At 41.6% G+C, this 72089-nt stretch overlaps 3 protein-coding genes across 3 annotated transcripts; 1 reads left to right on the top strand and 2 right to left on the bottom strand.

The window, feature by feature from the left end:
* Window positions 1-93: 93 nt before the first annotated feature.
* Window positions 94-3191, top strand: LOC308409229 (tryptase beta-2-like; the record flags this gene model as incomplete). The annotated part of the gene is made up of 7 exons (XM_080901819.1): window positions 94-201; window positions 518-538; window positions 883-1036; window positions 1916-2034; window positions 2116-2172; window positions 2257-2378; window positions 2847-3191. Exons 1-7 carry the CDS (start codon window positions 144-146, stop codon window positions 3189-3191), a joined length of 876 nt encoding a protein of 291 aa, XP_080757945.1. The 5' UTR covers window positions 94-143.
* Window positions 3192-14184: 10993 nt separating this feature from the next.
* Window positions 14185-16101, bottom strand: LOC308409219 (Fc receptor-like protein 5; the record flags this gene model as incomplete). Its single annotated transcript, XM_080901808.1, has 5 exons — window positions 14185-14510; window positions 14595-14753; window positions 14810-15055; window positions 15135-15398; window positions 16092-16101. The coding sequence occupies 5 exons, from the start codon at window positions 16099-16101 to the stop codon at window positions 14404-14406; spliced, it is 786 nt and encodes a 261-aa protein (XP_080757934.1). The 3' UTR covers window positions 14185-14403.
* Window positions 16102-50304: 34203 nt separating this feature from the next.
* Window positions 50305-52154, bottom strand: LOC308409209 (Fc receptor-like protein 5; the record flags this gene model as incomplete). Its single annotated transcript, XM_080901796.1, has 4 exons — window positions 50305-50924; window positions 51307-51414; window positions 51547-51792; window positions 51872-52154. The coding sequence occupies 4 exons, from the start codon at window positions 52152-52154 to the stop codon at window positions 50815-50817; spliced, it is 747 nt and encodes a 248-aa protein (XP_080757922.1). The 3' UTR covers window positions 50305-50814.
* Window positions 52155-72089: the final 19935 nt, after the last annotated feature.

Here is a 72089-nt window from a genome sequence, read left to right as displayed (position 1 = left end):
TAACTGTGGTCAAAAAGCACAAAGACCAACGAGTCTGACTGGATTCTTTGGTGGGGCCCTGATGACTGCTAGGAACAGGCGGAGCTGGACATAAATTTGACATATTTAAAGTCTAAGATGACCTGAAAGAGGTGCAGTTAACCATGGCTCTCCAACAGTTTGTGTGCTGCTTCACTGTGGTGATCATTTTCTTCTGCAAAGGTGAGAAAATGATTTGATTGGTTGTTCTCTTTCTATAAAGCAAAGACATGTCACTTAAAGATGAACTGGTATGTTAATGTTTAAAGGTTTTATGTCAAAATTATCAACATCATCAATGAAAAGTTGAAGTTTGTCTCAGAAAAGATGCAGATTTTCTTAAAAGCTGTTCTAAATATAGAAACTAGACCTAAAGATCTACAATCCCCTCCCCTAAAAAGTGTTGTGTTTAGTGTGATCAGTTCTTCAAGTTCGAAGAAAGCAGTCAGTGCTTACTTTCACAGGTTTAACAGGTTTGTCTGTGTTTTCTCATTTCCAGGTTGTCACTCACAGCAGCCCAGTAAGCATCCAAAGACATTTGAACCTTGTCTTCCTTCTGTCAGCTGTACAGTAATGAGCACATATAAATCTGTGATGTCCACATTTGTTTCAGTGACAGAGTGTGCTGACTTTGGTTTTTCTATAAACTGTGATGTGATTTTGTTCAGTAAAATCTTCCAGTTTTCTGACACAGAGGAGGAACATTTGTGGATCACATGTAAACCACAGTCTAATGTTAAAATAACATCCACATAAATGTCACTGCTCAGGATCTCCCAGCAGAGCATTGATCAGTGTTATCTCTCTGAGTGGTTTTAATATGGTGGCTGATCTGTTTAGCTGTGCTCTCTCTTCTCTTGTCAGCATGTGGCAGAAGTGCTGTGAACAGCAGCAGCATCACAGGAGCTCGTGACGCTGCACCAGGAAGTTGGCCCTGGTTCGCTGCTGTAAACACTTATTCTGCAGGGTCTCTGATCACCGACCAGTGGGTGCTGACAGCTGCATCCTCCGTACCAACGTGAGTCACTGCTGCAAGTTTACACTTTGTTGAGGAGTAATATGATGATGAAGGTCAAGTGCAATATTTATGTGCACTAGAGATGTTTTTTTTAAAAATATTTGCTCACTTCTTTTAACATTTAAAAACAACAGCTGTTACACAAATTGCTGAACTGCAAAGTACAGAGTTGTCTGCACAACAATCAAACCAGATGTCACATTAATTTAATTTCATCCTGTCGTGTTATTCAATTATACGCTGTACGATTCATAACCACACTTTATTTTCTTGTTCTTGCTCTGCCCACACATAACATAACATTCTATACAAAAACACACTGGTCTCGCCCTCTAGCTGCCATCAGCCTAACTACACTGACCGGCTGCATTAACATCTACTGTACAATGCAACTAATCTGATGCTTTCATGCAACCTTTGGAAAACACAGAATTATCAGCAGCACAATCACTGATCCAAGATCTGATTTTAGAAACTCATGAATGAATCATAAAGATATAAGTTACATATCCAGACATGTTGGAAAAAGTTCCTGCTTTAAAAAAGTATCACACACAGTTTGTGTGTTTGCTGATGTTTGTTGAGCTTGCTCCTCTACAAACACTAGATCTCCATGCAACACCTGAAACATAAACTTACTCAGTGTTATGGATGAATCTGACCATCAGAGTTAATTACTCATTTATGTAGTGCGCCAGCAGGTTCAACCACCTGAGCACACACACACACACACACACACACACACACACACACACACACACACACACACACACACACGACAAAGGGCTGAAAGGAAAAAGGAAACTCGTGACATTGACTGCTTTGCTCTGTGACAATGATCAACATGAGGCACAATAAAAATATCTGTTGTGTGTGAAGGGATTACAGTAGCATGGTGGTCTTGCTGGGCAGCAACAGGGTGTTAGATCCAGACCCAAATAAAGTGAGGCTGAACGTGATAAACGCCACCTGCCATCCCGGATTCAACTCGTTGACTCGTGAGAACAACATTTGTCTTCTGAAGCTGTCGGCTCCTGTGAATTTCACAGACTACATTCAGCCGATCTGCTTGGCCTCAGAAAACAGCACTTTCAACAATGAGACCAGCAGCTGGGCCATCGGCTTTGGTGACATTGGTAAATCATAAAATATTTATTTGATTTTACAGCATTATGTTGGAGTCTTTAGAAAAGCTTGATGTTTAAATTCTCTCCAAACAGAGGCATTGAGATATAACCTGCAGGAGGCAAAAGTATCAGTAGTGGGAAACGATGTGTGCAAAGCCAGATTTCCATGGATCCCAGACAGCATCATCTGTACTAGAGAGACGAATTCATGTTGGGTGACCACAACTTTATTTACTATAATCTGTTGTTGACTGTCACTGAGATAATCTCATCTTTAGTCACACTTTGGTTTACTTGTTTTACTGTCGTTGTCTATAAATATTCATATTCATATTTAATCAAAGGTCTTTTTTTCTTTAAAAAAAACCTAATTTATTTGATGAAACTGATTCCTTTAAAAGAGCTGTCTGAAACTTTCTGTCTGTGGAATCGTCACTTTCATTTGCACCAAAGCAGCTGAAATGGATTCACAGTGGTTCATGTTTCCTAACTGGACAGACTGACATCCATTAAGTTTTACGGACTGTGATATACTGTGATGATCAACTACTCCCTTAATTTATTTGAGCAGTTTGCAACAAAACTACCAACAAAGTTAAAACTTTCTCAGGTGAAAAAGGTCAACTTCTAAGAGTTACACATCTGTATCTGTCCTAATAACTTTCATCACTGTCTTTCCACAGGATAAACTTGGAGCGCCACTCATGACTCAGAGTAAATCAGTCTGGCTCCAGAGTGGAGTTTTCAGTGTGCCTGGATGTACAGCATCTCCTTCAGTCTACACTCCTGTGTCCCAGTACCAGAAATGGATCAGCGACACAGTTACAGGGACACCACCAGGCTTTGTTACCTTCACCTCCCCACACAGTTCATTACAAACCACTGCTCCTCCTACTGCCCCTCCCACTTCTCCGACATGTGTGGGTGTGTTTTGCAGTGGGGAAAACCTGATCCACTTCACTCACTTCTCCTCTCTGTGTGTTCTCGTTGTGTTGCTCCATGTGTTTGCTGGAACTGTTGGAAACTAGATCAACACATTTACTCAAGTTCAATACAAACATGAAGAACATGTCTTAACCAGGTAGAAGAGCTTTGCAATAGCATAAAGACATCATCCTGCACCTCAGATGGAGTCCCAACCCATTTTCTAAAAAAGATTATTAAGGTAGTCAGTCCTGACATTTTAACTATTTTTAATAGCAGTCTCAGCTCTGGAGTAGAACCAACTGGATACAAGCACGCTGTAGTGCAGCCAGTACTTGATTATTCTGTTCTTGTTCATTTTAGACCTGTCTCCAAGCTACCATTTCTGTCAAAAAATTCTAGGAAGGATTGTATTTGAGCATCTGCAATCCTTTCTAAACAGTCATAATATTTTTGAGAAGTTCCAGTCGGGCTTCAAAACCCACCACAGCACAGAAACTGCCCTCTTAAAAATGCTTAATGATATTTTATTAATCACTGACTCAGGAGACCCAGCTGTGCTCCTGCTCCTAGACTTAACTGCAGCCTTTGATACTGTTGACCACAGCATTCTGATCTCCTGTTTGGCACAATGTGGTATCAAAGGTATCCCCTTGGAATGGTTTAGGTCGTACCTCTCCAAGAGGACTTTTTCCCGTGAGCCTTGATGATTTTATTTCTTCCCCAGCTCTTTTTACTTGTGGTGTCCCGCAGGGATCCGTATTAGGCCCAATTCTTTTTTCAATCTATATGTTGCGCCTAGGCCTAATCTTTAGGAAGCATAACATCTGCTTTCACTCATATGCCGATGACACCCAGATTTATCTTCGGTTTAATAGAAACACCTCTACGCCCATGAAATCGTTAGTCAAATGTCTCGACGAAGTTAAAACCTGGATGGCCTCAAATTTTCTTACCTTCAACGAGGATAAAACAGAGGTAATTATTTTTGGACCAATTTCAATGCCCCAGATTTGGACTTATGCAACCTGACATGTGCTGTTAAAACGCATGTAAAAAACCTGGGGGTTTTCTTGGATAGCAAACTTACATTTGAGAAACAAATTAATTCAGTTGTCCAGCGGTCCTTTTTTAAATTAAGGCTCCTATCCAAAGTGAGATCTTTTCTATCCTATAGAAACTTGGAATGAGCAATTCATGCGTTTGTTTTATCTCAACTGGATTACTGCAATTCACTTTATGTGGGTGTCAGTCAGTCCAGCTTGGCCCAGCTCCAACTTGTACAGAATGCTGCAGCTCGCCTTTTGACGCCTCTTAACGGCTACCCTGAGGTACCCCTGAGCAAGGTACCGTCCCTACACACTGCTCCCCGGGCGCCTGCTTAGTGGGCTGCCCACTGCTTCACTGAGTGAATGGGTCAAATGCAGAGAAAAACAAGTAATTTCCCCATGGGGATCAATAAAGTATCCATTATTATTATTATTATTATTAAAGAAACACCAACATATTACTCCGGTGCTTGCTTCCCTTCATTGGCTTCCAGTGCGTTTTAGAATTAAATTCAAAAGCTTACTTTTAACTTATAAAGTGCTAAATGGCCAGGCACCGGATTATTTGTCTGACCTTGTGCAGCTGTATACGCCCTCTAGAGCCCTTCGATCAAGTGATCACCTACTCCTTACTTTACATAAGTCTAGAATGGTTCATACACAGCAAAATTTCCAGTGTTAAATTAACACTGGAGAGTGTCTATATGGGTCCACACCTCTGAGTGTTAAATACAACACTGTTGAGTGTTGAATTAACACTTTTGACAGTGTTATATGTTTAAAAGTAACCTAGTCAGTTTTGAAGATTAACAATGGCTAACACTGAGCAGTGCTGATTTTCTAACACTGGAAAATAACTCAAAATGTTAGAAATATTCCAGTGTTAGAAAATCAGCACTGCTCAGTGTTAGCCATTGTTAATCTTCAAAACTGACTAGGTTACTTTTAAACATATAACACTGTCAAAAGTGTTAATTTAACACTCAACAGTGTTGTGGACCCATATAGACACTCTCCAGTGTTAATTTAACACTGGAAATTTTGCTGTGTAGAGGAGATCGTGCATTTGCGGTTGTGGCACCGAAAATGTGGAACAATCTACCTCTCCACATTAGAAAGGCCCCAACTGTTACTCTTTTTAAATCGCATCTTAAAACATATTTTTTTACTCTGGCTTTCGAAACTGTAGGGGAGTTACCAATTCTTTTATCCTAATCTGTTTTTAATTTTTATCTGTTGTTGTTATTAATGCCACTGTTTAATTGTTATGTTGTACAGCACTTTGGTCAACGCCCTGTTGTTATTAAATGTGCTTTATAAATGAATAAATGAAATGAAATGAAATGTATATTTATAGTAAGCATAATATGGGAACATCTCCAAACTGTCTCAAGTGTAAGGTCAGAGTGGGCATTCCACTGCTTGTGGGAATGTGCTATTATCCAGTCATTTTTGAAAGAGGCCTGCGCCAATATTAGTACAGCCATTAGTCATCAGGTGACAGAAAACCCATTAATGTGTATATTGGGATATATTCCCGTCTCACTGGTACAACATGAGCATGTAATTCAGTCACTGTTAATGTTGGCCAGGAAAAGCATCATGTTGAGATGGGTGGGTGCTGAGCCTCCCTCCATTTCTCTATGGAATTCGCTAATCCATCGTTCCAATCAACATAGTGGGCAGCATTGTGGGGATTTGAACAGCTGTTTCTTTTTTTTCTTTTTTTCTTTTTGCCTGTCCCGTTTGGCTCTTTTGCCATCAGAATTATTGTCTAAAGGCAAAGAAAGATGCCCAACGGATTTACTTTACCAAATTGACCATCCCAGCCTTGCCATAATGGTCCATTTAATTCACCTTTTATTGTTTATTTTATTTTCACTTGCTGAATACGGGACAGACTTGACTGAAGGAAAGAAGGGGAGAAAGAAAGAGGGAAAGAGAAACAGCTGAGAAGAGGGACGGGGGAGAAGGGCAAAAGACAAAAACCAACAGAATGAGCAGAAAAAAAAAAGAAAAAAAATGCATATATCAATCACCTGGATCACCTGCTGAGAAAGAAAAAAAAACAAGCAGAAGAGAACAAGAGTAATAGAATAAACAGCATCACAATGATATATGGGAATATGACAGTAGATACTAAATATTAAACATTATTGTGCAGCACATAAGATCAACAGAACACAGTGTGCTTTGAGGTAGAAGCCAAAAAGGGTGTAGTTTGTGGGTGTGATCACCCGTGTGTACACCTGTGAGCATGGACGCGCTTGTTTTTAAAAGGTTCCTTCATGTAATGATCTGCTAGAGGGTGTGGGGGGGGGCCACAGCCCCGTCCTCCAGGGCATGAAGCAGGTATGGAGGAGATCAAAACTCCAGACATCCAGAGGCCCCCAGAACACAAGAGACCAAGGAAGACCCACAGAGGGGCAGCTGCGCCACTGTCCCAGTAAGAGCTGAGGAGAGTCTCAGACGAGGGCTCACTCAGCAGCCGCGGAGCAGAAGCCAGGGGGAGTTGCAGTGACGCGCCCGTGAGCTCCGCCGGCAGCCAGCTGCGCCTGAGTGACCGAGCCCCAGGCCGAGAGACCGGGGGCACCCCAGCTCTGAAGTGGCCCGAGCGAGCCCCAGGCTCCAGGCCCCGATAAGCGGCCGCCAAGGAGTGAGCCGGTGTGTACCTGGACGCCCATCCCCGGACACAAAGAACCACCAACGCACCGATGTCTGAGGGAGTCCGCCACTGGCAGGGGAAGTGGTGGTAGGGGGAGATAGGCCTCCAAACCTTGGAGGGCCTGAGATGTCCCCAGAGAGGTGGCGTCTGACACCCAACCTGACATATAGACACAGACATACAGGCACACACAGATACAAACATCCATTCCCACCCTCATGCTCTCATATGCACTTACTCCACACTCAACCAACGTGGAGACAGACATAAAGAGACGCTGTACACACGATCACACTCCCCAAGCGTACTCTACGAACCGGGTCTAGTTACCCTTGCCCCCGGAGGGGGAAACTGCACCCAGACCCAGGTGGTGTTACCCTTTTCCCTGCGGTGGGGAGAGGCAGACCGCCCCGACTCCGCAGCAGCAGGGAGGCCCCACAGCTGTTTCTGCTTTTTTTATTCTTCGATAAGCCTGGGCCTAGCCAGCGCTGATCAGCAAGAACCCTGTTATCATGGTTCCAAAAAGATAGATGTCTTCAATGGGCTCTCCCAAACCCAGGCTTCTCGTCGAGAAGAGGGTGTCAATTGCATTCAGGGACCAGTTGATCAAATCCATAATTCGTCTTCGTGAGTCGTCTTCCTCTGTGGGCCCAACATCAGGCAGCAGCGACGCATTTTTAAAAACCCAGCTCACTGCTTCACGGTTCCACCTGTCAGTTTCTGCTCTCTGTGCTGGGATTCCCAGAGGAGGTTCGGCGTGGTGTTGTTTTCCCCTGTCGAGGGTTCAGTTTTTGTGGCCTGAGTTGGACGTGAGTCATCCTCTGATACGTATTTGGAGTTTCGTCTGATGATGGAAGCTGGTATATTATTTCTATCCTGGGTTTTAGCCAGTTTATAATCCTTAGGAAAAATCCCCACAAAACACTTAAAAGTCATAAAAATTCATTCAGATTGTGCAATTTGGAGTGTCCGAATCCATCGGACACTCCAAGATGAGCTGACAGAGTTCCTCTGACAAAGCACTGGCTGGACTTGCCAAAAATGACAATTTCTTTTTTTGTTTTCATTTAATGTATAAAAATTTAAGAACATCTACTGTTAAATGGCTTCAAGGCAACGTAATAACAACTGAAATGAATCTGTCTCTGCTTTTAAAGACAAAGAAATATCCAAGTCATCTGCAAAACAGTGAAATGAAAACTTCTGTACAAAAGTACCATTTACTCCTAGTGGCAACATATACAGTGCAAACAAGACTAGACCCAAAATAGAGCTTTATGGTACAGCATCATTAAGAGGGGCTGTTTTAGAGCTGTTGGGGCCCATGTTGGCAGACAAGAAGGAACCAACCCAGGGTTTAGCTGGCTGGACGCAACAGTCAGTGTCACTCTTTGCTGCTGGTTGTGAACATGGATCGCACCAGACAGTGAAGTGCAGCCAAGCTGGTTTTCATGCCTGGCACATTTTATGTGAGCTTGAGTGTAAAATGTGAACATTTTAAAGACTTAAGTAACCGTTTAAACCACCTTACTTTCTTTTCACAGTCTGCAAACTGATCTGGAGCATAAATGAGATTCACAGAAACAGTCTAGAGAAATCAGAAAAGTTTATCAATCCCAAGGCAAAGTATGCGATGACAGTTCCTCCAATAAATAAGAACAGTAACAAACAAGGTAAAGTGTCATATTCAATAATACAAAATATCACAAATTAGCTCTTATATATAAATGTCCCAACATATGTCACACAAAACTGTTGTATAAATACACTTTAAATGGAGCTGTCCCTGTTACTCACAGTTGTTTTCTCAGTAGAGGATGTCCAGATTTTAACAGTGTACAGCTACTCACAGAATTCACAGAATTTACAAAAATGTTACATTTTTGTGATTTATATCGTTATCAGACGATAGAATTCTTATATCGGGATATGAGATTTTGATCATATCGCACAGCCCTAATCAGGACAGGGTATTACTTGAGTTAGACACATGCAATTGATGCATTTCAGCAAATAAAATTCACAACTGAGAATTAAACATCTGTATATTAAAACCTGGTTTTGTTTCAGTGGATCTTCTGCCGGTGTATTAATGCTTTGGAGATAAAACAACAATTTCCTGATGCGGACAAAAAGTGGAACAGGACTGTGGTTATCTTTCATGAATGCTGCAGAAGTCGACTCCTAAAAATGGACTATGTCCACATGTTTCTGTTTCCAGTCTATCCCTGGAGAGTGACCCAGTTGTTCATTAACATGAACTCATGTTTACTGCTTCTTTGCAACAAAAATTATTATTTTTACAATGAAAATACAGAAAAAGAAAATACACAGTATGCCACAGCAGATCATCTGCCTCCATCTCACCCCGTCTCTAGCATCCTCCTCTACCGTGCCAACTCTGCTGATTTGTCTATTTTTGTTGCTGAAAAGAAATCCAGATACATCTGAGTCTTAAACTGCTAGTGGGATGAAAAATGAAAATAAATTTCAGTAGACAGAGAATTCTAAATATAAATTATGAATCCTGAAATAAAGTACATTCACACATGATCAAGTGCACATGTGAAAAGTTTGAAGTAAATTAGATAATCATTTTCTTCCAGTTGTCCAAGTTAGGTGCTGGTTTGGGAACTATACAATCACAAAGCCTCAAAAACGGGCAGAAGTAAAAGGGGAGCAGCTGAAAGTAACTGTGACAGGAGAAGGTTACTGGCCTTGGTTTGTGTCTCTCGGCGGTAAGATTCGAGAAAATAAAAAAACTTCCATAGACACTGTTGGATCGATGTAGAATAAACAAACAGTTCTGATTTCACTTTGTGTGCGTGAGGAGGAAAATAGAGGGGTACTCTTTTCGGGGCAATGAACCACAGGTGTGCTTGATGCTGATGCGGAACCGTGGAGGGGTAAAGGTGAAAGGGCCAAAAGAACAAAGCAAGAACAGGAGGAAAGGAAAGTGATGAAAAAGATTTTTCACCACAGTGAAGACAACTCACAGTTTCAGGGAGTCTTCATGAGCCACATGTAGACTCTGCCCTGAAGCAGCAAACACACAGGAGAAAAACACAGTGGGCACATCTTGGTTTCACTTTCACTTTGAAAGGTCAGCAAACAAACAATGAATGAAGCTCAAATATAAATGTGCCAGCTTGGACACTGTTGTGGGACACCCAGCTGATTCCAAAGGGTCCTTAATGGTTAGTACCCACTTCTTTGGTGTGACAGGAATGACTCATTTTACCAACATGAGCTCATCACAACCGTTAACAACAGACAAGTGAAACTGTGTGAACACCTCAGGCCTGTTAGGGACACGACCCTCTGTTATGCCACAGACAAACAGAGAAGCCACCATCAGTTACAAAAGCATTGTCACTATTCCTTCTCATTTTTAGATAAAGCTACAGATGATTAAAACACTCGCGCACACCCCCCCCCCCCCCTTTTTTTTTTTGTTGCTATTTTTGTAAATACAGCGAGCCCAACACTAGGAATAAGACAAGGAGCCATCATCACAGCGTCAATGAATAAATCATTAAGATGTTACTCCAAGATGAGCTGACAGAGTGTCAGAAGGTAAGGAGGATCCAAAATCATGTAATCTATCACTGACACACAGACAGAGGATAAAACATGAAGAAATCTTACTAGTGTCTAGAAAAAGGCCATTCCTAAAAGACAGCACAGAGGCCCTGAGCACCAGATCTATAGAAGCCAACACGACCCTGCAGGCTGTGTAAAGGTGTCACAAAGACTATCCAGCACATGAGATGCAAGCTAGGACAGCGTACAACCAAGTGGCTGGGAGATGGATCCCCAAAAATCCATCTGGGTCTGATGATGTGAAATCTTTGCTTCTTTGGTGAATCTTACATGTGGAATCAACCTGAATACACAATCACTGCTTTGTGAAACAATTACATTTCACTGTGAAAACTTCACAATGAATAACAAACACAACCATCCTGATCTTCACTCAGTGCAGTTACATTGCTCTGACCTTTTCTCAGAAGCAGCTCGAATTCCTGTAAAATCCCCAAGAGAAGTGACATCATCTAAACTGTATGTCACAAGCCTCATGTTTTACTTTCTGTTTAACCATCTACTTCCTGCCCCCCCTCTGATTCGTGTGAAAGCTTAATGCTTCCTATAATCACTCCACTGTCTACAGCCTCCTGTCACAGATGAACACTCTCCAAGTCCTCCTAATTTTTCCGTCGGACACTGGCGCCACCAGGCCCTCTGACCACCACCAGTAGGCAACAGGTGAAGTGTCTTGCCCAAGGACACAACGACCGAGACTGTCCAAGCCGGGGCTCGAACCGGCAACCTTCTGATTATAAGATGAACTGCCAACTATTGAGCTACGATCCCCTTGGTGGCAAGATGGGTAGAGGGGACAGAGAGAGAAAGAGAAGAAGAGGATCTAAGACACCAAGATGGGCTGGTGATCTGAACCAGGTCAGAGACATATGGAGGAGAGAGATGATGAATAGCCGTATACACGGGTATTTTGAGAATGATACAATATTTGACCAGGAGCCAATGAAGCTGCTGCAGGACAGTATTGATGTGGTGGATAGAAGGAGTCCTGGTGATGATACGAGCAGCAGAGTTCTGGACGCCTTGGAGCTTGTGGATGGATTTTTGAGTAAGACAAAAAAATAAGTGAATGACAGTAATCGATCCGGGAAGTAACAAGGCTATGAACAAGAATGGCAGTGGCATGTGGAGTGAGAAAAGGACGGAGCTGATTAATGTTGCACAATTGAAAATATGCAGACCGAGTGGCATTATTAATGTGTGAATTGAAAGACAGAGTACTATCGAGGATGACACCCAAACTTTTCACAGAGGAAGAAACGAAGGCGTGCACCGAGGACAGCATGAGTAGTTGTGACTGACAGGTGCCTACACCATAAATCATTAGAAACTGAAATCTATGCATGTGTTTTTAATGTTTGCTGCGACCTGATGGTCAGTTTTTAGTGCAAACTACAAACATTCTGATTACTTAGACTTAGACTTAGTTCCTCCTACGCCGAACGGCACATCGGGCAGCTAGTGATCTCCATCGATGTCGGTCAGCAGCGACTGCTTCAGCTTCGTCCCAGGCAATGTCGACAGTTCTCAGATCGTCCATAAATGTTCGACGCCATGTGGTCTTTGGTCGGCCTTGCTTTCGCTTGCCAGTGCGTGGACGCCATGTCATGGCAATCTTAGCTGGGCGATGAGGGGGTAGGCGTAAAATATGTCCCGCAAAGCGAAAGCACCTTTCTGCAACAACATCGGCTAATGGGCGGGTGCCTGCTCTTCGTAGGACCTCATTTGTTATTCGGTCCCGGTAGGAAATTCTCAGGATTCGCCGCAAGCCACGTTGTTGAAGCACGTTCAGGTGTTGAATAATTGCACTTGTTGAGCGCCAGGTTTCACTAGCGTAAAGTGCAGTAGGGAAGACTATAGAGTTCAGTAGTCTGATCTTGACCCTTACATTCAGGGAGGTCGAGTTCCAAATAGGTTGGAGATGTCGCAGGACACCAACTGCCTTCCCTACTCTGGCGTCAACATCCCGATCAGAGACCCCGTCATTCGAGATGATGCTGCCAAGATATGTAAAATTCTCCACCTCTTCAGCACGTTGTTGGTTGATCATGACAGAATGCGGGCACGTGCATAGCCAACTCGGAGTACCTTGGTTTTTTTGGCGCTGATTCTTAATCCAACTTTCGTTGCCTCCCTCTGCAGGGCCGCGGTCAACTTTTGGAGGTCTTCCTGAGTCGAGCCCAGCAGGGCGATGTCATCTGCGAAGTCCAAGTCAGTGAGATTACGCGCTTCGTGCCAGGGCACACCGATGCCAGCTTGGTCAACTGATCGTCGCATGATGAAGTCAATTACCAACAGGAAGAGGAAAGGGGATAGCACGCATCCTTGTCGGACGCCAGTATTGATCTTGAAGAAGGCTGTGCAGCCGTCATCCGTCCGGACGCAGCAACGGGAGTTGGAGTAGAGACAACGAAAGGCATCTACAAACTGCTGAGGGACTCCATAGTGGCGTAGGATAGCCCATAGAGTCGGCTGGTGGACACTGTCAAAAGCCTTCTCGAAGTCAATGAAATTAATAGAAATCTTCACAAACATTCTGATAGATGCATAGATCAAACACTGCAGTAATTAAAACCCGACAAGAGCAAAGGCCTCTGGATAGAGTCTTTGCAGTTTGCTGATGGCGTCAGTGAAGTCTTTCATGGCTGTTTCAGCATTTTCATCTGGTGCTACATAAACTACAGAAGGTCTGCACTGGATAATCAACAACACAATTATCGATCTACATCAGAGCAGTAAGTGCGCACACTGTCAGACATGTGCACCAGGATTTAATGTAGAAGCACAAACCACCTCTCTGCCACATTGTTTGGGAGCTCATTACTTAACCACACATCCATGAAAAACATGTAATGAGCAGCAGTGGATAACCTTGTGAGGGTTACAAACAGAACATCAAATCTCAAACAGTACACTTCATTTTGAAGATCTACAATCTACAGTGTGATAATGTGGAGTGTAGCTGCAGGGACAGTAAACCAGCAGTTTATTTAAGGCTGATAAAAACCATCAGAATGAACATTTAAAAGGGAAGTAAACAAATTTGATGTCGAGGACACAAACCCCAAAAGGCACTGACGAAACAGTAAGACACAACAAGCGAAAAAGGAAGACTGAAGCTATAAGTACACAAAGGCTAATAAGGGTGATGATGTGGTTGTGATGATGTGAAATCAAATACAAGAAACAAAAGGGTATCAAAGTAAAACAGGAAGCAATGTAAGAAGGGAACAAATTAAAAGCATTAAAATACAGGAGAATATAGAGGAGACCGAATAAACTGGAACTCAAAGAATTAAAGATAAACTACCAACAGAAACTTCATTGCAAAAGGTAACAAAAACCTGAGATCATAATCATACAGAAACCAACTAAGAAAAGGTCTGAACAGAATCGTGGATTGTAATTTAACTTAACTCATTCACTGCCATTGACGTCTATAGCCGTCAATTGCAGTGAATGAGTCAATGGGTTTAACTCATTCACTGCCAATGGCTGGCAGTGAATGAGTTAAGTTCGTAGCACACAACACCAGGTTCAGTTTTAACTGCCTGTCTCACTGATATAAACTGAGCCAGAGTTTCTAAATGCCCATCCTGCAGTCAGTGTGTGTTTGCAGATGAAAGGTAGCAGTGGGTGGTGTTCTTGCAGGACCACCAGTCTTTTAGCCTGTGGTTAACAGATGTTCCACAGCACTGTAGTCGTTCAGTTTCCTGTTTAACAGGAACATGTGAGCAGATTGCAGAGGTGCAGGTGTTTCTCACACCGTCACATGTTTTATTACACAATGTTTGAATCTTTTGACAGGAGAATGATTACATATAAGTGCTTTAAATCCATAAAACTTCCATTACTACCATTCAGTCTTTGACTGGTCCATGTTTTCTTCATGTATTTATTTATTCATCAAAGCATAATATTCCAGTTTAAATCTGCGGCGTCGCACGTTGTTCAATCACAGAGATGTGATGACCACAATCTGACAGATTAAACAGGAACTCAGAAGTGATGCTCAGTGATCACGCCAACAATGTCATCACAGTCTTCAGCCAGTCTCTCCCTAGCTTGGGTGGGTGGTGCTGTTACCACAGGGATAAGGTCACTTCCTGTCACATGTGTAATCAGAGATTTGTATAAAGAGTCAAAAAGAAGTGAGCTTGATAAATAACTGAAGAGACTAAGAGTGTTACCTGTGGCTCTCCATCGATATAAAGATACCATGAGCAGAGTGGAGATGAAGTATGGACAGAACACCACCAGGTGGAGGGAAACCCTGGACACAAGGTGGGGGGAGGAGGGTTCATGGGCAAGGGTTGTGTTTGTAGGTTTGCCTGCAGAGAGAATCCCACCTGTTCAGTGAATATGTGGATGAAGTAAGAGGTGAAATTAGAGTGAAGCTCCTCACCTGTGACAGTGATCCAGCTGGATGGAGACTCTCCATGACCGCTGATGTCACACTTGTAGAGGCCTTCATCAGACCTGGAAACATGCTGGATGGTCATGTGACCTGTAGGCTGCTTCCTGATGAGGGAGCCATCTTTATAGAAAGCAGCTGGGAGGTTGGAGGGAGTGGTCTTTGTTTTACAGAGCAGAGTGACGTCATCTCCCTCCATCACAGGGAGGACAGGACTCTGCAGGATCACTGATCCACCTCAACACAGAGACAAACTACAGCATTTCATCCATTTACACACAGCTTCATCAACACTAACTCCACACACTCAGCTTACCAGTGACTGTCAGGTTAACCATGTTACTGATGGGACCCTCTCTGGACTCACACCAGTAAACTCCACTGTCCAATGGGTCGATGTAGCTGATGTTACAGGAAGAACCAGCTGATCTTCCCCACTCATCTCCACACTCAGCTCCGGTGTCTCTGCTTGTGTTTCTCCTCAGAGTCCATCCAGCAGAGCTGTCGTCCTCCTCACAGCTCAGAGACACAAAATCTCCTTTAAAGAACTGAGAGCTGCTGGGACTCACAGTCAGACGAGCTGTGAGGAAGATGCATATTAAGTACAAGCCAGCACTGAGGTCCAAAGCAGACCTGCTGTGCGGAACTTTGTGAGCTCAGTCAAAGCTGATCAGTTTTTTTTTTAATGTGAACCTCCAAGAAAGTTAGAACAGTTTCTTCAGGTGAACATACTTCCTTTATGCTTTTGGTAGCATCGATGAACTTTCAGCAGGCTCCTGGATAGCTTAGTGCAATAACTATAATATCTTGCCACAATATAAAAAATGCTCAGAGCTTCTATTACGGCGTAGCTGATATCAGGTTTAAACTGTGACAGGAAAAGGTTACTGACCTTGGTTTGTTGTGCAGATCAGCAGTGAGGTTGAAACTAAAGAGAAATAACAGGTTAGTTTAAAGCTTCACATTCAGGAAAAAAGCAGCAACGCCATCAGTCTGGTCGATCTACAGACTGAAGAAGCAGAAAACAGGAAGTGGTTTTTTTTCTCTTTTTGTCTTCACAAACTGGATGTTTGTGAAGCAACACAGTGAGAGTCTTTTCTTTTTAATCCTTTTCAGAAACCAAAAAACATCACAGCATACTTACAGAGCAGCCAAAGTGAAGAAACTTTCTCCATCTGCAGGTGCTACTGAACTTTGATCGGTCCACACTAGCATCAAGCGAGAGCCTCCTCCTCCTTCCTGTCTTACAGGGTGGTAGTTCTGTAGTTTCCACCTCTCATCATTATGAGAAAAGGTTTTGTTTGGCTGACACATGTCAGTAGGAGAGATAGGAGAGTCACATAGGCTGTCTCCCAATTCAGGGTCTGCAGCCTTAAAGTACGCATTTCAAGGCCGATTACATCACAGTGGCGCGCCGAAGGCTGTCCCAATTCAAAGGCTGCTCGAAATGCGGCCCTGAAATGCGTCCTTCATTTCCCTGAATTTTAAGGCTGTGGCAGTGTAGACTTCGTGGTCCCATATATCCCACAATTCATAGCGCGGCAGTCGGTGTGGAGAATTCTGCCGCAGACGGCAGAAGCGGAGCGGCCGAAGAGTAAACTGTGAAAAGTAAGTACTGAATATTATGTCACTTATTTATGTGCAAATGTTTAACTCATTCACTGCCAGCCATTGGCAGTGAATGAGTTAAACCCATTGACTCATTCACTGCAATTGACGGCTATAGACGTCAATGGCAGTGAATGAGTTAATAACGAAGAACATTAAACATTACTGTTGGCCACATGTCGGCAAAGTTATGTGACATTAGTGACGTTTGTACTAACTTGGTTTTAAAGCCTTTACTTTAAAATACAGTGGGGCAAAAAAGTATTTAGTCAGCCACCGATTGTCATCATTTTAGGTGGGGGAACTTGCACAGAGGTCAGTAATTTGCACCAGAGGTACACTTCAACTGTGAGAGACAGAATGTGAAAAAAAAAAAAAAAATCCATGAATCCACATGGTAGGATTTGTAAAGAATTTATTCGTAAATCAGGGTGGAAAATAAGTATTTGGTCAATAACAAAAATACAACTCAATACTTTGTAACATAACCTTTGTTGGCAATAACAGAGGTCAAACGTTTACTATAGGTCTTTACCAGGTTTGCACACACAGTAGCTGGTATTTTGGCCCATTCCTCCATGCAGATCTTCTCGAGAGCAGTGATGTTTTGGGGCTGTCGCCGAGCAACACGGACTTTCAACTCCCGCCACAGATTTTCTATGGGGTTGAGGTCTGGAGACTGGCTAGGCCACTCCAGGACTTTCAAATGCTTCTTACGGAGCCACTCCTTTGTTGCCCAGGCGGTGTGTTTTGGATCATTGTCATGTTGGAAGACCCAGCCTCGTTTCATCTTCAAAGTTCTCACTGATGGAAGGAGGTTTTGGCTCAAAATCTCACGATACATGGCCCCATTCATTCTGTCCTTAACACGGATCAGTCGTCCTGTCCCCTTGGCAGAAAAACAGCCCCATAGCATGATGTTTCCACCCCCATGCTTCACAGTAGGTATGGTGTTCTTGGGATGCAACTCAGTATTCTTCGTCCTCCAAACACGACGAGTTGAGTTTATACCAAAAAGTTCTACTTTGGTTTCATCTGACCACATGACATTCTCCCAATCCTCTGCTGTATCATCCATGTGCTCTCTGGCAAACTTCAGACGGGCCTGGACATGCACTGGCTTTAGCAGCAGAACACGTCTGGCACTGCGGGATTTGATTCCCTGCTGTTGTAGTGTGTTACTGATGGTGACCTTTGTTACTTTGGTCCCAGCTCTCTGCAGGTCATTCACCAGGTCCCCCCGTGTGGTTCTGGGATCTTTGCTCACCGTTCTCATGATCATTTTGTCCCCACGGGATGAGATCTTGCGTGGAGCCCCAGATCGTGGGAGATTATCAGTGGTCTTGTATGTCTTCCATTTTCTGATGATTGCTCCCACAGTTGATTTTTTCACACCAAGCTGCTTGCCTATTGTAGATTCACTCTTCCCAGTCTGGTGCAGGTCTACAATACTTTTCCTGGTGTCCTTCGAAAGCTCTTTGGTCTTGGCCATGGCGGAGTTTGGAGTCTGACTGTTTGAGGCTGTGGACAGATGTCTTTTATACAGATGATGAGTTCAAACAGGTAAGATAAGATAAGATAACCTTTATTAGTCCCACACGTGGGAAATTTGTTTTGTCACAGCAGGAAGTGGACAGTGCAAAAGTTATGACGCAAAAATTAGAATACAATAAGAATAAATACAGTACACAGCTGTACAGAATAGAATAAAATAATATACTATATACAGTAGAATAAAATAGAATAAAAATATACAATAAGATAAAAATAGAATACGAATACTATATACAACTGAGTAAAAATACAACGATGCCAGAAAAGATTATTGCACTTAGTGTTATTGCACATGTGTGGATGTGTGTGTTTGTTCAGTTAAAAAGTCTTTGTTGTGGAGTCTGACAGCAGTGGGGAGGAAAGACCTGCGAAATCTCTCCGTCCCACACCGTGGGTGCCGCAGTCTCCCACTGAAGGAGCTGCTCAGTGCTGTCACAGTCTGCTGCATGGGGTGGGAGACGTTGTCCAACAGGGATGACAGCTTAGCCGCCATTCTCCTGTCTGGTGCCATTCATACAGGTAACGAGTGGGGGACAGAAAAGCGTCTTACAGAAGACGTTACAGGTCTGTGAGAGCCAGAGATTTTCCATGTTTGAGGTGACCAAATACTTATTTTCCACCCTGATTTACGAATAAATTCTTTACAAATCCTACCATGTGAATTCATGGATTTTTTTCTCACATTCTGTCTCTCACAGTTGAAGTGTACCTCTGGTGCAAATTACTGACCTCTGTCATCATTTTAGGTGGGGGAACTTGCACAATCGGTGGCTGACTAAATACTTTTTTGCCCCACTGTATACACCGTTCAATAGCTGAGCTTAATCTTACAGAGAATGATCAAAGCTCATGTAGAAACAAACAAACAAATGAAGAAAAAAAATTCTCCTTCATGTCTGCCAAACAAAGCTATGACACGTTTCCAGTGGTTGGTATCATGGTTGCTAGGCAACCTGGGCAGTGCAACGGAGGCTTTTTTTTAAAACTTTATTGACAAACAACAGTATCACCGCAACGGAGGCTTGACCGTCCCATTTCACAAGCCTCGCACTTCTGGCCTTAGCGGTCTTTGAGTACGCGGCCCTTGAGGATCGTTGAGGCTGCGTACTTTAAGGCTGCAGACCCTGAATTGGGGGACAGCCATACACACGCACACAGATATACACACACTGGCAGGTCGACCGGTCAGGGCGCCGTCAGATCCTGACAACTTGTAGCTCATATTCATAAAGCCTGGACGGTTTGCCACTTCATTTTACCGTTTAAGTATGCTTGTAGATAACACTCACAAAGGTAAGATGGTTTGGCACTGAATTCTACCCGTCGGAGTATTGTTCTAGCCAATATTCATAAAGGTAGGACGGTTCGCCACTTAATTTTGTATTGTACGCATGCGTAGAAACAACTGGTAGGATGCTTTGTCAGGTAGGATGGATTTCCAGGACAACTGTTCACATCCAACCTAACTTCAAGCCACTGCTGCAAAAATAAATACATACAAAAAATATAAAACACACAAGACATAAATCAGCCCGATTATGTTTCTTTACCTTTTGAAAGTGAAGTCCACATCATTGAAAATAAATACAAAACCCACGCGAGTGACATTCCTGTGGAAGATCACGGCTCAGTCACTTAAAGAAACTGCGATTGATGTCCGACAGTAATGAGATCGATACTTTAATGTCCGTTTTCTCTCTTGTGTGCACTGACCCGATGTGATGGGAGAGGAGACCTGTCTGTGTCTGTGTAGGAGGCGCTGCTTTTACAACTCACACCCCAGCGGGACGGCTCTCCTTTCTTTTGATGTGCTGTCTTTATAAATCTTTTTCCTTTTTTTAGTTTTTTTTTTGTTAAAAGACGAAACATTCTCAAGGTACAAGCGCGCACGACGATTTAGCGCATGCATGAGCTGTTTCCTCTCTTATTTGCACTTGTTCACAACATTACGGGAGAAGATTGGCCAAAAATTGGTTGTGGGGGGCAGCGCTCCTTTTCTCCGTTCAACACAACGAAGATCGTTTGTGATACCGACGTCTTACTCTGGTCAGATTTCAAAACCGTTTAACCGTTTTTAGCATGAATGTACTTCTAATCAGGAGCGTTTATAGCCCATTTTTGGGGGTGCTGAAAATCAATCAAAAGCACCCCCAAAGCTTTCTTACTTTTTTGACAATATATCCTGTTTGTGTGACACACTCTTAAAATATAAGAGGGGAATGTGAGGAGTTGTCTGTATGACTGCCGCAGTACGTACATCACATTTGCACACTATCAGAAAGTGCCAAACAGCCCTGGTGGAGTGAGGAGTAGTAAAGAGAAGCAGAAGCTCTGTTTATATTCTAAAAATGTTTTAAGCTTGTTTCAAAGATTCTGTACTGCAGCTTTAAATGTTTTCTAAAAGAACACACTTCTCAGTGTTTCTCAAACTTCTTACAATGTGTACCATCTGATAAATAGTCAAGCTCTCCCAAGTACCACTATGAAAGCATGAAACTCACAAATCTTACAACACAAAATTCCAATCTGTTACTAACATAGGTTAAAATAAAAGAAAAAAATACGAAGAGCCATAGTAGTACTTGCATTAAAGATTGCGTACCATACCATTGCAGACCATACCATTGCGTGGTATGGTCTCAAACACAGAGTGAAATGTTACAATTAACCCCATAGTCTGGGTTAGTTGTAACATATCCTGGGGTGAAATGTAACACAATGAAATAAGGGTACTAACAAAACATTAACATGTAATCTTTGTTTATTCAACACATGAATGCACTTAGAGCCATTTATGTGTGTGTGTGTGTGTGTGTGTGTGTGTGTGCGCGCGCGCGCGCGCATATTCCAACCCCCCCAAAAAAAGAAAAATTATGGAATTTTCTGCAACTGAATATTTCATTAATTTTGGCTGGTCTTCCTTGAGTTTGGCCTCATTGGCTCAGTGGGCATTATAACCTACAACTCTTGCACCAATTTTGAACATAACAATGAAGCTGAAAAAAAATGTAGTTGTTCACCAGCATCGCAATTCCATTACTTTTTATCATGGCTTACCTTGGTGTGGTTTGCAAAGTGCTTCAGAAAGATGAGGAAATCTGTTTCTTGCACCCATCCTGACTTATTTCCACTACCAGTACTTCCTACTGGTCCATCTCTGACACAGTGGTCTGCATAAGGTATGTGTGGGAACACAAACAGTGGAGGAATTGTGTTGCCAATGGCATTAACCACATATACAAAAGCAACCAGTGAACCTCTCTCTGCTGGTGTCGTTGCCCCAACTTGTTTAATATAAGTTAAAGTAATAGTTTGGTAAGTTGTAACATCTGCATTATTGTTACAACTGACCCAGACTGTTGCTGTTACAACTGACCCAGACTGTTGCTGTTACAACTGACCCAGACTGTTGCTGTTACAACTGACCCAGACTGTTGCTGTTACAACTGACCCAGACTCCTATAGCCATGAACTAGCTAACATTACAGCCAACGGCTCAAACATTAGCACTAAAGACCTACACAGAATATATCCCCATAGACATACAAATAACACAATTTAAGTTTGATGAGTTTAACTGTAAAGCAGATAATGCTATTAGAATTTGAAATAAAGTAGAAAAACTTACTTTTTGGCATACAAATTACTTTTTTCATGTTAAATTGTCTGTGTTTGTGTTTCTTTTTGTTTTATTTATCTATACATTTATTTTTTGCAACAATATCTGAATGTATCTACAAGGGAGAGTGTGTATAACTATATCTATGTGTTTTCCACACACTGTGCATACATGATATGCATACATCATTATTACACACACAATTTATATTAATTTCCTCCTCTATTTTATTTGAAACCTCTGTTCTTGTTGGTTCAAATACTGTTAGAAAAGCAATAAATAAATCTTTGAGGAAAAAAAAACGATGACCCAGGCACAGAGAGACTTGGTGAATTTAATATTATGATTTAATAAAGAAATTTGCAGACTTGCACAGAGATGGTAAAATTATGATGACTGATAACAGAGACGAAGTCAACAGATGATGAGGACAGGGAGGAACAGGGGTTTAAATGCACCAAGGAGACAGTCATAGAGAACTCGGGACAGAAGACTAGAATCACTGCTGCTTCTAATGTTTATTAGCTACCAAAGTCTTTATCAAAAATATACAGAATATAATATGGTTCAGATTTGATCATAATGACCATAATGACTCTTCTGTGTTAACTGTGAAGTGGATACTTTATGATTACTTTATTTAAACTACAGATAGATGTGCTACAGATTAAAACATTATATTATTTCTGTCCTTGGTTTTAACCAATTTATAATCCTTAGGAAAAATCCCCCCAAAACACTTAAGTCATAAAAATTCATTCAGATTTAGTCATTTGATGACGAATGACAGCTGAAGACAGATGCTGGGACCAAATAGGAGGATCCGAAATCATGTAATGTACCACAGACAGACAGAGGACAAAACATCAAGAAATCCTAGCAGTGGCTAGAAAAAGGCCAGATTAAAGGGACAGCACAGAGGATCTGATCATGGCAGAAAAGAACAGGACCTAAGCATCAGCTCTATAGATGCAAGAGTCCACCACAGCCAACAGGATTTTTGTTTATTACCAACTCAAATTTTAGTATTTGTCATCTGTAACTGTAAAAAAGAGTTTATGTACCAAAAGTTCACACATCCAGGCATCCACTGACAATTCAGGGACCAACCACATCAAACTGGGAATGCTGACTTGCATCTTAAACTCCCGTCTCTCACAATGTGAGAATTAGAAGACAGAGTAAAGTCTTTAACATCAGATTTGGAAGGAAAAACAAAAAGATGGTTTCATGTCTCATCAGTGTTGCTCATGAGGGGTAAAGGTGCAGTATGTCTCTCTTCAGTATGGTTCAGGACTGAGATGAGATGTGGAGAAACAAAAGTATGACACTGCAGAGCAACTAAATCAACATTACAGAGGATGCAATAAGATAAACAAGGCTGCGTCAACTCACAGAAACATAAAAGGCAAACAATTCAGTTTTATTTAGCGAATGTTTTGGTCTATGAGGTGCACTTAAAATCCTTTAATAGTGTCAAAAATCGTCAGTGCGCCTTATGTATGAATTCTGGTTGTTTTAGTACGACTGCTTGATGGATTGTCAGAGCATTACGGCTACACTAGTCAGGAGTCTCAGAGAGTAATACCCACTGTGCTTCAACATAATATTACTGTCTGTGTATAAGGACCCCAAAATGACACCTGTTAAGAGACATGCTTACAGAGCGGATTTCAAACTCATGGCTATCAGTCACGCAGTAGAACTTTGGAATAGAACAGCTGCGAGAGAATTCAACATGTGAATGAGTTGAATAACGTTTGACTTACTGCCAAAGGAGTGTGGACAGAGGAGACTGTCATTCCAATTACAAAAAAACCTCCAAATACTTGTCAGAGGATGACTCAAATCTGACCCATGCCCAGAAATGAAACCCTCGACAAGTAGAAATACAACCACGCCTTACTTCCTGCCAAGATTCTGGGAATCCCAGCACAGAGGGCAGAAATTTGACAGGTGGCATATTTGAATTGATTTTCGTGTAAGATGTTGTTGTCTGAAGGTGATACTGACACCTATTTGACACGAGTAGTAATATAATCTTGACAAAACTTACAATATAGTGAAAGGTCTGTTACTACAGGTTAGCTGCCTCCACACTTACAGCGCTGAGACGACCACTGGCGTGAAAATAAATAAGCAAAACAAACGAAGCAAAATAGACACACAAACTGAGTGACTTGACTTCTTGTAGTGAGCCACATCCTCTTTAAACAAAGAGGATGTGGCTCACTTGCAATGACTTTACTATCAATAGGTAAACACTAGGGGTGCAACGATACACAAAATTCACGGTTCGGTTCGATACTTTGGTGTCACGGTTCGATATTTTTTCGATACAAAAAAATGTTCATGCCTTTTTAATTTGTCATTTATTAAAATTATAAATATATATTTTAACTCAAAAGTACAGTTTTTAAATTTAACCCTAACCCTTGTGCGTGTTTTTTATTTTGACAGCGAATGTGCACCTGCGGACCACTTATATGCAGCCCTGGTTATTTAGCTCGTCATATTGCAGCCACAGAAATTATTTTGTCCATGAAACCATAAAGCTGCACTTTCTTTTTGCCTTATAGTCTGATTTGTCATAACTTCTCCGTTTTGCGGTAAGCTTTTCTTTGGCTGTCACTTCTTCACCCTGACCTGTCTTATTTGGCTCAGCAGAACTGAAATATATATCCTGCTGCTTTTACACACACACTCACATAACGCTCAGCGATTCTCTGCGCGATCAACCTCTCACATGTTTAAGCTGCGGGAGATTTCACTTGTCATGTTTGCATAGTAAGCTAACGATTAATAAGACGATGTCAGAGGAATTGGTGCACAAATTATCATCACTCACAGATCAGTGCTGTCGCTCTCTATACACTGTTCACGCGATTGCAAAGTGAAAGCAAAAAACAAGCGCAAATTCAAACGTGATTGCAATATGTCACATATTGACAGTGGCTCACCGATGCCAATGACATAATTACCCAGCTACATTTCTGAAAGAATGCAAAAGCATTGACATATATTTTTCCTTCCTACGATAGGCCGACGGGCAGGGCAGAGATAGATTTTGGTAGCCCGACTGGAAAAATCTCTAGCTCCGGGACGTCGGGCTAGCGATATTGCGAGCCCTGTATCTGATTGAGGAATCACTCATCTTTGGAAAAGAGAGTTTATTACAGAGAAATGTCTCTTTCCAAAATAAAAGCTATACTATCCGCTTCTTCTGGGCTATATTCTCAGCAGCATATTAAACCTATCAGGTCCCTATAAGGAGAATCATGTGCTAACGGCTGTCTAAATGACTCGGCTAAAGTTAGTAGCATGCTTGTTGTTTTTGTCTTTGCACTAGGATGATGTCGGCGTAAATGTGCAGTCATATTCGTTGTGTTCCCACTAGTGCTTTCAGGTTAATCTCGTTGAAATGACCTTAACGCCACAACACGGAAAATCTCCGTTAACGAGCTACCGCCGATCGCTCCATGCATGGGGCTAGACGGCCAACACGTTAACGAGCTAACTGCGCTAACACGCTAGCTCCCACCCATGTAATTGAGCATTGCATGGCGCATCCAACATACTGTTTTACTTTAGTCCATGACGCGCTTACCTTCAGGGTCATACGTCACATGAAAACCAAAATAATTCCAAACGCCAGATCTGAATGAGGGTGGGGGAGGTTTAATTTGCCATGTTGCAAGTAGAGCTTAACTTCTGTCTCGCTAGCTTGCCCTGCGCTCTTCCTTCTGACGATGCTGTCTGTGTGGAGCGCTCAGTGGATCTGCGCTCGACAGTGCAGCCTAGGCGGAGTAGTCGAACGCAGATTCACTGAGCGCTCCACACAGACAGCATCGTCAGAAGGAAAGTTGATAAAATAAATTACAAATGTTGTATTGTTCGATACATATGCGTACCAAACCGAAAGCACTGTATCGAACTGTTCAATATCGATACGAATATCGTTGCACCCCTAGTAAACACCTATTGATAGTAAAGTCATTGCAAAGCAAATATGATATGACCAAGCTGAACGGCCCTGCTTGATGCAGGAGTGTGTTTGAGGCTGGAGCGTTTTTCACAGCTGGTTTCACTGAAATGCTGCTTTTTCTCTCTGGTCCACAAACAGAGCTTATAACCGTGAGTTAGTTAGCAGGATGTAGCTGTGAGTCTACTCGCTCCTGTCATCAGGTCTGCACTGCTTCCTGGCACAATCACTTACAACAACTATGCAACAGCTTAAGTTTCCACTGAATTCCATGTCCATGATATGTGGACATGTCCAGCTATTTCATTCCACTCTGGGATTATTTAATTATTTAATATCTTTTGTTCATCCATGTAACAGCTGTTGAAATGTTAGTATTCGACCACTAGGCTGAGCTCTTGAAATGATAATGTAATTAATGCATTATAATTTTCTCGTACATTCGTACAAGAACTGGTATTCACCAGTTCTACAGTGTACGTTAAGAGAAGCACGGTAAACATAAGTAAAAAAATAACTCTCGTGTCTCTCGTGTATGTGTGCAAGCCGACATAATCCAGGTGAAAGTCTCGCTGAGGCTAAGATCACATTTCCAAGAGAGACCTGTCATCTCAGCAAAAGTTACAACACATAAAATATTCCATACAAACAAGTGAGTACAAACAAAGGTTATATTGGTTGCTTTACACATATAAAACACACAGACAAGAGGGAACAACCCAGGGTTTAGCAGGCGAGATGCAACAGTCAGTGTCACTTTTTGCTGCTGGTTGTGAACATGGATCGCACCAGACGGTGCAGTGCAGCCAAGCTGGTTTTCATACCTTGCACATGTTTTGTGTGAGCTTGGGTCAAAAATGTGAACATTTTAAAGACTTAAGTAATCGTTTAAACCACCTTACTGTCCTTTCTGTCATGGTTGGCTGTGTGGCAGGCGGGGAAGCAGGAGTGGTGGATCCAAAATGCAGGACTCAGACACAGAAGTTCAACTTAAAGCGCAGCTTTATTGCTGGAAAACCTCTTACTAACTAAACTCACCAAAAGACAAACAAAAACGCTGGTGGACTAAAACACTGAAGCAGAAATACTGAACTGGAACTAGAGCTGGAAACAAAACACTGGTAACACGGAGGCAAAACACACACAGCTTGTTGAGGGTACGACGCAACACTGACTCAGAGAAACACAGGGACTAAATACACTGGGAAGTAACGAGGAGAATGAGACACAGAAGGAGGGCACAGCTGGGGGAAATTAGAACTGATGAGACAAGCAAAGCAGGACACATTCACATAAGACACGGACCTACAAAGTAAAACAGGAAGGATCACACAGAGACGCGAACTTGACACAGTGGAGACAGCAACTAAGAAACACAGCGACATAAACCATAAGGCAGAGGACTCTAAGAACCGAGAGACACAGAGGGGAACTCAAACATGCAGACACAGACTTACACAGAACAGAGGGGACACAGAGAAACATGAAGGGCAAGGGATCGAAACTAGAAACCATAGAAACTCACACCAAGTACAATAATACAAAAATCACAAAGAACTAAAACGCTGGGTCAGGAGACCCAGGACCCTGACACTTTCACCGTCTGCAAACTGATCTGGAGCATAAATGAGATTCAGAGAAATCAGAATAGTTTATTAATCCCAGAGGAAAGTATGTAATGACAGGTGCTCCAATAAATAAGAACAGTAACTAACAAGGTAAAGTGCCATATTCAATAATACAAAATATCACAAAATAGCTCTTTTATATAAATGTCCTAATATATATTACAAAAACCGAAGTAGAAATAAACTTGAAATGGAGCTGTCCCTCTTAATTACAGTAGTTTTCTCCGTAGAGGATGTGCAAATTTAATGTTTCAGAGATGAAACATTAAAACGTTCCCCTGGTTTTAGTTCAGACTCTCAGTTAGCCAATGAACGGAATAGATTTTATTTGAGATTTAATGATAATTATCATTTAAGGAATACACTTGATTCCTTAATAGCATCAGAGCCCTCTATTAAGAGATAAACCTCTTAACCAGTCTAAACTTGATTTTAATCTCGTTGGTTGGATTTTAGAGTTTTTAACTGACAGATCTCAGTGTGTGAGAGCAAACGGCTGTTTTTCCAAACAGCTGAACTCTTCTACTGGCTCACCACAAGGTTGTTGTCTCTCTCCTCTTCTGTATATTTTGTACACTAATGACTGTCGCAGTACACAGGCCAACAGGCATTTCATTAAGTATGCAGATGACACAGTCATTGTAAGCCTCCTTCATGGTGAAGAGGATTCCCATGGGCCTGTTGTGGATGAGTTTGTTTCGTCGTTTGAAGACATCCCCCCATCCTGCTCTAACTGTGGTAAATGGTGCAGCCATTGAACTGGTGGACAGTTATAAGTATTTGGGGGTTGTTCTTGATAAGTCTCTGTCCTTTGAGCCACATCTTGCTGCTACAGTGAAAAAGGCTCAGGTTATTTGAGGAGGTTGAGAGGTTTTAATGTTTCATCTGAAATGATGACTTATTGAATCTGTTCTAACCTTCTGTATCCTTGCCTTATACGATAATATGTCCTTGAATAATAAGACCAGACTCAGCAACCTGGTTAAAGTGGCTGGTCAGATTTCAGGGAGGTCTCAGGTCCAGCTTGTGGACTTTTATAACAGGCAGGTGCTGAGGGAGGTGACCTCTGTCTTGTTGTGTTCAGATCATCCTCTCTTTAATGATTTTCAACTGCTTCCATCAGGTCGTCGTTATAAAGTGAAGATAAAGAGACATAGATTGTCTTTTGTACCTACTTCTATTATCATGGTTAATAACACTAAACCATAAGTGCGGTTGCCACTGCACGTTGCACTTTTTTTTGGTGATAAATTTTAGGTTGTTTTCTCAGGCTTATATTATTTTTGTGTGTGTATGTGATGTGTTTGTTTGCCTGTTTGTTTGTTTTTTATATTTCTGTATGGACATACTGCAAATCAATTTCCCGTTAGGGACAATAAAGTTACCATTGACATTGCATTGACATTGACATGAAACCCACATTTCCTGATGTGGACAAAGAGTGGAACAGGATTTCGGTTATTTAACATGCCGACTCCCTCGCCTAAATGAACTGTCTCCACATGTCTCTTTTCCTAGTCTGTCCCAGGAGAGTGACCCATGAACTCATATTATACACAACTGGTCCCATTTCACAGTAGGGCAACTTGCATGTGAGAAATGGAGGTTTCCTTGACTTTGACTTGACTTGATACCAGCTAACCAGGCCTGTGAAAGTGGACAGTTAAATAAAGCTGTGATGTATAAAGGTGAATTCGAGTTGGTTAACCTTCTGCTCTCATATTAGGGGTCATCACAGTAGCTCATCTGCCTCCTTCACTCAGTCTCTAACATCCTCCTCTATTGTGCCAACTGTTAGGTTTGTAGCTTGAACCTATTCGCTGGAACGTTAAGACAATATAATTACACTGCAAGCAAGACGCAAGTAGGCAAACATCTTCATGGTACTCGTGCACGGGAGAGAACCGGACAACCGCTTGACTCCAGTTGGTCTCGTCCGTCCTCCTGTAACACTGCCCTTTTATTGAGGTTACATGAATATGCATAGGTTCATTAACATACGACGTCTACATACAAACAAAGAGTACCTTGCCTGTGTGTGTGTGTGTGTGTGTGTGTGTGTGTGTGTGTGTGTGTGGTGCTGATCAAAGGGTTAAACATCCTTGGTCAGGAAGAGGGTAGCCTCCCCCTCACCCTAGATGGTTCATCCTAGATAACACGGTGAGGAAGTCCTGCAGTTCATCTAAACAAAGAGCACTTAGACTAGAACAGACGTAGCTACGTTAATCCTACCATAAAACAATAAGACACGGTATGACCTCTCATGCTCCCAAAGTGCTGTCTAATACACACAAAGTTTGCAGACTATCAAGGATCAAAACCTCTACCAATCTACAACTAATTACAAAACTCTAAGCATATATAAGTAAATATTTCTAAGCATAAATGACAATCAACAATACAAATCTAACATTTCCCCCCTTTTTGACCTTTATGCTTAAAAAGTTCCCAGGTATGAATACCTCATGTCTGACAGTTTCAATGCAAACCTTTTTATACTCAGCATATGTCAAATCACCCTAAATTACTGAAAAGGTACACAGTTTAATAAATGTATTAGCAGTTACCCCATTCATTGAGCTCATCTCATGGCAAACTACATCTTACGAGCAACCAAAGAAATTGTTAATTTAATAGTGAAACTTAAAAAAGTAACATTTTCAAAAACATCTCAGCTTGGTGGTGCTTCCTCCGGGTGTGCACATCACATGTCTCTCTGCAGAGTGGTTTAAGCTCTGCAGGGCGTCATGAATGTCTCTTCCAGTTGTTTCCATCACTGTCCATAGGACCAGAGTCCAAATGTATGTAGAATAGACATTCAAACATACCAGTTGGTTTTGTTGTTCGTCAACATGGGTCTCAGCTATTTCCAAGCTGCAGACTTCTCAGCACTCTAGTTTTATGGCCTCTTACCAGCCCCCATCACCTGACTTCAGACCTTCGTCTTGTGAGGGGGATTTATGACTCCTTAATTGTCCACGCTCTGCAGAGAAACACCTCTGTGGAAAGGGTGCAGGGTTCAGTTGTCTTACTGCTGTTATGATCCCAGCAGTCTTCAGAGTGTCATCGTATGCACAGTATAGTGGCACAGCATTAGATGATGTTCATAGGAAATTGCTGTCATCACCACCATAGCTTCTGGTTCCTGTGCTTTTCACAGAATCATGATGTCATCCTCGAACTCCTTCTGCGCTGTCGATGGAGCCCTCATCCCTCGAGTTTTCATATCCCAACGCTGCTGAAGATTTAAGGCAGAGCACGTCGTACACCTTAATTGTCTTTCTCAGCGTCAATATTGAATGTTTCATTTTATTTAACATCTTGCTGTGGGAAGTCTCCTCTTGATCTCCTGGAAGCTCAGTAGCACAGCTCTCTGTGTGATGTCTGCTGTGCTGAAGATGATCTCTGATCCTCCTGAAGTCTCTCTCCTGGCCTCAGCTCCCATCCTGTGGACGATCCTCTCAGGCACTCCTTCTCGTAATGCATAGTCCTGATTTTGGGCCTGCTGGATCTGTCTCTCTTAGGTGAGAGTTGTCATGTGTCCATCTCCTCTGCCTTCCTCCTGGTTCAGCTGTTTCCGGCACCAGCTGGGGTCCTATAAGGATGAGCGTCGTAGTCAAGGTAACCAAGAGGGTCCTGGTCGCACACAGGTCCGTCACGCCTCGCACTTGGTTGCCCTAGAGTTGATCAGAGGCTGGAGGTTGAAGTGCGAGCTTACCCTACGGGGGCTCAATCAGCACTCCCCCCTCACCACTGAAACAACCAAGTGTGAGATTTCTCTATTGTGCTGTCTTGAGGGTGCCGGGGTTTCCTGGGCCCTCGACCTCTTGCAGTGGCTCTGATAAATCCAGGAGGGTCTCTCGCTATTTTGCAGGCAGTTAAAATGGTCCTTGCTGTGGCTCCAAGGTCTGATCTCATGATGGGCCCCAACCAGCTTGACCTTTGACCTCAACCACTGCCTGGCTGTCGGCTATGCCTGGAATGGTTCACGCTTCTCACTGGGCCTCTGAAGATTTCTCAGGAGATTACTGCTGCACCTGTATTTCCTTGCTAAGAAGAAAAACTTCTATTTGGAGAGCATGTCAACAATCATCAAACCACATTCTTTAGTTCAGTGAACTTCACTTATAGGCCATCAAAGCCTCATCTGAACATGGGTGCACCACTTGCATAGGTTTAATATTTGTAAATAAAACGGCTAATCACACAAATCACTGCAACAATAATAGTAAACATTGCTTAATGTTACTCCTTGGACCCCACCTCTTGACGCATGGACACACCCATGCGCCAACACACCAAACCTGGATTCCTGTCTTAAAGAAAAAGATTAGCTAGATCATGTCCCAGGCAACATCAGGGCATCTCCTCTGGAGTAGCTCCGTAACCCTGCAATAAAAGATGTTAGCGTGTGTTGCATATTAAGTTTGCTTAACACCTGGCTCTCCCAGGAGCCTGCATACACACCATCACGGCCTGGAAAGCAAAATCTGGAAGTGAAATCAAACTTCATACCTGTAAACAATTGTATCATAAGAACAATAAGCATTCAACACTAGCAAGACAAGTGTCATGTGCAGGTTTTCTCAAATCAGTAACTACAACTATTACCCTAATTCACCTCAGACATGGATTATCCCATGTACTCTGTTAACATTAATGTAATCAGTGACTTCTCTTAAGCAAAGTCACTCCACTCATATATTATTATTATGGGTTCAAAAGTGGCCAGCAAATGAGCCCATAATAAACTATTCCATAAATACCGTAATCTCTTATTTGTTTTACCCATGTCACTTGTCCGCTCCAGCTGAATCTACCACAGCATTCTCAAAGAAACAAACATTAGCAATACACATTGACTGTGGTCAGACGGAGGTCAGACACAGGTCAACGGATTCTAGAGGTGCCATAAAACACCATTAAGTTAACACTCGCTGTGGAAACAGTAACACTGGTCTCATCACAGTATGTCTCAAACTATATTAATTTCTCCATCAACATATGCCTGTAACTACAGTTTTCTTCACACATAAACCCAGAAATCTCGTAGTAGAGAAACATTAGCCAGTATTCCTATAAATCACATGATCAAACACATGAAGAACCGTAATGCTGTAAAAACGAAAATGCAAATGTTAGCGCTTGCGCAGGCGTATGCATACTTTGTCACAGATATCTCTGTGAGCACACAAGCTAGTGAATGACGCACACATAGTAAATTCACAGACACAGAAAATGGCATTTAAAATGTTAAATCATCATGCAACCTCGAGTGTTGCTGTCATCTTTCTGCTCCTGTAAAGGGAAGCACACACAGACTCATCTGCACCCCTGCCAGGCGGGGGTCAACTTCACACAGTCGTGTTACATCAGTAAAGTCTTGTCAGCTTTTGTCAGCTTTTACCAGTCAGTCAGTTTGTTTTCCTTTCACTCACTCATTCATGCATTCATTCTTTCTTTCTTTGCTGATAGTGGAACCTATCGTCGCATTTAGTTTCCACTCTCAGCAAAATGACGTCATTTCAAAAAGAAAAAGAAGAACTTTAGTTTGGATTACATCGCTGAATCCTTTTGGACTGGGACTGTCATTTAATAATTGTCCCAAATAAGTGGCTTTCTCCAGAGTCCATTTAAATGTGGAGAACTCACTTGGCACAATTTTCTCGACGACGTGTAGCGCTTTTAATTCCCGACGTGCAGATCTGCTTAAAGAACAGAGATTATCAAACAAAACTTTCAGTGCACTGTGAAAGTATCAAAATAAAAAGGCCTTGTTAAGTCATGACACAAGCTCCTCATCTCAGGAGGGTAAATCATACCATTAGCATGGTTTATCATACCATCATACTAATCGGCAGGCTCAACTTCACAACAAAAGAAAAATCATCAGCTAGATTCACTCCAAATCAACCATCAGCTGCACAACACACAACATAATCCTAATGTCTTATTAGCTATGAGTTTAATTACCAGGTCTGTGCTCTTCACTCATTTAAGCCACAGATCTATTTTATTCAATTTTTCCTTTTTCCCTTCATCATAAAACATGTGACATGCTGTCATGCACTTCACAAAAGACGTTTGTTCTGATGTATTCAGAGTTGTGTATCTAAATACAGGATTCACTCGCACATCAAAACAGGAAACTCAGTGTTTTAGAGTCTCCACTCAACACACAACAACTCCAACACATCTCATTCACTCATACTAGAATTCAGTCACCTTTCATTAATCTAAGACCAATCAACTAATTTGCATATCAGCTATTAACCCACTAAGTTGACAGGACGACAGAAAAGCATGTTCAAAATAGTATCACAAAAGACAATTTCCCTCATACAGTAAATTACTTATGCTGCCTCAATCAAGCAGGAAGCTTCTCCCAATTTACCATTTTAACAACTAAATTTATTGTCTGATCACTGGTTTATCAAACCAGGATTTTTTTTTTTTTTTTCCCACAAAAGTTAAATTGTTGTCCTGCAACTTGGAGAGTCAATTTTTTTTCTTTAGGATAAATTCAGCATTTGATAACAAGTGTCTGCTAAATTGACACTATTGTAACACTGATGAAAGATAACAAGCTAATTTTCATTGCATGGGTGTTATTAGGCAGGTCTGTCTGTCTGTGGATCTGCATATTCAGCAGAGCATGTTCTTAGAGCTGCCTTTCCTACACACTTCTCTGCTATTATTTGATCATTTCTTAACTAATGTGCTATGAGTCTTCATGAGTCATTTTGTGTTTGGAATTGTTAGTAAAGTTAATTCATGTTCTGTTTTTATGTATCTTCTGAAACAGGTTACCATCGGCAACCACACTGTGTGTTGTTAACCCCTTCTACAAATACCCTCTTTTAATGTGTAACACTTTGTGTATGGTCTTGTGTTATCTCTGGTGGATATTAGCTGCATGTGTGGTGTCACCTTTCCCATTTTCTAACAGTACACTTGCATACCTCAGTGCTGTCCTCTTCCCCCTTTTGTGGTGGTCTGGACACTGTGTCAATCCTCCACTTCCAGGCAGTCGCTTGTCTCCCCGAATTCCTTAACCTAATTTGATTGCCCACACTAAAACAGCAGCCTCAGTCCTCTTCTGCTCCTCTCCTTCTCTCCCACTTTTCAGTCCAATGGCAGTCAGTTTTTTTTTTTTTTAGCTTTGTCCCGTGTCACTCTTTGTCCCACTGTCTCTTTCATTGCCATCTCACTCCAAACATGGCAAATGTCAAACTCAGACAGTCTTCTCAAAAGTCCTTCACACACAGTGAGGTTGCAGCTGGCTGGAAACGCATCTCCATCCATCCAATCTAGATGGTGGTTCTTCTCTTTCTGATGCCGTTTGCCCACAGCGCTGCTGGACCTCTGCTCAGATTGTCTCTTGGACTCCTGTCCACTGTTAAATGTTCATGCTCGTGCTTCTGAAACTGCACTCGGTGTCTTCAGGGAGAGATTCGTTTCCTTGGAGCTTGCTTGTTCAGGATGAGGACGGGAAGCTGCAAAACAATTCAGCCAAAAATTCTGGCTGGGTGTTTTCTATTTTTTCTAATGATTTCAACCTATAATTTTCTTACGACTGCTGCCCGTGTAGGATTGATCCAGGTCCGTTCCCCACCTGTAAACGACAGACTGAGAGACTTTCATTATTATCATCACTGCTTAATCATCACACATCTCTCTCTCTGTCTGTGTTTGTGTGAACAATCCTTTCTTAAAAGCAGAAAATGACATTGTAGTTGTTTTTCGGCTGATCAACACAAAACCTTTTTCCTATGATTATTTTTCTTCGTCTACAATGTAATTTGTCTCTTTTTCACTTTTTTTTTTTTTTTTTCACAATAGCTGGTGGTCTGCAAAATCACTGCTCTCACTCACAATCAGAGGCAATTACTTTTGCACAGTGCACAAAAACACTGTGATGTCAGACACATTCACACTCACTTTTTCATCTGCATAAATAAACCATATGGCTGGAGATATGTGCCACGTTTATTTAATTATTTTCAACCCAACAAAACAAATAAACAAAAACATGATGCTGATGCTACACACACACTAGCCAAGGTGCAGGAAAACTGCTCATGGAAACGCTGCACACTCTCTGTTTCCCTCTCTTTGAGTAGTTCTCAGACAGCTCTTGATCTGATAATGTGTAGCTTGCTCATCAGCTCAAAAAACAAAAACAAAACTGCAACGCGACATCACACAGTAGTTGCAGCATATTAGTTGTTTTCACAGATGTGCTCTATATCTCAACAATGGCTCATAATAAGACGACAGTCTTTCACACAGGTCAAGTGCCTCTATGCACTTCATTAGTTTAAATATTTACCTATATCACTTCACCTCACATGTCATTGTACTGAATTTAAGCAACCACAAGCTTAATGTAGATTACTTTTAACAACTATCCACCTCAATTACGTCTATGGTCTGGCACACAGGCTGTTGTCGATCAGGGCAAGCTAAAGAATAAACATTTTGTGTCAGCTGCCAGGAGCAAAGTCCAGCACAAACGTCTGTCTCCCTCCAACTCACTCTTGGTTGCTTAGAAACCCATGATAACAACAACAGTCGGTGTCACAGACCACATGTTCTGCTCCGCACACACTCACACACACACAACAACAACAACAACAACAACAACAACAACAACGACGACAATGACAACAACACAAAATAGGCCTACTCCGGACTCACACCGGACCGCTCGGGACCCTGACCCAGTTGTGGGACGCTCACCCACTCGCGCGACAAAACCCAATGAAGGGACGCTCGGGACACACACCCAGGGCGATTTCAAAACCGGACACTCACCGGACGCTTGGGACCCTTGGGCGATTTAACCAAAACTTCTTTTTCGGGACACTAACCCAGTTATCGCTCCACAAAGCAGCGAACTTCTCAACGCCTCACAAAATGGCGGAGACTGCACAACGACACGGTTATAGAGTCGGCCTCTTTAAACTTACTTGGCGTTGCTTAGCGTGTAATATCAGCCTGAATCCCGCCGATCGCCATTCATCGAGGAGAAAGACAGACAGCGAATCCACAGGAACTTCCTGGCTGACGTCAGTCTTTCAGCGTGCCTCCCCCCCCTCGGTGAATGCGATCCCAGGGAGCCGGCATCGAAGGACCAATTAATGTTAGGTTTGTAGCTTGAACCTATTCGCTGGAACGTTAAGACAATATAATTACACTGCAAGCAAGACGCAAGTAGGCAAACATCTTCATGGTACTCGTGCACGGGAGAGAACCGGACAACCGCTTGACTCCAGTTGGTCTCGTCCGTCCTCCTGTAACACTGCCCTTTTATTGAGGTTACATGAATATGCATAGGTTCATTAACATACGACGTCTACATACAAACAAAGAGTACCTTGCCTGTGTGTGTGTGTGTGTGTGTGTGTGTGTGTGTGTGTGTGTGTGTGTGGTGCTGATCAAAGGGTTAAACATCCTTGGTCAGGAAGAGGGTAGCCTCCCCCTCACCCTAGATGGTTCATCCTAGATAACACGGTGAGGAAGTCCTGCAGTTCATCTAAACAAAGAGCACTTAGACTAGAACAGACGTAGCTACGTTAATCCTACCATAAAACAATAAGACACGGTATGACCTCTCATGCTCCCAAAGTGCTGTCTAATACACACAAAGTTTGCAGACTATCAAGGATCAAAACCTCTACCAATCTACAACTAATTACAAAACTCTAAGCATATATAAGTAAATATTTCTAAGCATAAATGACAATCAACAATACAAATCTAACACCAACCCTGCTGATTTGCCTATTTTCTTTGGTAAACAGAAATTCAAATCCGTCTGAGTATTAAACAGCTAGTGGGATGAAACATGAAAATACATTTCTGTAGAAATACCACACAGAATTGTGGTGAAATGAGTCAAACATGAACATCCCTCAAAACTGGGGCACACTTTTGTTTAACTGCAGCTTTAAAAAGAGTAAAGGGGTGAAAATACAGTATGAGGTTCAGCAAAACCTTCAGCAGGCTCCATGGATCAATTATTGTATTGTTATTATTGTGTCACACTACAGTGAAGAATGAAAAAAGAACTGGGCCCTTAGAAAGTTGTAGTTCACTTCAACAGCCTTCACTTATTAGGCAAATGTGAACCACAACACTCAAGAGACAGAAATCCTGTGGGCGTCGTGTCACAAAGGGCATCTAGCATGAAAATCAGCCAACGTTAAAAACAGTGGAAGTTTCCACTGTGGTGAAATAGTGAGCAGCTGAAAGTAACTGTGACGGCAGAAGGTTTGTGTTGCTCAGCGGTGACAACTAAAAAGAAATGACACTCAGGTTTGAGTTGTAAAAAACTTCCACAGACACTGTTGGATCGGTCGGGCTGTAGATCGATGCAGAATAAACAAACAGTTCTGGTCTCACTTTGTGTTCGTGAGGAGGAACGTTGGGGTGATGAACCACGGGTGTGCTTGATGCTGATGCAGAACTGTGGAGAGCTAAAGGTGGAAGAGCCGAAGACAAAGAACAAAGGAGGAACACGAAGAAAGGAAAGTGATGAAAACGATTCTTCACCACAGTGAAGAAAAAAAAAATCCCCAAATGTCTGTCAGACAGTTTCAGAGTCTTCATGAGGCACATGAATGAACCTCAAATACAAATGTGCCAGCTTTGACTACTGTTGTGAATGTTTCTGTGAATAACTTATCAATTTATGAGGAATCAAAAATGCTGTCAAAATTTGAGCGTTTAACCCCCTCTCCAATGCACTCTGAGGGCCTGTAACTTTGAAAAACCTGTGAACACAAATTCCAAAGAGTTCTTAATGGTTAGTACCCACATTTCTTTGGCGTGACAGGAATGAGTCATTTTACCAACATGAGCTCATCACAATCGTTAACAACAGACAAGTGAAACTATGTGAACGCCCCTGCTCTCTTTCCTCCCTCAGGCCGGTTAGGGACACGACCCTCTGTTATGCCACAGACAAACAGAGAAGCCACCATCAGTTGCAAAAACATCGGCACTGTTCTTAGTCATTTTAAGATAAAGCTACACACACAAAAACCACACACCACAAGATCCATCAACCTCCTCCTGAGGAATTTCTATTTTTCATATTTGTGCCACTTTTAAAAATACAGCAACAACACTAGGAATAAGACCTGAGCCATCAGGACAGCATCCATGAATAAATCAGGAAGACGATACTCCAAGATGAGCTGACGGAGTGACTCTGAAGATGAGACCAAATAGGAACATACAAAATCATGCAGTCTACCACTGACACACAGGCAGATGACAAAACGTGAAGAAATCTTACTAGTGTGTAGAAAATGGCCATGTTAAAGCACAGCACAGAGGCCTTGAGCACCAGATCTATAGAAGCCAACATGACCCTGCAGCCTTTTCTCAAATGCAGCTCGAATTCCTGTAAAAAGCCTGAGATGAGAGACATCATCTAAACTGTATGTCAGATTCCTAATGTTTTACAGTTTTTATATCATATCATGTTCATATCATGAGCATTAAATAAGTGTGATCTCACATTCTCTTAAACCCTACTTTCCTTTGAACCTCCCACACTTTGTCCCCCCCTCTGATTCGTGTGAAAGCTTAATGCTTCCTATCACCACGCCACCGTCTACAGCCACCTGTCACAGATGAACACTCTCCAAGTCCTGTTTTTGGCTCTAATTCTTGGATCTGCAGGTGAATGAAAGAGCATGTTTACATTGTTATTATTTAATGGTATTTCTGTGGAAAAGGTTTCATGTTTTTTAAATGGTAATGTTACATTTGTACATTTCACTTGGTTACCAGTGGATCCACATGTTTCTGTGCTGCAGAGAAATGATGCTGTTAACATGATAATATGAGACAGTGACTCAGAGGAATGTGGGGATTTTTAATTTTAGGCACACTGACTCTTTGATGTTGCCAAGGTTTTTAATTATTTATTTATTTCTACTCTAACTTTCCTTCACTAGAAAATGTTGTTACAATAACCTGTGATCTACATTTTTATTTGAAGTTTAATTTTTACAGTGTACTTAAAGCAGCAGTTTTTCATAAAGTTAATATTGTTACAAAAAGGCTTTTGTTTTCAATGTTTTACAGCATAGTCACAATGGATTCCTTAAAGTGATTTCCTCTGTTACAGTGAGGCCCGTGACCACAGACTATTTAAAGTATTTTTCTCGTCAGTGCTTTGCTTAACTTCCCCGAAAAATAACAGCTGTGGGGGATTTCTTCCCTTTCTAGTCGGCCTACTGTTAATATAGATTCACTCTGTGGTCACAGCTACTGTTATCTGATTTGCATTTGGATTGCGCTCGCACTTTTGCATTTGTGGGCAGATTTTTAAGATTTCTAAGAAAAGGCACACACAAGGTGTGTGTGTGTTTTCATTTTTCAGCTTTCAGTTGAAAAACTGGACTATGACAGTTTGCTGGTTGTAAGTAGCAAATATGAGCCTGTCCAGAATGATTGTAATGCACTAACCAACAACACTAATCCAACTATAATTTGGGGTGTGCAGTATTTCTGGAATCTTTTCTTTTCTTTTAGACGAGAAAGAAGTGGAGGTTGGAGAGGATGCAACTCTCGATTGTCAGGGTCCCCATGAAGGGAACATCTTACGGGTAGCATGGACCAAGAGTGACCTGAAAGCAGACGATTACGTCTGTTTCTTCCGGGAAGATCGTCTTTACAAAACATACCAGCATGAGTCTTTCAAAGGTCGAGTGGAGCTGGAAGACCCAAACATGAAAAGTGGAAAAATGTCCATCATTCTTCACAACGTCACCGTTAATGACACTGGAACATATGAGTGCCACATCTCATATGAAACAGATCACAGCCAGAGATCTGAGATGAAGCAGGAAACCAAGCTGAAAGTTACACCTGCAGGTGAGTTGAAGCCTCGAGTGTGTCCTCTGTAACTGTTTGTCCGTCGATGAGTAAGAGTAGCCAGTTAAATCAAGAGTAAGAATTCACTCTTCCTGCTTTCATCCATTTTATTAGTCATGTCCTGGCTTCAGGTATATACTCTTATGATTATACATTTATTGAACTGGTTTAAGGCAGCACGGTGGCATGGTTTATTAGTAAAATATCAACTTCCATAAATGCCAAGGTATGTGCATCTATCCACTTTCCTCCTGTTCTGCTACTACTGTGTGAATCACAGCTAAGCAGACAGACAGCTCTTTGACCAGTGACAGGTGTGCTGGCTACTTTATTAAGACGGCCCTTCAAAATGTAAAGTAAAACTAACAGACATCAGGAAACATATACTTCAGTCTCAGGGTCGACGCACTTATGGTATCAATTTCAATATCCTACGTCACCTGACAGGATTTTTTTTTTTCATTTGTCCTCTGACCTTGAGGTTGATATCCCTGAGAGTTATACTTGTCTGAGATTTTTTTACTAGCTACAGCTATGGTATTGATTTTTAATTCCACTTCCTTCTCAAGTTATCACATTCACAAACCTGGGAGTCCACAACAATCCCTCATGAACATTTTACAGCTGAGTGATAAAAATTAAACAAGGTGCAATGAGACCTGAAGTTACATAGTAGCCTGTTTCTTAAAATTAACCTCTGTAAAATCACAATTGTACTCAAAGTACCAGAAAGTAATAATTGAAAACATGTCAAAAGCTCAAAATACTCAGAGGCAGCATTTTCCACAAAGTCATAAATAACGATGGAGTTGGGTTCATTAATGACTCTTTAACCATCACAAGCGCACATGTGAGAAATATTTCCTGCTTCTGACTCTGCATAGCCGCTACTAGCTATCGCAATGCAACCCATGAACAGACAAAGCAATAGCGCCACCTGCTGGTGAGATTTAACCCAGCCCACTTCCACTCATCAAATTCGAGGTCAAGGTTAGGGTTGAGTTTATCCCAGGTGCCAGAAGGCTACAGACAGGTACACCCTGGACAGGTTGGACAGGTTGCCAGTCGGACAGAAAACCATCAATACCAGTTTAGACTCACCAGTTAACCTAACGTGTGGATGTTCTTCAACTGTGGGAGGAAGCTGTCAAGAACCTACGGCCCCAGCCGGCTGGCCACCACTGTGTTACCCTGAGTGCTTTTAAACAAGTGTTACACTGACAGTAATGACAGCGAGAGTGAAAGAGAGAAGCTGACAGTAAGCATCGTCAGAGCTTTCCAGTCACTTTGTGGCCACTCTGACAATCCGCCTGGCAACATTAAACCAGTTCAGGCCACAGTAGATAGATTTAGCTGAGGGTTGAAAAGGTTTTCAGCGAGAATCAGGAAACAGGTCATGATTCACAGTGAAGCTGGTTCCTGTTCTGTTCTTCACTCATCACCTACCTAACACACCTGACACCTGTTTCTTTCCTGCAGTTCAAAGACAAGGAGCCAGGGAGGAAGCAGCGAAGAAGGACGGATCTGTTGGACTTGTATCCAGTCTATCAGTTTCCAGCCTGCTTCTCATTGTTGCTGCTGTTGGATATTTGGTGTAAAGAAAACAGCAAAAGAGTCGGAACTTGGGCTGTGATCAGGCTGAACGACAGGTGAACTGATGGACAGAAATTCAATGAGTGTGAAACATGTCCAGAACTTTCCCTGAAAGTCTTTGCACTGGGACAGGGGAAAAAAAGAAAATCCACTGACTAAATGATAATGGTGATAGTATCTGGTGTGTTTGAGGATTAGACTAACAAGACAAAAACTCTTGCACATGAATATATTACCACTTCATAAAATAGTCACAACTTGTAATTTGAGCCATGTCCTTGAAGGCAACTGGAATATTTTGCACTTCTAAAGGGTGAAAAAATGCTGCTGTATTCATGTGAGACATCGACGAGAAGCTTGGCAGTATCACACATGGTGGCGCGACATTCATGACAAACATTTCAATCAGCCGGCAGCAGGTGGAAACATTCACAGAGGGGATGACCCGGCTCTTGGAAGAAAATTAAATAAGCTTATATTGAGCTCCAGACACATGACCTGGAGCGATCGTGGCTCAAGAGTTGGGAGTTTGCTTTGTAACCGGAAAGTTGCCGGTTCGAGCCTCAGCTTGGACAGTCTTGGTCGTTGTGTCCTTGGGCAAGACACTTCACCCGTTGCCTACTGGTGGTGGTCAGAGGGCGCCAGTGTCCGGCAGCCTCGCCTCTGTCAGTGTGCCTCAGGGTGGCTGTGGCTACAATGTAGCTTGCCATCACCAGTGTGTGAATGTGTGTGTGAATGTCGGTGGATGACTGAATGTGTGAAGCGCTTTGGGGTCCTTAGGGACTAGTAAAGCACTATACAAATACAGGCCATTTACCATAACACGAGGGATTACTTAGTGTTCTGAGGCATCCCAGAGGAGGCAGAAGACGATCTAGAAGCTTTTCTACTTCAGCTCTGTCTGTTTATTGTCTTTTCTTTTTTCTTTCCGTCTTTTTTTTCTGACTGTCTGCTTTGATGATGTCATGCACTGTAATAATGTAACTAATGGATTCGAACTGATTAAATGTCCTGCATGTGAATACAGCAGGTTTCCTCAAACTAGATGTCATTGTGTGTGTGCGTGTGTGTGTTCCTGTCTAGCTATCTTTGTGAGGACCGAAATCTGCATTCTACTATACTTGTGAGAACCAACAGTCACTTGTGAGGACTCACCGGTCCTCACAAGTTTGAAGGCCTTTTTGAGGCTCAAAATGGGGTTTTAGTGTCAGGGTTATATTTAGGTTATGGTTAGGGTTAGGGTAAGGGGCTAGGGAAACCATTATGTCAATGAAGGTCCTTACTAAGATAGCTGAACGGGGTTGTGTGTGTGTGTGTGTGTGTGTGTGTGTGTGTGTGTGTGTGTGTGTGTGTGTGTGTGTGTGTGTGTGTGTGTGTGTGTGTGTGTGTGTTGCTGCCAAGTCAGTTATTAAAAGCTAACGAGAGTTTGATTAAATGTGCTGGTTTCAAGATTTACATTAATGTTTGGCACATATTTGCTTTTGTTTCGCCCCTCTCCTCCAGACTGCATTTGACCTCAAACAAACACTTGTTACACTCAACTGTCTCCAGTTGACCTGGCCTTCTTTTCCACTGTCATCTTCTTCTGAGTTGTAGGTGCTGAATCATCCACACACACTCTTTTATCTTCATTTCTGCTGCAACGTTTAGATAGTAGGATCTAAATGTAGGATGAAAGTATGAATCCATCCTGCTTTGCACCACTTCAGCCTGTGGTCAGAATCAGAATCAGAATCAGAAAGGGGTTTATTGCCAAATGTTGAGCAGGTTTACAACATTAGGAAATTGCTGCGGTGCTTCAGTGCAAACATAGTGTCATAAATAGCACTTAAATAGACATGAAAAAATAAAAGTAGGAATAAGAATTAAAAGTGCTACGTAGAAAGATATGTGCATGAGATATACATGAGATATATACATGAGAATAAGAATTAAAAGTGCTGCGTAGAAAGATATATACATGAGTGCAGGTGGTGATCAGTGCCAAACATGGAATGATGCAGTGACACAGTGTAGGGTCATGTGTTAGTGGTGGGAACAGTCATATGGTTATTGTTCATGTGTCCAACAGCAGAGGGGAAGAAACTGTTCTTATGGCGAGAGGTTCTGGTGAGAATGGACCGGAGCCTCCTGCCTGAGGGGAGCAGGTCAAACAGACTGTGTCCAGGGTGAAAAGGGTCAGCTGAGATCCGAGCTGCACGCCGCAGTGTCCTGGAGGTGTACAGGTCCTGCAGAGATGGGAGTCTGCAGCCAATCACCTTCTCAGCAGAGCGCACAACACGCTGCAGTCTCTGTTTGTCCCTGATAGTGGCTCCAGCGTACCACACGGTGATGGAGGAGGTGAGGATGGACTCGATGATTGCAGTGTAGAACTGCATCATCGTCCGTGTTGGCAGGTTGAATTTCTTCAGCTGCCTCAGGAAGTACATCCTCTGCTGGGCTTTCTTGATGACGGAGGTGATGGTGGGCTCCCACTTCGGGTCCTGGGTGATGGTGGTACCCAGGAAGCGGAATGAGTCCACAGAGGTGATGGGGGTGTCAGTCAGGATGATGGGGGGGAGTGGGGCTGTGTGCTTCCTGAAGTCCACAATAATCTCCACTGTCTTCTGGGCATTCAGCACCAGGTTGTTGTGGCTGCACCAAGACACCAGACGTTCAACCTCCCTCCTGTAGGCAGACCCGTCCCCGTCCGAGATGAGCCCAATGACGGTGGTGTCATCTGCGAACTTGATTAGCTTGACAGACTGGTGGGTGGAGGTGCAGCAGTTGGTGTACAGGGAGAAGAGCAGAGGAGAAAGAACACAGCCCTGAGGGGAGCCGGTGCTGATGGTCCGGGAGTCCGAGACATTCTTTCCCAGCCTCACATGCTGCTTCCTGTCCGTCAGGTGTGGTGTGACGTGTGGAGGATTTTCTTGACACACAAACTGAGTGTTATACATCACAGCCGACCTGAGTGTGATATGGTTTCTTTAACATGATAATGAGTTCACTACACTCAAATAGCCCACACTCCAGAGTCACCAAATCGTAATCTAATACAGCAGCTTTGGGCCATTGTGGAAGTGAGTGATGGACCAAAAATTGCAGAGAAATGTTTCCAGCACCTTGTTGAATCTCTGCCACGAAGAATTAAAACAGTATGAAGGCAAAAAAGGGTCCAACGCAATATTAGGAAGGTGTACCTAATAAAGTGGCCAGTGAGTGTATATTACTTTAATTAAATCAAAAATGTGAACACATATTTGACGTTAGATTTTTGTGGTGTTCTGTGTCAGTTAAAACAGGTGTGACAGGGCGTTTTTTAAAGAGCTGAGCTCTCCTGATCCTGTGTGATGTCACTGAGCAGGTTGGACCCAGTTAGGACTTGGATGTAAGACCACCAGAGATCACCAGGTGTGAACACGCCTGCAAAAAACTAATTAGAAAAGACATTTTATGACGTTTGAGTGTGAATTTCCTTCCATATCAGATACAAAAACGGTGCTCCGCATTCATAAAACGCGAGTGATATTAAAGTTTCAGTGGTGGAAGATTAGAGTTGGACAGCCTGTTGTTGCATTTAAGTGTCAGTAGATGGCAGCACGAGACCATGGTTTAATCTGGGCACAGCAGACAGAAGGTTGCAAGCTGGTGACTTTACCTACATACATGAGCCGGAGTTCTGTCAGACTAACAGACTTTTTTCAAATGACCACATGATTATAAACAGATGTATCACTGATTTACTCCTAGAGATCATTTCCATTTATTCCTATAAGAAAATCCAACACATTGTGTATAAAGGAGGATTATTAGTGGAGTAATAGGTTTTCCTCACTTTACAGGATCTGAACATCTAATGAAAAAGATCATAACTTAAAGCATGAATGGAGATAATACTAATCCATGTAACACCAGTAAATATTATTCCTCTTTACAGTGTTTACATACTTACTTCTATTGCTGCTTCTCATGAAATGTGTTCATATTTGGATATTGAGTCATGCTCATTTTTATGTCCACTGTAATCATTAAATGAACCCAACCCACGCCCACTATACACCGTGACTACAGCATGGTGAGTTTTTGCCTGCTGGTACCCATCAGTTGCCTCCAAAGACCCACAGGCTGACCAAACCCAGTAAGACTCTTCTTCTTCTTTAGCGTGACGGCTGCCTTCACCTCCGGTGTCCACGATCTGGTTCGGGGTTCCCACCATGACACTCACCAATCATTTGTGGCCAAAGAGTCTTGTAACTGCTTCAGCAATGGAGGGATGTGTGTGTGTGTGAGTCACCGCAAGGTAGCAAGGTTGGTGCAACACACACAGGAATCACTCTATTTCTATTTTTATATAACTGCACTACTCTTCTGTGGCACTAATATTACAGGAAATTATCATGGTTGTTCTGTGAAAGAGGTTAAATATATCCACCAGGTGTGATAAAGCACATGTACGTAGGAGGCGCAGGTCCTTAACTTTCCTGAAACGGCACACTTACACAGTCTGTTCTGAAACCGCTGAAAGACGTTCCTGCTGCTTCCAGTCTGTGGCTGAGGTCAAGCTATTTTTGCTCTTTGTGGATTCCCCTGTCTCTCTCTCTCTCTCTCTGACCACAAACTATGAGCACAAAGAAGAACAAAAAGTGAGACCAAAGGTTACTGACCCCGTAAAAGTGCCAGCTCACAGTTGTAGCGTTAACAGCATAGTGCCACACAATAAACTCTACATAACATTATACTTACTGGCATCATTAAAACATTGCGTTCCATCCATACTGTAGTCAAATAATATTTATAATTGTTTTATGTTTGTCAAACAGTGAAAGAGAACAAGATGGAAACTCAATCACAGCAGCAAACATACAAAAGTAAATCCACAAAAACTGAAATAATTGATAAAGACAGATTGTTGTTTAAAATATCTTTTGCAGGTCAATCATAAAATATTATTAAATTATTTTTAATTCATTGATTTTGAACAAACCTCTCCTTAATTTGTGTGCTGAACCCTGTTTACTTTCTATAACGGAAAAAGAAAAGTGATGTCTGGACTAAAGCTAGGTCTAAAATATGGCTCGCAGTGACAGTTTGACAGCTTCTGTTTGTCAGAGCTGTCGAGTGACTTGAGGACAGAAGAGGAAGATGCACATGATTAACCACAGAGCCGTCAGTCATGGAAAACATAAAGCCAACATGTCAGGATGTTTACAGCTACAAAACTACTAAATTATTAACCTAATCAAACTACAAATAGAGTACACAGGTGAACAGAACAATAAGAATTACATCTACTGTCTGTACAGACACTTATGTAAAACTTAAGTCTTTCTTTACTTGTCTTATTAACCCTGCAGGGAAACTTTCATCAGAAACTGGAAACCTCAGAGCTGTTATTGACAATTACATGTGGGGGAAAAGCACTAAAAATAACACAAAAAATCCCACAAAGCATAATAACTACAATGTGCTCATTCATTAAAATATTTCTATATCTACACTATTTAAATATTTAAAGTTGCTAAATATTTAAATAGTAATGATATAGCAAAATTTGAAATACCTAAAGTACTTTGATTATTTCTATATCTCTCCTTGCTTTACTCTGTGGTGAACGAGACCGCGTCACATGATACAGTCATGTGACGCGGTCTCCTTTAGTGGTTTCAGTTTTACAGATTTCTTCTTTTTAATGTTTCTGTGATGAACGATGAACAGTGATGAACGGTCAGTTCAGGAATCCTTTCAACAAAAGACTTTAATTGGCAAATTAGTTCAAACTTAGTTGTGGCACGAGGGCTTGATGTGAGCTTGAAAATCGTATTTAAAAAAGAAATATCCCTGTAAGTCATGTGACTGTCCGTCACTCATAAATCTCCTTGAAGGAAACACCCACAACACCCACTTGAAGTGGGTGTTGTGGGTGTTATAGCCTGTTCAGCTTCTCTGTTAACAACCTGATCTGGGATCTGTAGAGCAATGAGCAGTGTTGGGAAGGTTACTTTTAAAATGTATTCCATTACAGAATACAGAATACATGCCCCAAAATGTATTCTGTAACGTATTCCGTTACGTTACTCAATGACAGTAACGTATTCTGAATACTTTGGATCACTTAATATATTATCATGCTTTTTACAACAACGTGAATGTACTATTGCTGTGTGATTTATTACTATTACTGAAGGTCCGCGACTCCGAACTGTAGTAAAGGGACCTCTGACTAATACGGCGGGGTCCCTGTCGGCTCGTAGCCGAAAAATAGCTTTACTTTGTTGTGTGGGTCAACTTTTCTTGCGAGGTCTACAGTCGAGTCTTAATAGCTTACTTACAACTGGGCTCGTCAGGCACTCTTCTTGGCTGCAGTGGTTATTATTATATTTACATGCTTCCAGCTCCCGTTTTTCCTCGACAACTCGTACCTTTCCACTCCCCTTTTTCTCCCTCCTCGCGCTCACAGACCCATAACGTGTATGGCAGTCCATTCTCCCTGCAACACGGACTACACTGCCCATGATGCTACATTCTTTAGAGCTATGCTTGTAGCATTCTGCCTGTTAGCTTAGCACAACAACAACAACAACAACGAAAAGGCGCTCTCTCACCCAGGAAACACGCAGTCGCAGAAAGAGAGAGAGAGCGTCGCCCTGTAACCATGGCAACCGTAACGCTGCCGCCTGGAACAACAGAACGTAGCTGTCAAACAAAACCCAAACAGTCCTGACCCGCGACAAAATGAAACAGGAAAGTACCGCAGTGTAATCCATTTATTTCAACAAAGTAACTGTATTCTGAATAACACCTTTTTAAACGGTAACTGTAACGGAATACAGTTACTCATATTTTGTATTCTAAATACGTAACGGCGGTACATGTATTCTGTTACTCCCCAACACTGGCAATGAGAGATGCGTTCAGGAACATCTGCGATGCTCTTCTGGATTCTGCTGCTTGCCTGCCTTCTGTTGTTCGTGTGTACAGGTGAGATTTTACTCTTCTATCAAAGCAGCGGCCTCGTGTCCCTGTGACTGTGGTCTTGGACTGATTCAACTTTACTCTCACTGTAAACACGTACAACAAAATCAAGAGTTTGAAAGTCTTGACTTTGTCAGTGTTACAGTCAGGTGGGCTGTAGGCAGAGGTGACGATTACTACACTTTAGTGTCCACCGTAAAGTTTGCAGCAGATTTGCATTTTATTCTCACATTTTTGCTTTTTTGTGTTGTTTTTTTAATCACAAGTTTATCATCGTCATCATCCAATAACGTCTGTGATTGGTGCAGGCAGCAGGGCTCATTTTGAGTCATGTGACCTCATTTTAATGTGACAGTCTGAAGCAGATGAAACCAGAAACTGCTAGAATGAAAGTGTGAAAGCAAAAACATTGCTCATAATCTGAAACTTTGGCCACACCTACTAAGAGCCAGGTAGATGTGTCAGTGGTGTTCAATAAGAAATAAAGGTAGTGTTGCTTTTTACATTTTAAAAGTTGAAAAAAATTATTTAAAAAATTCGGTGACGCAAGAACATACCAGTGTCGGATTTTATTCACCAAAAGAACTGATGAGCTTAAGTGCTTCATCATGCTCAACATCACAGCTTCAGGTGAGTCTGCTCTCAGTTCATTAAATAATATAAAGTTAGGATAGAGGTGGAATTTATCTAACAGCCACTCAGCCTAATTGTACCACAGTGCTACAAAGTCCCCAGTGAAACCTGCACCTGCTGTCCTACATAACCTTTAATAACACAAAAGGTTATTAGGTCATAAACGAGTAGAGCATCATCAGATGATCTCATCTCTGATTCTTGTGCTTTCAAACTCCTTTCCTGTGGAGCTGAGGCACATTCAGTTCAGTGTGATGAGACAGGAAAAAGATATCAACAAATACAAAAAAAATCAGCTTGGTTGGTTTTTATTTTCTTCTCATGTGCCCCAAAGCCTCTGAATGAGCTGCTGACATGTTTCAAAGGGTGACAATACTAATGTAATAACTACACAATTGTTACATTTGTCCTCACACTGTGTCTGCTCTGCAGGTGTCATGGATGAAGAGGACAAACAGATGTGGAGAGACGAGGACAGAGGGGATGAGGACAGGTCTCCTTCAGATATAGATGATGTGTCTGTGTGTGCTGTGTTACTTTTTATTGTCATTGTTATTGTTGTTTTTCTAATGTACATAAGGACAAAGGAACAAAGCAAAGTATCCCCCCACTTAAGTACATCATTAGTCATGGATACAAATTCTTCTTTGGTTTTACAAACGCGAACAATGTGCCATCACTGAGAGTTAGAAATGTTCCATTGAACAAAACTAAACAGCAGCCAGTATTTGAAGCGTTGTAGAAGTCGGGAAATAATTGTGTCCTGCCTGGTAGCTAGCTTCAGTGCTATGGGAAGGTTATTATAAACACGTTAGCACAATGAAGCTGGAGGATGAGTGCTAACAAGTGTCCCCGATGGGTGGGAACAAATGCATCATTTGGCAGGAAGAACAAACACCAAGTCTACCACGCGGGACTCAAAATTCTGTCCGGTTAATACTTTTTTTTAAAATACGCTTGCTGTAAATACATAAAATAAATGTTTTTTTGTTTTGTTTTGTTTTTAAGGTGTGCTGTTTACCTGTTTCTGAATTTAGACATTGTTAATCAAGTCTCTGGTTAACAACTCTTTCAATAGATTTAAATAATAATAATAATATAATATAGTAATATTATATTACACATTTAAATCACATTTTTACTTTTTCAGTAAGCCTCCTTGATTCTTCTTGTGTGAAGTCTGATAAGGTGGCCTGAAAGTGGGAGGGCAGGAGTTTTAGTCTTTCTTTGGCTGTCACACTTGTTTAAATGTTAACTTTGCCAAATAATGAGGCCAATTCATCAGGTTTTCAATAAATCTGGTTAAACGTTACACATTTTGTCGTGATACCAAGTTTCAAGAGGATACCAGAAATATAAACATAACCCAACAGTTCACAAAGATAGCAGTTTCATTGACTTCTGCAACACACAACAACTCTTAAATTGCACTAAAATGAAGAGTGTGTATATCTTACATTTTAGTTCCATCTTAAAGCAATGATTTCACATATAATTCAATCACAGTGATCTGATATCGTGTCTCTTAAGCTCAGAAGTGATGCTCAGTGGTGACCGCCACGATGTCATCCAAGTCCTTAGCTGATCTCTGCCCAGCCTGATTGGGCGTGGCTGTTACCTTAGAGATGAGCTCATCATTTCCTGTTAGATGAGGTAATTAATAATAATAATAATAATAATAATAACTTTATTTTTAAAGTGCTTTTAAACAAAGTGCTGAACAGCTATTTGAAACTAAAAAGATGAATAAATAAAAGGGATAACTAGCAGTACAAGTAAAAACACAATAGTAGTTAAAAACAGTAAGAATTTAAAAACTAAAAGACATAGATTTAAGACATGTAAGATAGGGTGAACAGATGTGTCTTCAACTCAGTTTTAAAAACCTCCACAGAGCATGCCTGCCTAATATTTTGAGGGAGGCTGTTCCACAAGAATGGGGCACAAAAAGAAAAAGCACGCAATTAAACTTTTTTACATTGAATTGACCACAGTATGTAATCAAGGTAATTTAGACTGTTACCTTTGGCTCTGTGTTGATACAAAGACACCACGAGGAGAGTGGAGATGAAGTATGGAGTGAAAACGACCAGGTAGAAGAAAACTCTCAACACAAGGTCAGCTAGAAGGGCTGGAGATGGGGATGGGGTTGTAGAGGTGAAGAGTGAGCTTGTGGTTGTAGGTCTACCTGCAGAGAGAATCTCACATGTTCAGGTGAATATGTGGATAAAAAAAGAGGTGAAATCAGAGTGAAGCTCCTCACCTGTGACAGTGATCCAGCTGGATGGAGACTCTCCATGACCGCTGATGTCACACTTGTAGAGGCCTTCATCAGACCTGGAAACATGCTGGATGGTCATGTGACCTGTAGGCTGCTTCCTGATGAGGGAGCCATCTTTATAGAAAGCAGCTGGGAGGTTGGAGGGAGTGGTCTTTGTTTTACAGAGCAGAGTGACGTCATCTCCCTCCATCACAGGGAGGACAGGACTCTGCAGGATCACTGATCCACCTCAACACAGAGACAAACTACAGCATTTCATCCATTTACACACAGCTTCATCAACACTAACTCCACACACTCAGCTTACCAGTGACTGTCAGGTTAACCATGTTACTGATGGGACCCTCTCTGGACTCACACCAGTAAACTCCACTGTCCAGTGGGTCAATGTAGCTGATGTTACAGGAAGAACCAGCTGGTTTTCCCCACCCATCTCCACACTGAGTCCTCTGTTGTTTGCTTGTGTTTCTCCTCAGAGTCCATCCAGCAGAGCTGTCGTCCTCCTCACAGCTCAGAGACAAAAAGTCTCCTTCAAAGACCTGAGAGCTGCTGGGACTCACAGTCAGACGAGCTGTGAGGAGGATATACATCAAGTACACAAACTAAATTATCCTCTTGTTGTCAATAACAATCACACAATAAGTGTCAGATAATCTGCGTCTCTGGTTAACATCAAATACTGGATGATTTAGTGAAACTGAAGCTATAATAAGGTCAAACATTACCATACCCAGAGATAAATCACTGTAATGATTATCACATAACGCAAAGCATAAAAAAGGACTTTAGGTGTCGTTTATGTCAGGTTTAAACTGTGACAGAAGAAGGTTACTGACCTTGGTTTGTTGAGCAGCTCAGCAGTGAGATCAGAACTAAAGAGAAATGACACTCAGGTTGATTTGAGTTTGACATTTAACCAGATTACAGAAAACAGGTAACCACCAGACTGTGGTGAGTTACACACTGATGCAGAACAAGCACACTCATGAGGAAATTTCGATGTATATTAAGCATTTTTACTCCATATCTTTTACTTTAGCTAGTTGTTGTTTTGAAGACTGTTGAGTTCCTCTTGACCCTCTTTCCTCTTCTCGTTCCCCCCGATGAAAACTGATCTAATACCTCTCTGATTCTACACCAACCTGGATGTTTGTGGTGGAGAATCAACAAATTTTCATACACAGTCATTGCAGTGTACTTACAGAGCAGCCACAGCACAGATGTGTTCTTCATCCTACTCTCGGTGATATCAACACTTTGACACTTCACAGCCACTTAAAGTCAAACCCTCCTCTGTGACGGGATGCCAGAGTTGTGGTTTTCAGCTAACGCACAGGTTTCTCTGTTTTACTGGAATAAAGCAAAGAATAAAGTTTTAACATGTTAAACCTAAACAGCAGGATGGAGAGAAATGAAATCTACATCCAACCTAAAGGGGAACACTGGTACCATTAAACACACACTGTGGGTGAGCGGCTGAAGTCAGTCAGGAAACCACAGACAGAAGTAAATACATGAAAACATCAGTACCTGAGATGCCTTCACTGACAGTCCCTTTTTTGAGATTTGAGGACAAACTTTTCTTATGTAATCTGAAATAATCTCCACAGTAACCATCAATGATGTTGTATTTTATTTTATATTTTTATCTTAAACAGCGATGATGTTTCAGGTTTTTGGAAACAGCTTGCATTATTCTGTACATGACTGTGGTTCAGCTGAGAGGAAGTGATCTGCAGGTGGTTTGATTATTGACGAGTGACTGCAGTAATCAGGCTGCTTTAACCACTGACTGTCAGAAACAGATAAAACTTCTCCTGCTGAGACAAAGACCAACACTGTGATTGGTTCTTGTCATCAGTGTGGGAGACACACATTTCCAAAGTCTTTGCTTTAGGATTAAAGGTGACCTGCCACAATCTTTCTCCTCGACTCATCTGCAGGAAACTAGTGGAAGGACGGTGTACTCTTCTGACACATCCTTTTTATATCTTTGTCATGGATTTGTCCAGACATGTTCCTTTATCTCTGGCTCTCATATTTCCCACATCCATTTCCATGTATACACATGTTTCCGTGCACACGCATGAATAAATGAATGTGATAAGAATAGGAAAGCATCTGATGGATGTTCACTGTACTCACCTGGCCTCTGCAAACACTACATCTCAGTCCAAAAGAGAAGCTCTGGGTGTTTTTAGAACGGGAGATTTATGTCATGGATGTGCAGGCTACAAATCTGCAGCAACAGTGTGATGCTATCATATATCAGCAACCTGTACCCAATAAAGTGGCCAGTCAGTTTTATTAGTTTCATTAAAGAAAGAAAATAAAGGAGGGGGGGGGGGGGGGAGTCTGTGAGGATCATAACACAGGAAATATGTACTTCTGTTTCTTCATGTGCTGACGGCCTCTTTGGTCTGTCTCCACTAGAGGGCTGTTAAGAGTCTGCCATAAAGTTTGGAGTCATTAAAAAAATATTTGTGTACTGCCCCTTTGTCTTGTTATTCTTTGCTCAAACACCTCCTTCTGTGATAAAACGACAGCTACTGGTTTCCCCCCCGTTCAGTCATTCATTAGCTAAGAAAACATGTTTCTTTATAAACCTGAATATAAACACAGAGTTATTTGGAACATAGCAACATAGCAAACAGCTGGATTGTCAGATTGCTCATGTGAGAATGCCTCCTGTAACAGCTGTATTACTCTGGAATGTAGGACCACTGTTTGTCTTCCTCCTGGAGTTTACCTCTGCAGGTAGGACGTGTCAATAATCCTCTGTATTTAGTTGATCCTGTTCCTATTTAGTAACATGAGTTAAATTTCATATTAGAGATGCTGTAGTTTATAGTGCTTGTGATTGGGATGGTGTTTAGGGGGGTCGTCTAGAGCAGCGGTCCCCAACCCCCGGGCCCCGGACCGGTACCGGTCCGTGAGTTGTTTGGTACCGGGCCGCGAGAGTTGAGGCTCATGTGTGAAATGTATAGTTTTCAGGGTTTTTATCGGTTTTCAGTGTTATTTTGTTATCGTTTTTATCGTTAACTCGGTTTTCCTGGGTCTTTTCACGTGTATTATGAATAAATCTTCTTTTTTTCGGTACCGGTACTAGTTTTATTTTGTTGTATTTATCCGCGACACCTTAAAGGCCGGTCCATGAAAATATTGTCGGGCATAAAACGGTCCGTGGTGCAAAAAAGGTTGGAGACCGCTGGTCTAGAGGCAGAGTGAAGGAACACTGAGAGTGGCCGGGCACGGACTGGTAGACGTCCTGTATGTTGTACTAATAGTTTAATAGTTTAATTATTTATATAGCACATTTAATTGCAACAGGAGCGTTGTACTACTCTCAGTCAAGAATATCATGAATTCAGGGCCTATGAGAGCTATTTGAAAATATAACTAGCAATAATACAAATGACAAATATGTAAAATTCTTTAAAATTTCATAAGACATGAAACCAGTTCAGTTGAGTTAAGTTCATTTTTAATGGCACAAATGGATGACAAGATAAAATCAAAATATTCTCTTTAGGATGAAATCTTAAACACAAGCAAACAAATTTTTCAGCGGTTTAATAAATGTAAAACTCGATCACAAGCATAGGAGCCAAATCTTTGGCACATAAGACAACTTGCTTGTCCTTTGATTAGAAGCTCGGGGTCATAAGTATGCCATGGCTCTACTCGCCATAACAAACCTAACTGTATAATCAATCGACTATTGTTGATTGTAGAGTTCATAAATTAAGGTTGTAAAGGGCAGAAGTAAACCTATGTTGTTAATGTTAAACAACATTTCTGGTGTCCACTGTGTGGTGGTTTACCCAGTGTGTCTAGCTCCAGTGTCCTCTGGAGAAGTGAACCGTTTTACTTTGACCTTTGACCTCTCGGCTCTGTGTTGTTTCCTCTTTCAGACCAGAAAAATGTCACAGCTAAGTCTGGACAGGATGTCACTTTGCCATGTCGAGCTCCAGACAACAACATTATCATGATCATAGAGTGGAGTAGAACTGACCTCAAGGAAGAATATGTTTTTGTGTATTGGAGATAAGAAGACAGTTGAAGGACACTCAGAGGATGGATCTGTTGGACTGATAGTTGATCACTTTCTGCTTTGGTTCTGGTTGCTGCTGCTGGTTTTGTGATCTACAGAAAACTTAATGCTCATCAGAGACAGGATTCCTACCAGCCCGCTGCCGGCAGCAAGTTTGAAATTCTGCCATTCCAAGCTTGATGTTTTCGCTCAGCATGGCTCAAGACATTGTACAGAAATAAATGTTACTTCATATCACTACCATAAAAACATTTCTAGAATTTGAAAAGCTGACCAACAGGTGGCTGAAACAAGCACAAAACCAGAGAATAATTACAGCATCATCCACTGACATGGGCTCTAAAAATGTTGAAGCTTTGAGTTGCTGATAAACAGGTTTCTGGTTATGAACCAAATTAAGAGCAAAAACAAGAAATTGTTTCCTGTTTGTTCCCATGCTGCGTAAAAAAATTTAAATCAGATCAACAGATTTCGTGGTCCTAAACTCAGAGCGTTACAAGCTGTTTGACACAACTGGTGTGTTCATTGATCAAAGGATGTGAACTCTTATACATGAACACTTTACCTCAAACAGTCCAAACAGTCTCACAGCACTTTATGAAACAGTCACAACTTCTAATTGTGGTTCATGTCCTTGAACACTAAATTAAGATTTTCCCCTTTTAAAGAGTAGAAAGGGGGGCTGAAACTGCTGGGTTGGGGTTGGATGGAGATGCCAGTTGGCACCAATGTTCCCTCTAAGCTGCGCGCATGCGCAATTTCGCACTGCTGGCACGGTCTCTGCACACAGAAAATATGGGTTTCGCACAAAAAAACTAAATTGAAATTAAAATTGAAACTTTAACAATCCTGTTTTGCAGTGTTAGTCAGTAAGTGACTGGCTGCTCCCCGTATGGGATTAAAACGATGCCACCTTATCCCATAGTCCAGCCAATAATGCGATTCACGTTCGTATATACGGAGCTAATCAACGTCGTTGACAGGCTATGACAGCGTCCTTATGTGCCGACACCGGTGTTTTAGCTAGCAAAGCGGCTGATGTGGAGTGAAGCCACGTTAATGACAACGTGTACAACCATTGGAGATGTGAGCAGGACAGACGGAACAATTGACGGAAAAAGTGTGGACTTTATACCAGTTTTTAAATTGTGTTGATAGGCCACGTAAAACCAGAGTTATGATAAAAATATGCAATGTTTGGTTTTCTTCCTGAATACTACCGTTGTTTATATTTACTGCAGGAAGAAACACTCGAAACACTCTCTGCCTGTGAGCAAAAACAAAAACCAAAAAAACCCCCACCCTTTCCTATTGGTCGAAAAATGTACCATCTTGGCCAATCAAAAAATGATATGGCAACATGGCATTTAGTTGTTAAGAAATGGTGAAGTTTTAGGAGTGACGGTGGTTTTGAGATGTGAGAGATTTGCGACGTTTAGCGCAAATCTTGTGTAGTTAGTGTGTAGTGTAGTCAATAGTTTTGTTGTGTGTGTCAGAACAATGAGGCGACTGCTGAATGTTACAGGTGTTACAGGAGTGATACATCTCCTGTTGTCAGGCCTGCACGTATCAGGCAGTTGTTCTCCTTTATCTCATAGTGGACAGAAATAATTTTTTGGAGTGGCACAAATAATTTGCGTGGCATCAGATTTGATACAGAACAGCTGATTGTTCTGTAAATAGTTTGAAATGTTTGTTTAAAAAATGCCTTGGCTGCATTTTTAGGTAAACAGATGCAAAAAACTTTGTTTGCATAACTCAGTTACTTTGTTGAAGAAGTAACTATATAATTATTGCCCAGCATTGGTCATTATATACTGTATTTTGCAGACAGAGAGTTACAGGACTCTCTCCCAGACCACAGACTCATAATAAGTCAGAGCTTTATAAAAATAAATAAATAAATAAAGTTTTCAAAATTGGAGTTCAAGTTATTTTTACTTCCAATAGTGTTAACATACTACACAGGTCATGAACAAGATTGTTTTTCAATTTTCATTGTAAGTGGGCTAAAGCAGTTAATTAAAAGTAGTCTAACATAAATGTAAATGATGTAATTTGATTATTTTAATAAACCATGAAACTTGGATGGATTTGATGCTGGCGTGACCACAGTGCACACGTCTGCTGTTGCTCACAGTGGTCCAAGGGATCGCTCAGGGAGTTTGTGTGTTCGCTCAGACACATGAAAAATTAGAGGGAACATTGGTTGGCACTTTCTCAAAGTCAGAGGTTTTTGTTTTTTTTTAAAAAAGAGTCTTTATTCTCACTAAAGAATTTGACAAAAAGATGTGGTACACTCATGAAATACATGATTATAAAATCATACTGGCTGTAATGAAGTGAACATTTGTGTCACTGAACACAAACACTGTGTGACTGTTTCATATTTCCTGTGAGACTGGGCTGACTGTGTTTACACCACTGCATTGTTTAGTGCTAAAGGCAGAATTCAGTTTAAGCTTTAAATCTGTGCCCTGACTATTATCTGTGAAGTGTTTTTTATACAGTGAACAAAGCTTTACATTTTCTAAGCTGATGATTTATTTTGTACATAATAACTGAATTTAATGTAACACTGGCATCAAATGACTCTTTCTGACTTTAGTTTACTATTTTTTTTTTGTTGTTTTTTTGTTTTACATTACCACCAAGTAATGTTTGTTATTTTGTGTCAGTGTTGTGCTGCCAGCTCCGAGTCCAAAGGGTCTGATGAAAATGCTAATTTTAAAATTTATATTTGAGTAATTTGTTTGTCACCTCTCCTCCAAACTGGACCTCATTCAATGAACTGCCAAAACAGTCCAGTTCAGTTTCATGGAGGAAGGTGCCAAGTGTAGTAGGAAGTAGAAGTTTGTCTGATTTTTTTTTTTTAAGTATGTGTTGATTTCATTTACAGAGCAGGTCCTCTTAAATATTATTTTCTCTGTTAACTTAAAATTTTGTAAGATATTTACGTTAAAAATATTATAAAGCACCTTGAGGCAACGGCTGTTGTGATTTGATGCTATATAAATAAAACTGAATTGCTGCTGTAAGTGCGTTTTGTATTTAATTCATGATTATTGTTACTTCCTGCTTCACTGTGTAAACCCCACGGTGTCTGAACTCACAGAGCTCGACTGAAATGGAGCATAGCTCAGCTTCTCACATCTGTTAGATTTTGTTTTGGTTATCTTTTGTTTTGTTATCTTAAAGTTAGTGTAGCAGGTTGAAAAAGCTACATGTTTATTTTTGTAAGAAAACCAATTACCCCCTTATTTTGACATTGTTATGTGTTGCCAGACCATGGTTATATTTCATTATGCCAGTAGATGGTGCTCTTGCGCTGCTGTGGAACTACCAGAGAGACTCTAGCTATAGGCTCTGCGCATGCGCAGCTCAGAAATAAATGAGCTCCGGCCTGAGCAAGACGCTAACTTTGGTGTCCTCTCTATTAATCCACAGGTACTGACAAACAAACTTTTATGTTACCAAACTGGTTCTAAATGTCATGTAAGTTGAGTAACAACTGCTCGGCTATATTTTGAGATGAGAGTGATGATGTTGTTTTGTGGTATTTTGTTGTAATGAGTAGAGCAGGGCGATATGGCCAAAAATATTTATCACGATATATATTTGAACTTAATCCCACTGACACGTCTTCCGAGGAGGAAGCAGAGTCTGGGGATGAGGGGAATGACCCGCCAATTTCCGGGGGCGAGGTCACTGAGGCAGTTAAACAACTCCTTGGTGGCAGAGCCCCTGGTGTTGATGAGGTCCGCCCCGAGTTCCTGAAGGCTCTGGACGTTGTAGGGCTGTCCTGGTTGACACGCCTCTGCAATGTTGCGTGGAGATCAGGGGCAGTACCTGTGGACTGGCAGACCGGGGTGGTGGTCCCCATCTTTAAGAAGGGGGACCGGAGGGTGTGTTCCAACTATAGGGGGATCACACTCCTCAGCCTCCCGGGGAAAGTCTATGCCAGGGTGCTGGAAAGGAGAGTTCGTCCGTTAGTCGAACCTCGGATACAGGAGAAACAATGCGGTTTTCGTCCTGGTCGCGGAACACTGGACCAGCTCTTTATCCTCTCGAGGATACTTGAGGGTGCATGGGAGTTTGCCCAACCAGTCTACATGTGTTTTGTGGACTTGGAGAAGGCATTCGACCGTGTCCCTCGGGGTGTCCTGTGGGAGGTGTTGCGGGAGTATGGGGTGTTTGGCCCATTGTTACGGGCCATTCGATCCCTATACAACCGTTGCAAGAGCTTGGTTCGCATTGCCGGCAATAAGTCGGACTCGTTCCCGGTGGGTGATGGGCTCCGCCAGGGCTGCCCTTTGTCTCCGGTTCTGTTCATAATTTTTATGGACAGGATTTCTAGGCGCAGCCAAGTGGCGGAGGGCTTTCGCTTTGGTGACCTCAGAATCTCATCTCTGATTTTTGCGGATGATGTGGTTCTGTTGGCTTCATCGGGTGAGGGCCTCCAGCTCGCACTGGAACGGTTCGCAGCCAAGTGTGAAGCAGCGGGAATGAGGATCAGCACCTCCAAATCTGAGGCCATGGTTCTCAGCCGGAAAAGGGTGGAGTGCCCACTCCGGGTCGGGGATGAGTTCCTGCCCCAAGTGGAGGAGTTCAAGTATCTCGGGGTCTTGTTCGCGAGTGATGGGAGAAGGGAGCCGGAGATTGACAGACGGATTGGGGCTGCAGCTGCAGTAATGCGGACGCTGCACCGGTCCGTCGTGGTGAAGAGGGAGCTGAGTGTAAAAGCGAAGCTCTCAATTTACCGGTCGATCTACGTCCCTACCCTCACCTATGGCCACGAGCTGTGGGTAGTGACCAAAAGAACGAGATCGCGGATACAAGCGGCAGAAATGAGCTTCCTCCGAAGGGTGGCTGGCCTCTCCCTTAGAGATAGGGTGAGAAGTTCGGCCATCCGGGAGGGGCTCAGAGTAGAGCAGCTGCTGCTCCACATCGAAAGGAGCCAGCTGAGGTGGTTCGGGCATCTGACAAGGATGCCCCCTGGGCGCCTCCTGGGTGAGGTGTTCCAGGCATGTCCCACTGGGAGGAGGCCCCGGGGCAGACCCAGGACACGCTGGAGAGATTATATCTCTCGGCTGGCCTGGGAACGCCTTGGTATTCCCCCGGATAAGCTGGAGGAGGTGGCTGGGGAGAGGGAGGTCTGGGCCTCTTTCCTTAGGCTGCTGCCCCCGCGACCCGGCCTCGGATAAAGCGGATGAAGATGGATGGATGGATATTTGAAAATTTGCGATAACGATATAACTGACGATATAATTGATGCGAGACAAAATACAACTCCACAACATTACTAGCGCAAAAAGACAACCTTCCATTTATTTTCACTTAAACAAGAAGCTGGTTTTTATGTACATTAAAGCTTTATAAAAATGTAACAGTGCAAATGCAAATTCCTTGCTGAAAGTTTAACCAAAAGGCATTTCCAGTAGAAATGGGCTGACATATCCTGAGCATAACCATGTATAATATCCACTGAAGTTAAAAAGAGGTGCTTTGCAACATTAAACTGCAGTGTGCAGTACATATTTTTCGGACCATATGGTGCACGGGATTATAAGGCACATTAAGCGAAACAAAGCAGTCAGATAAATCAAACTTTATTCAACTCTTTCTTCTTGCTTCCTCCACTTCTGTACCATTGATTCATTAATGCTGTATTCTATCACAGCTGCTCTGTTCCCATGTTGTTGCAGTATATTAATGACTAACCTCGTATTGTGGATGGATTATCTCAGTTGTTCTCCTGACTGAAGTTTGGTCCGTTTACAGCATCCTGCCATGCGATTGCATTTGTCTCTAACCATGAGGAACCTTCACGTTAACTTTTATAAGTGGAAAAGTGTTAGTGTTCGTCCTCCAGCTTCACTCTTTATGTTATGCTAACATAGCTGTGTCGCTAGCGATCAGGTAGCACATCATTATATACCAGCTAGCCCAACTTCAGTAACCCTACAAACGTCACTGCTGTTTAGTTTCCCGTCTTCATTTATGTTGGAAGTGATAACAGAGCTGTACGTTTGAATTTTTTCAGAAATCTCTCAGTCAGAACATGCTATATCATGCTTAGGTAACTAGCGAAACTAGCGAGCTAACTTCCGCTAGCTTCCTGCTAACTTCTAACTCCGTTAAATGTAATAACTTTTGTTTTCATGGATGCCTGGAAGTTAAACTTTATAGTTACACCTGGTAAAGCAGCAATGCTGATCGTTTTATTAAAGATGAAAGAATTTAGACAGTTTTTAACTTTCAGTGATGCTGCAGTGTTGTTTGACCTGAAGCATACAGAGTTCAGGACCCAGATTACTCCCAGATTTAAGAGCATCTTAGTCCGACAAATACGACAATAACGACGGCCGCTTGCATGTTCTGCAAAGAAATGTGCTTTGTTGTGTATCTGACGGACAAACACCAAACCAGTTCCACATCACTGAAGTTGCACCATTTTTACAAACCAATTCTGGTTCATCTGTTTCACTCAACAATCGGCCATGTGCGTATGAAAACAAAGGCACTGCGCATGCGCGTTTTACTCCCATTCTATCGCGATATTTCATTTTCCTATCGTTGCCTAACATTATACCGGTATTACCGTGAACGGTATAATATGGCCCAGCCCTAGTAATGAGTATTAGTGTATCATTGGCATAATGCTACGTAGCACTATAAGTAGCACTATGACAGTGGCAACCTGCGACTTCCGAAAATGTGTTGTAGTGTTTGTTTTAGTGTTAGCCAAGCAGTACTGAGTACATGTATTAAGGGGAAAGCTTTTTGTTGGTGAAACAACGTTTGCAGTCGTCTGCCGCCATGTTGTGTTGCGTTCAGGGGACGCCATGTTCAAAAGTAATAGCGTATATGGCGCGAATGTGGGGAAAGGTTGTGTGAATGTGAGATGGGTTATTTTGGTATGTTGTTATGCTTTAGCCGCGAGTGTTTTGTTTAAGTTGTGAGTATGTAAAGTCATTTTGAATTAGTTTGTATTTATTTTGCTTTTGAGAGAATGCTTTTTGTAACTTTATTTTTGTTTATGAACTCTGTTATTTTATGGGAAGAATGCATGGTCTAGTGTGATTTGTATTGTGTATATGTGGAGAAATAAATGAGCTCCGGCCTGAGCAAGACGCTAACTTCGGTGTCCTCTCTATTAATCCACAGTTTGCTCATATTTGGCTACGCAGTGCTCTCTAGCCTGTGTGCCGCTTGCTGCCGGTCCAGATTCCCCTAGGTCTGGTGCCAGTAACATTAGTCATGCCTGGTTGTTTTTCGTTTGTTCTTTTGTTTCATTCTTTTTCCTAGTTTGGTCCAACAAAAGAAATATCATACACTAATCCACTGCTGTGAAAAAAAAAAAAAAGAATTTAAAAACGAAGAACTGTGCAACAACAGAAATATATATATATATATATATATATATATATATATATATATATATATATATATATAAACAAAGACTGCTTAACAGCTTTTGATCTGTGCCTTCACTGCTCGGCCATTAGTGTGTCTTCTCAGAGAAACCCAGCTGAATCTGCACAGCACAGCCTCTGAGCTCACACAATACCCAGAATATTAATTATTAGCTCAGATAAAATCTAATGTATGCCTATTATCACCGCTTTGGTGACTGTTCTATGATCACTTCTTGATCACAGCTAAACCTCCACCATCTCTCCTCACTTTAAGGTCTGTTTCTGTTTTGCTCATGTAGCACTTACGTGGAGTTACATAAAGTACCAATGGATAATTGCCAAGGTAATACGTAATTTGGGCTAGTATCAGAAGACTGAGAACGACTCTTAGAGCTCTGGTACACGAATGGCAGAGAAACCAGACAAACACAGTTATGTGGTTTTAAAAGTACTTTAGTGATGTTAAGCCTTGTAAAAGAAATTTGTAAACAACACAGTATCACAACAGGTTTTAACAAAATGTCAAGTATAAAAATTTCCCCCAAAGTAGCAAAAAAATAGAATTAAATAAAATTGTGCACAAGTAAAAGAATTAGTCTTTTTTAAGTCCAAATGGTACCGGTGGGGCCCATAGAATTCGTCTGACAAGGAGTGTGTGTGTGATTGTCTGTCCTACCGTACTACTTGTACAGTAGAGGATTGTAGTCCATCAATGTGCAAATGAGTGTGCGTGTATATGTATATCGCCTCCTAGGATCTTGGGTTGGCTCGCCATCCAGTGAACACTGGAACACTCTGGGTTCTGGAATCGCTGACCTGGTCTTTGGATTCGTCCCATATAAAAACCTGACCGCCGTCGAGTGGATGCTCAGCATTTACATGGAGCCACAGCTCAGTAAACCCTCCGGTTTCGCTCTGCCCGATAACAAAAGTTTTAGTCCGTCTGCTCTGTTCGGCTGTAGAAGCAAGAGACTGAAAACTTGGGAGCTGGTACTAAGGAGGGACAAGAGCTGCCTAGAGCTTCACCAATTGGCTGACATGTGAGGAGTGGAGTAAAACAATAGGCTCTCATCAGAGCTCATCAACCCTCTGAGGAAACTTAACCCTTGTTTGACCAGAGCATATCATATATAATCTGCATCCCTTCTATGTTTAAATAAATATTTTGATCTCATTTCACTTTCATTAACCGGGACAGTAAGAACAGAACAACGAGCATTAAATGTTTTAATTTTTCTTCTCTTTCTGTTTGAGATGATTTTAGGAACTGGGTTACACTCACATTTTAAAGACCAAGTGTTCACAGATGTTCGGGAGATTCCTGCTGTTCATGCAAAAAAGCACAGAAAAAACAATGCAAGAATTTAGTCAGCTCTCACGAGTGTTGGTGACACAAAGATATTCCCCCAGCTGTAGACGCAGTGTCCACATCTCTAATCATCCAACTACAGATTAATGTTACTGATCGCACATTAGAACAAACAAAGTGGTGCTCTGACACGAGGAGAAACAAATCTGCTGATGTGATCAAGGAAGCTGTTTATCTGAAACACACTGTAGGTCTGTGTTATTGTACGGCTGTTTGTTTTTATGTGGCACTAAAATCTTTGGACACCCACAGAAAACTCTAAAGGAAAAAACTGCTGTGGGCCATGTGCAGTAACACACACTTGCCCTTATTGTGGGATGAATATGTATTTTCCCTGCCCACATAGTTCACCCACACCTACCCACTGTGGGCCCACACAGGCATGTTTGCTGGTATGTTTCCAATAAAGAAACAGGGAAATGAGATCATTGTGGAGAAGATGAAACCACAGAATATGTTTTATTACCATGCATAGCTGGACTGGCCATCGGGCATACCGGGCATTTGCCCGGTGGGCCGCTGGCGATTTTTTTTGGTTTTATGGGCCGATGGATTTTTTTTTTTATTTTTTATTTTTTTTAGGAAGGGTGTATATATAATGAAAGGTGTTGGATTGGCCAATTGGTCATGATCAACTCTGGGCTGGACCAATTACAGCCGAGGAGGCCGGATGCACCCTCCCCCTTGTTTAGCAAACACGTGATTTTCGCGCATTGCATGCCGGGAACTCGTGGCAAAACAATCCAAGTACCGCATCAAATGCAAGCATTTGCAGCACCGCAAAACATTCATTCTCCGGTTCCAATACCTTCTTGTTTTTTCTTTGCCGCACAAAAAAGTCTCGACGAAAAGACAAAGAAAAGATACGAGGAAAAAATCAAAGGAGTGAAAGGGTCAGACCCTTACAAGCACACAGAGTGGACAAAAGACATTAGCGTGCTGCCCAACTTTCACCACGCTCAGATTTATAATTATATGGTTCTTGGAGTGAGTGCATGCACTCATGAAGTTTAGTAACTTCAGGTCACTGCAACAAGCCCAGGTACAGTTTACCGACGGATGGGTGCAGGACCTTGAAATGCACCGTGTAGAATGAAAGACCATCGTACGAACAAAGGTAAGTTTACCAGTCTCACAAATCGTCGTCATAAATACACATTCGTTAACCATTTATTATCTTGCCACAAGTTCCCAGAATCCTTTGCGGTTTTACCCCTGAATGACGTCACATTTTCAATCTTTATCCTGGTGGGCCGGTCTCTAGTCAAAATGCCCGGGCCGATTTTTTTGTCCCAGTCCAGCCATGTTACCATGTCAGAAATATGAGGCTGAGAGAAGCTGACTGATTTCATGTTTCTATGCAGGACTCAGTTTGTATCAGTAACATTTGTAAATGTCAGCTTACCCTCGTGGATCATATATGCATTTGTAACTCTTAATACTGATCTCTCACTTTATATATGGACTGTGGTTCTAGTCCAGAGGAGGGACCAGACAAGGTGGGGGATTCAAACCCTGCTGTGAGGTAACAGAGCTAATTACTGCACCACCGTACTGCCTCTGGCTGGGTTGTAGCACATCTAATACTTACCTCACTCAGGGACATGAAAACACTTCATACACAGCCTTCATGCATTTGTTGATGTTCTGTCTCCATTACAATGAAACAGCATAAAGTAAAAGACTATTTTTTCTGCTGCTTTTATAAACAAAGCAAGTCAGAGTTGGAGGAATTTAGAAAAAAAAAAGCTTCTACCAGCATCGGTGCATCCATTAAAACATGAAGTCACCATGGTAACAGAGTCTTCTTGACTCAGAAGATACTGAAATATTTTTTGTTTTTAATGGATTTATTTATATTTGTTTATATTTAATGGGTTTGCGAGGATACCGTTTAAATCACTTACTGAGAACAAACAAAGTCTTTTCTTTGAAGGTTTTGAAGCTAAATTCAAACACGGGGACGGATGATATTTATAAGTGCTTTATGAAACCCGTCATCATCATAACAATCAAGTGTTTTCATGTTTCATGATGGCACGTTGTTTTAGAGCACAGTCAGCACGTGGCCTGTTGGCTCATATTCTAGTGATGTGCGGGTCGATCCTGAAATATCGATTCCTCTAATACCAATCATTTATGTTCTAGAATTGATTCTCACATGAAAATATCAATATTTTAGTAATTTAGGGTAAATTTGTAGTTTATCATTAACAGGAACACAGTTGAAAGAAACTATAACATTCGGATTGTCTACATTGGAAGGAACTAGTTCCTCTTCTGCCTTTGATAGTCATGTGCGAAATACGGCTGTATAAATGTGTCGCAGCCCCTGGCGTGCGCACTCACAACAATGGCTGAGCGTAAATTGAATCATGTGTGGACGTATTTTACCTCCACAAACAGCCAAGACGTGGTTTGCGATACATGTGGCAAGAAAGTGAGGTGTTGTGGCAACACCACTAACCTCGTCAAACACCTCAGAGTAAATCATATCACAGAATATGACGAGCGTATGTTGAGTCGAACTGAAGAAGATTATTTTTATATGATAACTTCTGCATTATTAAGTGATAAGAACAAGTAGTCTGATGTCCTATAATCATTATGATGCTATAATTTGAGATACAATAAAAGATACAATAAATAAAATACGTTTTTGTATCGGTATCGGATCAGTATCGTCGATACCACCCTGAATTTTACTTGGGATCGGAAAAGAAATCAGTGGTATCGCACATCACTAGCATGCATACTGGATATTATAGCAGAACCTGTTAATATTCTGGAAAGTTTTAAACATTGTAAAACGTTTGTAAAACGCACAGATGTTACTTTCAATCTCATTCTTATTGTGACTCTTCACAGAGAAAGTCTTCAAGCAACTTAAAGATATCGAAACACTTTTTTCTTTCCAAGCTCCTTAGACTACTACTACTAGACCTGGATGACTGAGAACCTTCGCAGACATATCTAAGAAGAGCCTTTCGTGGTCCACCTTCAGATAGTTTGTAGATGTTTTACTGGCATCAACCAACATCATTTCACATCACATAAAGAGACTACTATCAAGTAGACGGATATGCCGCAGTAGGAAAATCCCACATCCTTCCTTCATCTCATGATGTTTTTATTCAAACTCAGAGGAAAACGATTAGCTGAAGTCAGAGGAGAGAATTTATAAACTATTTTGAGCATGCAAATTGTCCTGGTCTGTTCAATGTCATGAAATTACTTCTAATTGTGTTGTACGTTTAAACTGTTTATTTTTTGTTCCTGTCATTCAGCAGAACAGATTCAAGAAAGGGGGATCCACATGCAGCTGTTAAAGGAGCATAAGTCACATGTCTACAGCTACTATGGCTAAAAATATGAGTGCAGGTCAAACCAGTATAAAAGACCACCACAGAGCACTGATTACAACAGGCCCTGTACCTCTGACTGATTTGTATTTTAAGTGTGGGTACAAAGTTTCGTTTTTATCTTAAGGGTTAGGGTTATAATTAGGTTAGTGCTATGGTTAGGCATTCATTGCTGATGATTACGGTTAGGGTAAGGGGCTAGGGAAAGCATTATTTCACTTCATTGGCCTCACTGAGATGTTAAAAAGATTGTTTGTTTGTACCGGCTGGCAGATGAGGTGAACTTTTTATCTTGATATTTTGTTACTTTAAAGAAAAATGAAACGTCTCAGCCTGCTCTCTTCCTGAAATCTTGCTGGTGCTACCAACTGACAGTTTGTGGTTTGGAACTTAAAACTCTGCCACACTTCACTCAATCTGTTCTCTGTTGAAACCACATTTGTGAGCTTTCTCTTTGATAAGACAAAATTTAAAAGTAGTAAGATTCTAATCCCGTGTATGTATGGAAACAATAAGGGAAAATTCTCATTCTCTGTGTCTGTAGGTCAGGTTGATATTTTGATAGTTTTTTTTTCACTCTTAATGTACTAAAAGGTAACGGTTGAACATAATTTCTCAGATAGGTTCACATCCACACACTCACAAAGGCAGACATTGTGATTTTATTTTTACAAAACAGAGGAGTAAAACCTGTGCGTTTATGTGCAATTTATAGAATGATGCTACAAGAAACTCTGGTTTGTCTGTAGTCACTGAAAACATTGCAAAGTGTTTTGCTTCAGACTGGTTTTTAGTGTTATAAAGATCACCAAAAGAACCGTCACACCGAAAACTATCACACCAGCTATCAGTCCAGGACGTCCTCTACTGACTCCATCCTTCTTCTCTCCAACCTCTGTGTGTCCTCCAGCTTGATCTGCAGGTAAGAAACAGCTGATCACATCACTCAGACTAGGGATGGGTATTGTCACTGATTTCTAGAAATGATTCAATTCCTATTCACAAGATCCCCATTTGATTCGATCCACAATTTCGATTCGATTCAATTTGATTTGGGGAAATTTTGTCTCAGACAGTCAGAAATCAGAGGTGTAAGCATTACAGCAGATGTCTTTGTTTCAAAGTAACTGACAATAAAACACAGAAAAACATGAAGGCGACTTTCCTTGCCTGGGATTTTATATCAGATTACCTTAAAAATATTCTGCAGTAGATCAAAAAAAGAAAGAAAGTCATTAATCAACATATGCTGAAGTGAAGCAAAGTTACAGAGGTTTGATTAGAGACACAGCTAAGCTTTTTGCAATTTTGTTCAGTAGCCTATTGAACACCAGAAATGAGGCTTTTTTTTCGTAAGTTAGTAAAAGGAAAAACACAGCGGCCGACAGCGAAGTAAACAACGGTGTGGCACATTAGTATATGTGAGGGGGCAAACTCCTCAAGATGGGTGGTGACCATGGTGGCCATTTAGAAGTCGGCCATCTTGGATACAACTTTTGTTTTCTCAATAGGAAGAGGGCCATGTGACACATCAAACTTATTGGTAATGTCACAAGAAAAACAATGGTGAGCTTGGTTTCAACGTAACTTTATTCTTTCATGAGTTGAGGAGTTTGCCCCCTCACATATACTAATGTGCCACAAACAGGACTTTAATATCACCAACCATTCCCATTTTATTACGGTGTATCCATATTAATGGCCCACCCTGTAGATATTCTCTCACTGTATATAATTTTCTCTCTCTTTTTTGCACAGTCGAGGAGAGTATCAGGACAATTTTCACTGCGTGTTGTACTCGTATAACTATCAGGGCTCTAGACTAACTTTTTGCCATGGTTGCACCGCTTCGCTTAACACTGCAGTTTTACATGTGTGTGTGCTTTTTTGGGGGGGAAATTGCAGTCCATACAGACAATATTAATTTCTAAATTATTAACTAACAAACTTGTGCTTAAAGTGCTTTGTCAATATTGTAGAAAATGTTAAACTTAATCATCATCTTGGCCTCCTCTGATGACCTGTTTGCTGCTGAAAGGCAGTGGGGAGAGGGGACACTTGGGCAGTGCATTTATTGCAGCATATAATGTGTTTCCTGGATACACTGTGCTTTTTCAGCGTTCAAAGATTGATGGCACTGTGTCAGAGCACTGGCTATGAATTTCAGACGGATCAGGCCTTAACTTAACAAAAATGTTATCAATAGTTCTTTTCATCTTTTCTCATTACCCACAGCTACATCCACTTCTGTCGGGCGTAGGCTGCTCACTAGGGCTGGGTATCATCAATGATTTCTATAATCCATTCGATTCCGGTTCTCAAAGCCCTGATTCGATTCAATTTTGCCTCAGACAGACAGAAATATTATAATTCTGATCATTTTTCAGTACTGATACATGTGAGACTTCATCAGAGGTGTGAGCATCACAGCAGATGCCTTTGTGTGAAAGTAACTGAGAATAAAACACATAACATGAAGGAGATTTTTCTGGCCTAGCTTTTTATAGCAGATAACCTTAAAAATATTCTGCAATTTTGCATAACTTTTAAAAGTTCTTCTAAATTTCTTCAGTATTGAACAGCAGAAATTAGGCTTTCTTGTCCGAGGTCATTTAAGGGAAAAATAAAAAGACAGCGCCGTAAACAACGGTAGACTGGTGGGTAATAAGCGAATGTACTTGAAGTACACAGAGAGAGAGAGCTGTGCAGGAAGTGTGATTTTTATCGTGGTGGAAGCAAAACAGCAAAAGTCAGAGGGAATTCATGACGACATTTATCAAATGTGAAGCGCAGTTTGCTGCTTCTTTTGCTGCTGGCTCGGTGAATTTTGGTTGGAGAGAGACAAAACCTGCAGCTCAGAATTTAAGCTGCAGGCGTAAGCGGACCCGACGCATCAGAATTGCTGAACTCCGACAGTGTGTCCGTCTGCGGGCCGTCGGGTGAGAAAGCCGAGAAAGACAAAGCTGATTCTGATGCGTCGGGTCGCTCTGTGTTTACGTCTTTGTGTGGAGTGCGTGTACCTGCTCTCATTTGCTGTATGTTGGTTGTTGAAATAGTTCTGTGAGCTTTAATCTGAGAATCTGGCGTTTCTGGCAAAACACAGTTATATTTAAAAGTCAATTCAGGAGTTAATGGATCGTAATTGCTTTATTCAAGCTAATTCGATTTTAATCAGAAATTGTTTTTATTGAAAGCCACTCCTAATTTAGACCATTTGCTTTCTTACAACGTCTCATCAACAAAATCTTTAGAAACAACCATCAACTCACCTGGAGGATCAACAACTCTCAGGCTGACGATGTTCATGAGCTTCAAACTGCCTCTCCGATTGTGGACGACATGACACTCATATTTTCCACTATCAGCAGTCGTCACATCCTTCAGGATCAAAGACACGTCTCCGTCCTTCATCTGTCTGTCCTGCAGATCCACCCGGTTGTTAAATGATGGATGCTGCTCATCTGGCACAAAACCTTCATCTCGATACAAAAGCACATATTCTGATTTCATGTCAGCTCTGGTCCACTTCACAACTATGTTTTTGTTGCTTGGCGCTCGACATGTCAGAGTGACGTTTTTCTGTCGAGAAGTAGCTGTGATGTTTTTATGGTCTGAAAGAGGCAAAAAACAAACAAACAAACAAACAAGAAAAAAACAGGAGCAGAGAGGTTAATAAGATCACCATGCAATTATTAATTTCAACAGCACTGATCAGCAGGATTGAACTACAAATACAGACCACGGGTTTCTGCTGAATCAGAGGAAGTGCTTCACACATTGGATGCTGAAATTTGTTAACATGACTTTTTATGAGTCATGAAGAAAAAAAAGAACAATAATAGTAATGATGATGATAATACGAGTATAGAAAAATTATCACTTATTTTATGTAATTATTAACTTTTAGCCCTGCTTTGGCCTTACACTTAAGCATGTCTCAGATCTTCTGACATGTGAACAGAAAATAAAAATAAAAATATATATACATGTGTGTGTGTACATCTGGGAGGAGTACGATGTACGATGTATAAATATATACATGTGTATATATACACACACACACACATATACATATATACACACACATATATATATAAACACACATAGGTAACATAATAACTGTTAAAGTGGGACACTGAATCTATCACATATGCAAACATGTGAATATTTGCACAGCTTACCTCCATGTCCAAAAACCAGCAGTAGACAGGCAAACAACAGATTCCAGAGCAGTTTAATGCTAAACACATTCTTCATGGTCATTCTTTCACTGCCTCAACAAAACAGCCCTTTCTGAGCATGGCTTTTAAGCCAAAGATTAT

Source organism: Rhamphochromis sp. 'chilingali' (genome assembly GCF_963969265.1).
Source record: "Rhamphochromis sp. 'chilingali' genome assembly, chromosome: 1".
Taxonomy (NCBI): Eukaryota; Metazoa; Chordata; class Actinopteri; order Cichliformes; family Cichlidae; genus Rhamphochromis; species Rhamphochromis sp. 'chilingali'.
This window is presented reverse-complemented; position numbering and strand designations above follow the sequence as displayed.